General features: G+C 39.4%; 5 protein-coding genes and 1 long non-coding RNA gene across 6 annotated transcripts; all 6 read right to left on the bottom strand.

Moving 5' to 3' along the window:
- Nucleotides 1–1,658: 1,658 nt before the first annotated feature.
- LOC138896022 (uncharacterized) lies at nucleotides 1,659–2,396 on the bottom strand. Its single transcript, XM_070180794.1, has 2 exons — nucleotides 2,012–2,396; nucleotides 1,659–1,903 (listed from the first exon to the last, which is right to left on the bottom strand). Exons 1-2 carry the CDS (start codon nucleotides 2,394–2,396, stop codon nucleotides 1,659–1,661), a joined length of 630 nt encoding a protein of 209 aa, XP_070036895.1.
- A 24,037-nt stretch (nucleotides 2,397–26,433) lies between these two features.
- On the bottom strand, nucleotides 26,434–27,252 carry LOC138896023 (uncharacterized). The gene is made up of 2 exons (XM_070180795.1): nucleotides 26,698–27,252; nucleotides 26,434–26,475 (listed from the first exon to the last, which is right to left on the bottom strand). The coding sequence occupies exons 1-2, from the start codon at nucleotides 27,250–27,252 to the stop codon at nucleotides 26,434–26,436; spliced, it is 597 nt and encodes a 198-aa protein (XP_070036896.1).
- A 19,700-nt stretch (nucleotides 27,253–46,952) lies between these two features.
- Nucleotides 46,953–50,065, bottom strand: LOC104102381 (uncharacterized). The gene is made up of 4 exons (XR_687682.4): nucleotides 49,864–50,065; nucleotides 49,686–49,756; nucleotides 47,590–49,010; nucleotides 46,953–47,186 (listed from the first exon to the last, which is right to left on the bottom strand). It is a non-coding gene; the product is annotated as an uncharacterized lncRNA (long non-coding RNA).
- A 3,708-nt stretch (nucleotides 50,066–53,773) lies between these two features.
- Nucleotides 53,774–54,154, bottom strand: LOC138896024 (uncharacterized). Its single transcript, XM_070180796.1, has one exon. The coding sequence runs from the start codon at nucleotides 54,152–54,154 to the stop codon at nucleotides 53,774–53,776; it is 381 nt and encodes a 126-aa protein (XP_070036897.1).
- A 1,278-nt stretch (nucleotides 54,155–55,432) lies between these two features.
- On the bottom strand, nucleotides 55,433–56,161 carry LOC138896025 (uncharacterized). The gene has a single exon (XM_070180797.1). The coding sequence runs from the start codon at nucleotides 56,159–56,161 to the stop codon at nucleotides 55,433–55,435; it is 729 nt and encodes a 242-aa protein (XP_070036898.1).
- Nucleotides 56,162–56,457: 296 nt separating this feature from the next.
- On the bottom strand, nucleotides 56,458–56,853 carry LOC138896026 (uncharacterized). The gene has a single exon (XM_070180798.1). It carries the CDS (start codon nucleotides 56,851–56,853, stop codon nucleotides 56,458–56,460), a length of 396 nt encoding a protein of 131 aa, XP_070036899.1.
- Between the last annotated feature and the right edge of the window lie 15,236 nt (nucleotides 56,854–72,089).

The following is a 72,089-nucleotide window of genomic DNA, read 5'->3' on the forward strand; positions in this document are numbered from 1 at the left end:
AGCGACTTAACAAGTTTGCACACTTTCTTTTCTTTACCCTGAACCACAAAACCCTCAGGTTGTTCCATGTAAATCTCTTTCTCCAATTCTCCATTTAAGAAAGCTGTTTTAACATCCATTTGATGGATTTCATGACCATTCACGGTCAGCAGTGCCACTAACACCCTAATAGATGTTATCCTTGTTACTGGTGAGTAAGTGTCAAAGTAATCAAGGCCTTCTTTTTGTCTATAACCTTTGACAACAAGTCTTGCTTTATATTTGTCAATAGTGCCATCAGCTTTCATTTTCTATTTAAAGATCCATTCCAAACCTAAAGGCTTATTTTCTAGAGGAAGATCAACCAATTCCCACGTATGGTTATCCAAAATTGATTGAATCTTACTATTGACTTCCTCTTTCCAAAATGCTAGATCAGAAGATGACATAGCTGCTTTGAAAGTTTGAGGCTCATTTTCAAGTAAGAATGTCACAAAATCTGGTCCAAAGGAAGTAGATGTTCTTTAACGTTTACTACGCCTTAGATCCTCTTCACTTGGAGTATTTTCCTTTGGTTCTTCCCGTGGTCGTTTAGGTCTTTTACTTAACGACTCACATTCATTTTTATACGGATAGATGCTTTCAAAAAATTCAGCATTTTCTGATTCAATTATCGTATTAACATGAATTTCGGGATTATCAGATTTATGAACCAATAACCGACATGCTTTATTATTTGTAGCATATCAAATAAAAATACAATCCACAGTTTTTGGTCCGATTTTTACCCTTTTGGTTAAAGGTACTTGTACCTTTGCTAAACACTCCCATACTTTGAAATACTTCAAGTTGGGTTTTCTTCCTTTCCATTTTTCATATGGAATAGATTGCATTTTGTTGTGGGGTACTCTGTTGAGTATTCGGTTAGCTGTAAGAATAGCTTCCCCCACAAACTCTACGGTAATCCGGAACTTATTAGTAAAGAATTCATCATTTCCTTTAATTTCTAGTTTTTCCTTTCCGCAATTCCATTGGATTGAGGTCTGCAGGGCGCAATAGTTTGATGGATAATTTCCTATTCCGAACATATTTCTGCAAACGGAGATTCATATTCTCTACCCCTATCACTTCTAATCATTTTGATCTTTTAATTCACTCCACTTCATTCTTGTATTGCTTAAATGCTTCAATTACTTCATCCTTACTATTAAGCAAATAAACATAACAATATCGAGTACAATCGTCAATAAAAGTTATAAAATACTTTTTCCCACCTCGAGATGGTGTTGACTTCATATCACAAATGTCAGTATGAATTAAGTCTAAAGGATTTGAATTCCTTTCAATAGACTTATAGGGATATTTTACAAACCTAGATTTAACACATATTTGACATTTTGATTTATTACCCTCGAATTTAGGTAATACTTTTAAATTAATTAACTTCCGTAAGGTTTTGTAATTGACATGTCCTAAACGAATATGCCATAAATCATTTGACTCCAATAAATAAGAAGAAGCTGAAATTTTATTAGTATTATCAACAACCATTATATTGAGTTTGAAAAGGCCCTCTGTGAGGTAGCCCTTTCCAACATACATTTCATTCTTACTTACAACAACTTTGTCAGATACAAATACACATTTGAATCCATTCTTAACAAGTAAAGAAGTTGAAACTAATTTTTTTCTAATAGTAGGAACATGAAAAGAACATTGTTGAGCGTTAACACCTTGCCGGAAGTCATCTTCAGGAATATCTTCTCATAACCCTTAATCTTGGTTATTGCAGTATTTCCCATGAAAAACTCTTCTTCGGGACCAGCAGTAGAGTAAGTTGCAAATGCTTCTTTGACAGCACAAACATGTCGAGTGGCTCCAGAGTCAATCCTCCACTCTTTTGAATTTCCAACTAGGTTGCATTCTGAAAACATTGCACAAAGATCATCAATGTCATCACTCTTCTCCACTATATTGGCCTATCCCTTTTTCTTATCCTTTTTCGGAAGACGACGATCAGGGGCTTTGTGACCAGCTTTTCTGCAATTGTAGCAGTAGCCCTTGAATATTTTCTTGTTCTGTTCCTTAGTCTGTCTAGAAGACCTCTTCCTCTTCTTACTTTTTGGAGTAGTATCCTTAATGATATTAGCTCCCATAACTGTTGAATTTCCAAGAGACTTTTTCTCGGCTGTTTTGTTGTCTTCCTCAATCTTGAGACGAATTATAAGATCTTCCAACTTCATTTTTTTGCGCTTGTGCTTTAGACAGTTTTTGAAATCTCTCCACGAAGGAGGCAATTTTTTAATCATTGTAGCCACTTGAACTGCTTCATTTACTACCATACCTTCAAAAATAAGGTCGTGAAAAATAAGTTGAAGCTCTTGAACTTGGGTTACAATGGTTTTGCTGTCTATCATTTTATAGTCTACAAACTTGGCAACCACAAATATTTTCAAGCATGCATCTTCAGTCTTGTACTTTTCTCAAGTGTGTCCCATAATTCTTTCGAAATTTTCATAGCACTGTAGACATTGTACAAGTCATCCTCCAAAGCACTTAGGATGTAGCCTTTGAAAAGAAAGCCTGCCTATTTTCACGCCTCAACAATCATAAACTTCTCATTATCCGGCATGTCGGTGGCAGGCACTGGAGGGTCTTCACTGGTGAACTTCTGCATACTAAGTGTAGTAAGCCAGAAGAACACCCTTTGCTGCCATCCTTTGAAGTTGGCTTCAGAAACTTTTTCCGATTTCTCAACCGGTGGCATAACAGTTCGGCTTGATGAGGCTATCATCATTGCCGCAACAGTCGCAGAAGGATTTCCATTATCAATTGCCATTTCTCACTATTAACAACAGAATAGTTCAATTAATGATAAAAAATAAAACAGTAAATAATACTGTAATTAACGATAAACAGTACGATTAATAAAGAAAAAAATGAAGTTTTTATATACTGTTTTATAGAAAATGATGAAATTTTTATGTTCTTCAAATCGAAATTGAATTTTAATACTCCGATGAAGTTTTTATATCTTCAAATCAGAAATAAAAAATTTCAGAAGGAGTAGAAAATCACACAGGTTTTAATCTCCAAAAACAGAATACAAATTACAATATAAAAAGTAATTTCCTTAAGATTGTTAGACAATCTGTATTACTATAATAAAAAGTGAAATAGTAAATTTTTTGAAACAGAAGAGGAAACAGAAAATTAGCAGCAACAGAATATCGAAATAATGAAGCTGAATCTTAAATATAATTTCGGAATAAAATCGAGCCTACTGAATACATAGTGTGTCCTTAAGGAAATTATTCCCCTCAAGTACCCGAGGTGCTGGAATATTATCCTCCCAGGATAGAATGATTTAACTCACCAGAGTGTTGGTACCAAAAACGCCGGTGAAATAACGAACCACTCGAAGGCTGTAAACCATACTGAAATTTTAATTGTTCAGAAGAAGGAGAAGAAGCTCAAAAACTTTCGTAAGGAAAGATTCTGGGATCAAGGCATATTTATAGCCATTATCTGTCACTATTTCAAAAAAGGTTTGCAACTTTTCAAGAACAGTCATGGCTGTTGGAACAGGTGGGAACGTTTTCCGTTTGAAAAATTAATTAAATAATTGAAAAAAATTTTGTCCAAAAAGATTAATCAATTAATCTTTGACCGAAGCCGAAGCGGCCGAAGCCAAAGTCGAGCCGAGCCGAGCCGAGCGACGACGATGGCGGCGTGAGGCTTACTTTCTTTCCAACCCATTTAACATCAAAGGAAGTGCTTTCTCAATATAAACACATTTTCTTTTCTTTCCACCACCAATGAGGGACACTTGCTCTTTTCAAAGCAAAAGGGAACTCATTTTCCCTCCACTTTCCTCCCTCCATTTTCCATTCACCAATCTTTTAAACCCAACAATTATTTTATAAAATAATAACACATCTGTGGTTCAAAAGAAATATATATATATATATATATATATATATATATATATATATATATATATAATATTGGTTATACATATACATGTATATGTATATGTATATGTATATGTATATACATTTATACATATACATGTATATGTATATGTATATGTATATGTATACAATTTAAATGGATAGTTGGTGCAAGTAATGGGATTTTCTTTCGCCAGAAGTCAGTATTAATTTTAACAATATCATATGATTATCTGCCATTAGTATTGGTTAACGGAGTTATGGTAACTTCCCTTGAAAATTAGTATTGCTTCGAAATTTTCGGTTAAGGAACAAATATCTTATTATGACTGGTTCAAATATACATACTCGCTACTGATCTTAATTCAAAGTGCACCAAAGTTTGGCTACACCGGTACTTCAACTTTTTGCTGAAGTTAAAGTAATTATGTTTTATATATAATCTTGGTCCATCTTTCTCTTTAGTTACTGTCGCTTAATTAGAAAAAGGAAAAAGATATGCCCTTGGTAAGTTATAATCTCTATTATATGTGGTTTAAAACAGGTAAAACTTTTAAAGCTCGAGGGTGTCTTTGTGCACTTTGGCCTGTTCGATATTATGTCATTGGTTGAGGGTAAGACGATGGGTTTCAAGTTCCATCGTACCATGAGGGTAAGACATCATATTTGAGTCATGATGCATCATGATGATAAGAGTTGGGTTTGAGTTCCAACTCGTTATGGTCTAACATATTTTTATATGTGTAAGACATTGGGTTTGAGTTACAATGTACCATATTGTTGATATAATAATGACTAAAGAAAAATAACACATTTTTCATGAAAAAGCATGAAGCTTGTCCCACTTGATTTGCTCCATTCTTGAAGTGAATGTAATAGGATGCATAATAAACCTAAATGAAGACAAGTGGTTGACCAATGAACGTGGGTGTGCCAAAGATCAAAATAATAATAGTCATAATTATGGTAATTATAAAAAAGAGAACAATAAAGGTTTTCAAAATAATCCTTCAAAGGTGAACGAAATATGTATCAATATGGTATGTTAATACGAGACACGCTCACATGATTATAGTTCATTCGTTGAAAATGTGACTTTTGATAAGCATTGTAAATGCAGACTCATTCCTAAAAGTGAATGTGAAAATATATATGTGATAAAGATTATGCATAATAATGTGCTTATGTATGGTTGGATAAATACCACAACTCACCTTTAAGGGAGGTTTGAGAGAAACGAAAATAATTAATATTACAGTATGGTTACATGAATATGTCATTGGTCGCATACATGTGGTACGCTAAAAAATATTTGGCCATGCCTTATAAAAAGTTATTAAAGGTAAAATTAAAGCAAGAAATGATTTTGCTTACGATGATTTTGACCATGACAATTATTATGATATAATTTTCTCCGTGAAGGAGATATTCACCATATGGATGGTGTGACAAAAGATCTTATAGTACAAAATCAATTAAGAGCTCCGGAAGAGCTAATTTATTACTCAGATGAATGAAATTGTTCATGACATTGATATTGTAGTAAGTCTCAAAAGAAACTTTTTGAGTTTCAAATGTATTAGCCAAAGTGGTTGGCATATTGAGACAATAAATGAAAGGATGACTAAATATCTTTATATTACTATAATCATATCGGGTAAATATAAAAGGTTGCTCGACTTTCCTTTTATTTGTACTACACAAGTATAAGCATGATGATAGAATCACATGCCACAAGTAAACTTGAGGTTTACTGGAACAAATATTAGTTAGCATGACCAGTTGGCCATGCCGGTTCAATTATGATGCAAAAATTAATTGAGAATTCACATTGGCATATATTGAAGAAATAGTATATTCTTCAAGAATTTTCTTGTGCTGCTTATTCTTATGATATACCAGTTAAGATTGGGATTGAATCCCTTGATTTCTGGAACAAATAGAAGGTGATATATATATGGGCCCAGTCACCTACCATGTGGATTGTTTACTGTTATATGATTTTAATAGATGTGTCTATTGTATGGTCATATGCGCCTTTGTTATCAACTTGCAGTTTGAATTTTGCAAGGTTGCTTACTCAAATTATTAGAGCACAGTTTTAGAATATAAATTATGATGGTTTATCTTGATAATGCTGGTTTATATCCAAGTTGGTTTAGCAGAAATTATATGCCTCCAATTATAGCTAAATCATTGGTTATACAAATCTCCCAAACAAAAGAAATTTGGTATGATGTGTATTATTTAATATACAATACCAGTTATATGCATCTAGCTAACAAGTTATGATAAATTCTCGCTATTACAATTGGTTCAGGTTCAGGAACCAAATAATTTCCATTTAGAAATATGGATGTGCTATATGATTTACTTATTCCATCATAATGCATAAAGATGGGTCCTCAAAAGAAGGTTGGGAATATGTTTTGGTGATCCCAATATTAGGGGGAGAAAATGGGCAGCTGAAAAAAGAATACATAGAATGAATTATTATGAGTACATCTTGATCCTCGTACAAGAAAATCTGAACTTGAAGTTCAAGTGGTAATTCATTTGTCAAAATATTGCCAGGCGTATTTGCTGACCCAAAACTAAATATCATATTTCAGTTGCTAATGCTCCAAATAGAATAAAATTCATGATGGACAGAGTCTATGGCATACATGAAGCGTAATAGACTAATTGATTTCAAAGATAAAACTCTTTGAAGAAGGAGAAGAACAAATGATCAAGATGGTCATAATAAGGAGGTAAATGCTCTAGAAGAGCACCACGACATAACACTCCATAAGACCTCATGAGAGAGGTTTAGGTACCTGAAAATAATGAGATAAAGAGATCTCAATAGGTTATGTATTTATTGGGTAACGATGAAACCGATATAAAGTAATCGTTGACGATATTGTTGATATAATGTAGCACTCAATATTATTAATATTGACGAGAATCTCGAGCTCAAATCTGTCATGGAATTTGGACAGATAAATGATTGGCCGAATAAAAAATACGTAATCAAGATTGATTTCACCTGAAAAATTTGAAGTTAGAAGGATAGTCCCAACACCTAAAAGTACAAAGCCAGTGGAGGTACAAATATATTCTTGTGCAAAAAGTGATTCAAGTTGATAAACATAAAAATGACTTGTGGCACAAGATTTTTCGTAAATATCCTGGCATTAATTATATGGAGGAATTTTCTCCTGTGGTGGATGAAATCTTTTTCAGGTCTTAATCTGGCAATACATGAAAAACTTGATATGTGTATAATAAAAATTCTTGAAGGATTTAAATTGTTCTGAAGCACATAAAGGTTTCCAGAAAAAATTGTTAAATAAAGTTTCAACAATTCCTATATGACATATATAATTTATTTTTTGTGTCTTAGTACAATTGGTGCACTTATGTTTCTTGTTAGAACATAAAGGGTCGAATATGTAAATGTGGCTAGTGATTCAAGGCGTTCATAAAATGGTTAACAAGGAGATTTCGAGGAATTTGGCAGGTCGATTGCGCAAGGTCATGTTAGTAAGGAAGAAGGAATCTTGGTAGGTTCCAGAGTTATGCAATGGTAGCTTCAAGCTAAGTGGGAGAGCCCCACCGTCTATGATTAGATTGCATGTTTATCTACTTGTGAGGTTTCTGATTATCGGCATGTTGGTGGGTTATTACGACTAAAGAAAGAGGACATCAGTGGTGATTTGAGCCAAGGATTTGAGGAATGTGTGCTATAATTGGTCTTATCGATTCATGTTCGGGCTTTGGAAAGACTCGGAGTTTATGCTTTGCGTAGATATGATTTACAAGGAAAGTGATTTAGCCGGGTGCTTCTTTGAGAGGATGTTCATGTGCTAGCAGAGCCTTGGGGTTTGATTATATTTGGGACCAAGTCAGAATGGGTGACTCTCAACAACGGTCCTAGTGGATTCAAAAGTTAAAGTGTGGTGCTTAAGGATTTCGAGTCCGTAGTATGGTTAAGTATTGAGATGTTGCAGCGGATTATAAAAGGAGCTTAGAGTGTTCTATGTTATCTTCGGTATGCGGTGTAGAAGTGGAAGAATGGGAGAAAATAACTTCGGAATCATAGGGAAATTATCGAAATGAGTGTACCCGTTGAAGATGCGAATATGCGCACAAGGAAAATGTGTGATGGTTCGTGGGTTTTGAGATAGCATGGTCTCGTGAAATAAGGTCACTCCGGATAAGTGCGGATTTGGGTTCATGATGTTTTGAATGGAGCTATTATTATTCCTAAGGCAAATCCGGAGTAAATTAGAAGAAGTGGCTCGGTTGGTAATGGTTGAATCAACACGGTTATGGCAGTGACCAGTTTCTCCAGCGTGAAGTTATACATGTGGTTTGTGGTTGTACACTTGGGCTTGAGCACCACCACAACTTGGTTAATTTGGGAGGTATTCGATTCGTATGGCCTTGTTATGTAAAGGGATTTTTCGGAAAAGTTATGGCAGTTTAGATTACGACATGAGGTTGTATTTTTTGCGGTTTGAGAATTTAGTTGCGTGTTGTATTGGTTCTTCTGAGATGAGCTAAGTAAATGGTTTCTATACGATAAAGTGTTTATTCTATTAGTGGTTCAGGAGTTATGGTGAAATTCTTGTACCATCGCGTATTGGCATTTTAGGTGCAGTGAGCGGCTTAGGAAAAATTGGAAGCCGAGGATCAAGGTTGCAGTTCGGTGTTGACAAGAATGTCACGAGCTCGGATGATCATGGAAGAATTTAGATGTTTAGAGTAAGATGGTATTGTCTTTAGCGTCACCTGAGATCGGTGTCCTATGTAAGAGGCTTTGTGTACTGATTGAGAATTCTTGATTTGCTTTACAGCATTAAAGTGGCCGGCTGTATGGAGGTGCAGACTTGTTACCTGGTGCGGAAGGTCACGGGAGTGCGTCCTACGGGAAGATTGTGTAAGTGTGACATGTAGTCACCTAATTGATTAAAGATTTAAAACCAAGTATGAAGATTGTGGTACTATCGCTAATGTGAGAATTTATGTCTGAAGGGTGCTTGGTTCATTTGATTGTGGGTTGTGGAAGTTTGTTCCAGAGACGGTTGTTCTTGTATGCCATGGGAAAAAGGGCTATTGTGGATTCTTGAAAGGTTATTAGCCCAGTGCGGTACGATCGTCTTGAGGTCCGTAGATAGATCTAAATGTGAATGTGGGATCTATATCAATCCAGAAGTGTTCATTTCAGCATAGCATTATTTCGGAGGGTTCTTCGGACCTTGGATGTTATTTCTGTTGTCGGCCCTTCCGTGTAGTCTCTAGTGTTCCATGTGGGTTGTGAGGCAGTTTGATTATTCGCACTCGTATTGATATCCCGTATAGGTTGTGGTGTTATATGCGCAGGATGGCTCTCGAGATGCAGGTCATTTATCGCACCTTAGTCGTGCTTGAGTTTTGTAGCTTATGGCGCTACCAGTCTCCTCAGGATTTGTATTATGCACTTAGCGTGCTTGTGGTTGATATTCGGGCATTTCGTGAGTATGAGCATTACGGCTCGAGGTATGTTTTCCTTATATTATTATGTGTGGACCGGGTGGCACGCCGCCACGGATATGCTGTTTGGATCGGGTGGCACGCCGCCACAGGTATCATGGTTGGATCGGGTTGCACGCCGCAACGGTGTGGTATTGAGTACAATTTCCCATATCTATTATGGTGTGTTTTGCCTCTCATTTCCTGAGGAAGGTTCCTAACATCCTTTCGGTTGTTTAATTTAGCTACGTGAGTCGAGTAACTCTTTCCAGAGTTCGTTTTTCCTTATGTATCACATTCGAGTTTGTAGCTTGTTAGCACATTATGGCATCATATGAGATATTTGGCAGTGTCTGAGGTGGCTTATTGCCTGAGCAGCTTGTACTGGGTGAGATGAGATTTTTGGACCTGGGATTAATGCGATCAGATTTATATGAAGCATATTAGAGAGCAAATATCGTCATTCGGTTCATAATGAGGTAATGGTTCTAGTCAAGAGAATAAACCCAATGATTTGTTTGACTCGGCAGTTGGTTATGAATTTCTGCACATCTCTTCCGTTGTGGCAGCATTCTAAGTGTTGGAACAGGACTTATACGTGTCATGAAGTGTATTGTAGACATCAGATTCTTGGAATTTCGGCCATTGTTATCGGAGGATGTTATTATGATCATGTGAATTATGCGGTGCATGGTAAGAATTTAGTAAGGGTACACAATCGTGTTTGGTGCAGTGTGTAGTGATTGATACAGTGTTCGTATGTTGGAAACAGGCCTAGTAGAGAATTCCGTATGTTGGAATTTGACTCTAAGACTTACTTGGCTAGATAAAGAGGAAGATCTTTAGGTTTGCTCGAGCAAATGTACTCAACTGGGTTATGGTAGCACGGGTAGGCGCACGAGGTGTTAATCAACGATTTCAGACAACGCCAGAGCAGTTCTTAGCACGTTCGTGGACGAACATATGTTTAAGTGGAGAGAATGTAACAACCCGACCTGTCATTTTTTGCTCTAGCACGTCATTCAGTGGTTTGAGACCCCGAGCAGCTTCACTTCAGGTATTATGACTTGTGCGTATGGTCGGAATTGAATTTCGGGAAGTCCAGAGTTGATTTGGAAAGAAAATTCTAATTTCGGAAGCTTTAATTTGGAAGAATTGACTAAGGTTTGATTTTTGAGTAAACGACCTCGGAATTGGGATTGGAAGGTTCCAACAGGTTCGTTTGATGATTTTGGACTTAGGCGTATGTCCGGATCGGGTTTTGGATGAACCGGGAGCATTTCAGCGCCTATTGTGGAAGGTTGGCATTTTGAAAGAATTTTATAAATTTGAGTTGAAGTGCATTTCAATGATATCGACGTCAGTTTGGGATTCCGAGTCTAGGAATAGCTCCGTATGATGATTCCGGTCTTAGGAGCGCATCCAGATGTGGATGTGGAGGTCCGTAGGTCATTTTGGGGTCATTTGGGTGAAAGTTGGAAATTTGGATAATTTTGAGAAGTTTGACCAGGAGTGGACTTTTTGATATCGGGGTCGAATTCCAATTCCGGAAGTTGAAGTAGGTCCGTAATGTCAATTATGACTTGTGTGTAAAATTTGAGGCCAATCGGACGTGATTTGATAGGTTTCGGCATCGATTTTAGAAGTTTGGAATTTCAAAGTTCATTAAGTTTGAATTGGAGGGTGATTCGTAGTTATGATGTTATTGGGCGTGATTTGAGGCCTCGACTAAGTTCGTAATGTGTTTTGGAACGTGTTGGTATATTTGGTTGAGGTTCCGAAGGCCTCGGGTGGATTTCGGACGGTAAACGGATCGAGTTTGGACTTGGGAAGAACAGCTGAAGCTTCCAGCTTCTGGTGTAACCACACCTGCGCAGAGGTAGCCGTAGGTGCGAGCTCGCAGGTGCGAGCTATGAGCCGTAGAAGCGAAAGAGTGAGGACAGGCCAGCCACCGCCGGTGCAGAAGTTTTGGCGCACCTGTGTGACCGCATGTGCGAGGGAAGTAGTCACAGAAGCGGATGGGCTCGCAGAAGCGGCCCTTTTTGTCCGCAGATACGGAGCTTGGCCAGGTAAAGGCAATGCGCACCTGCGAGGGTTTTGTCGCAGGTGCGGGACTGCATATGCGGCCAAGGCACCGCAGGTGCAAAAATTGCCTGGGTAGTGAGGTTTTTAAAAGACAGGATTTGGCCATTTTCCTCCACTTTTCATTTGGTTGGGCGATGTTTAGAGCTCTTGGAGGGGAGATTTTCGTGATCTATGTCAAGGTAAGTGATTCCCTCCTATAGCAAGTTAAATACTTGGATTATACATGGATTTAGACTTGTAAATTTGTAGAAATTTGGGATTTTGGTAGAAAACCTAGAAATTGATATTTTTGAATTTTGACCACGAAATTGGACATGAAATTTGGAATAAATTATATATTTGAGTTCGTGGTGACATGGGTAAAGTTTATCTTCGAAAATTTTCAGAATCCGGGCACGAGGGCCCGAGGGTGATTTTTATCGACTTTTCAAGAGAAGTTAGAAATTTTTGTAAATTTAATTATAATGAGTATTACAGTATATATTTATGGGTTTACACATTTATTGGCTAGTTTTGGAGCGTTGAGCATCAGTTTGAGTTGTTGGAAGGGTTTGGTAGCCGGTTATGGAATTTCGGAGCGAGGTAAGTCTCTTTTCTAACCTTGTAAGAGGGAATTTACCCCATAGGTGAACTTCATTAATATGTGTTGTTATTTGTGGGGGCTACGTACGCACGAAGTGATGAGAGTCCGTACGTAGCTACTATTCCTGTTTGTGTCCGGGTAGTTTTAGGTTTACACCATGCTTTGTGGACACCGTTATTTGATTATATTTGTTAATTGTATCAAATGGAACTAAGTCAAGGATTTTAAAGATTTAAAAGCTTCAAGTTGAATTGTCTTTATTTTGAAAAGAATCAAGACAGAGTTATGATTAATTAATAATTTATATTTGACCGCGTCGCAAGTATGATTCGCAAGCGGGGTATTTCTTCTACTACTCTCATGGGAGCGGGCCGTTCGCCTCGGCAGGTTAATTGATGCATCTATAGTTCGTACCGTTCGAACCTCAGCAGTGCACGATTTACATTTATGTTGGACCGGGCCGAACGTCCTCGGTGAAATTTTGTACATGATAATAGAAATGGAAGTCCCTTTTATAATTGGTATAAATTCATTATTTGAAAGATTATTTGTTTTAAATGAAGGAAGTGATTTGGGTCCTTAAATAGGGTGATGAATTGTTCAGTTATTTCTTATTCTGAGTTTTATTGTTATATATATCATGCTTAATTAGAATTTCATATTATCATATTGTTGGCCCTTAGTAAGTGTTGAAGTCGACCCCTCGTCACTACTTCTTCGAGGTTAGGCGGGATACTTACTGGGTACGCGTTGATTTACGTACTCATGCTACACTTGCTGTACATTTTTGTGCAGGTACATATATGTCTAGTGGCCTTATGGGCGCAGAGGCGCAGTTATTGCGGGGACTTAGGTGAGCTGCATTTCACGTTACGAGTCCGCAACAGGCAGAGTCTACTTCAGAGTATTTATATTTTTCTTTCCAATTTGTATTCCGGACAGATATTGTATTTTATTTTATATTCCTAGTTGATGCTCATGCACTTGTGATACCGGATTTTGGGCGATTATGAATTGCACTGTATTGAAATTTTTAAATATATTATTATGTATTTTGTAAACTCCATCTTTTACTATTTAATTGAAAGAAATATAATTTCAGAAATATTAAAAATAAGAATCAAATTAAGTAATTATTTTTGGCTTGCCTGACAGCGGTGCCCGGCGCCATCACGACCTTTAATGGATTTTGGGGTCGTGACAGTTTTATCCCACTGGGTTTTCATGGCAAGTTTTTTAACGAGGCAGCAAACAATGTGTATTACAAGATATGTGTACTATTTTTCCTTCACTAAATTTTTTTTTCATAGGGTTTTTTCTTAGTAAGGTTTTACTGAGACACATTATCTGTGGACATCCAAGGGGAAGTGTTATGAAATACATATTATATGGATGTCCACTAATCAAATATAACTACCACTACTCTTTTCCATTATGTAGATAATCCCCACTACTTCTTACTATTATGGTTGTAAATCTCACACCTCCATAACTTCCTCTATGATCTTCCCCCCTTGATCTCAATAGTTAATACCATGTTCATGATATCCCTTTGTATTACCTAAATATCATCCTATAAATAGAGGGTTTGGGCATCACATTACACACACTCGAACACTTGATAAAATAAGAAAGTTATCTCTTCTTCTCTTATTCTATTACTTATCTTCTTGTTTTATATTGTTAGTTTGAGCTTAGTTTCGTAACAATATTTATCTCTTTCTATTCTTTATTTTTTACTATTTTAGTAATATGATATTTTTCTATTTTCTAATATCTATCCTATGAACTTACCTATATAATAACTAAATTTTATTTTAAAAATAAAAAATATTAATCAAGCATAAAATTTAATAGCGTTGAATAATGATAAGGATGAGTAGAATAAATTTTAAAATAAAATAATTTACTCTTATCGATAATTTTATTAATAGAAATGAAATTTAAAAAATCGAGAATAAAAAATAATGAGAACATTATAACATATACTCAATGTATGTAATATGAAAATTTATAATTATTAAAAGTAAAGGAATATTTTATAACAAACTCCTAAAAGATTATCTATTTACCACCGAGAAAATATAACTAAATATATACTTAATGCGTGTTATATTAAAATAAAAATCATTAAAGTATATAAATTTTGTGATAATTTTATAAAAGGACTATTCTATTTATAGTTTTACTAAATTTAAATTATAATTCATAAAACAATATAACATAATTTAAGTTACAGGTAAAATCATACAGAAATAGCATATCAAAAAAGATATAGGAAGGAATTGAAAATGACAAAGGTAAAATAGACCTTGTGTCAGTTAAAGGGAGGAGAATGAAAAATTTTCAAAGTAGAGGGGGAGGGGGGGAATTGTATCACGATCCAAAATCCAACTAGTCATGATGATACCTAACCCAACCCGCTAGGTAAGCCAATAACCAATTATCCAATTTAATGAGATTTATTAAGAGAAGAAATGATAATACAATTGAACTATTATACAAAGGATTTCCCAAGGACTGGTAGTACAAATCATGAGCTTCTAAGATTTAGATTTTTATAAGACTGAACTGAAATAATTACAACATCTGTTGAAATGTAAATGAACAAAATTCGAATCTAATGCTACCAAGGACAAGTGATAGCCATAACTGGAAAGCAGGTACATTTTCAGATCCAGCTCCCACTGTACGCAGCAACCTCAACATCCAACATCTGCACACAAGGTGTAGAAGTGTAGTATGAGTACAACCGACCCCATCTACTCAATAAGTAACAAACCTAACCTTAGGTTGAAAGTAGTGACGAGCGGGACAACAGTCAGAGTTCAACTCCAATAACCAACAATATTTCATAACAATATAATAAAGATTGTACAAGACATAGCTCAGCTCGTTCACAATTACGGAAAATAGGCATGCTTTACAAGTATAACAGTAAATCTCAAATCTTTCACCGAAAACACCAAAAATATGAATAAGTTTGAAAATTGTGATTTTTCCCAAAAACTTTCAACAACAGTTAAGAAGTCTCATTATCAGATGGCATGAGAAAAGTACATTTCTATGCCTACATGTCAATGTGCATGTGAATGTCACAAAATCGTGTAGCATGAGGAAATGCATCTCTATGTCTGTATGTCAAGTATGCACGTTAGATGCAATGCATCACAGTGATGAACTCATGTACTCACACTCTCGGAGTACTCAATATCACGGTCTCACACTCCCACTCCTTACGCTCAATCACTTAGCACACTCAGTCACTCAGCACTATATGGTACCCGCTACGGTGCACAACCCGATCCCATCATGAATCAATAGAACCTGCGCTCACTGTGGGTGTGCAGACTCCAAAGGGGGAGATCCTGCCCAAGCGCTAATATAACCTGTTGCGGCGTGCAACCAGATCCACATATAGCCCTAAGGCCTGTTGCGGTGCACAACCCGATCCATATATAGCCATAAGGGTTGTTGCGGCGTACAACCCGATCCACATATAAATAGCCATAAGTCTTGTTGCGGCGTGCAACCCGATCCACATATATGTATTCATAAGGCTTATTGCGACATGCAACCCGATCCACATATATATAGCCATAAGGCTTGTTGAGACATACAACCCGATCCACATATATATAGCCATAAGGCTTGTTGCGGCATGCAACTCGATCCACATATATATATAGCCATAAGGCTTGTTGCGGTGTGCAACTCGATCTATATATATATAATACCTGATGCGGCGTGCAACCCGATTCCATCAATATCACTCACAATCCGACCCTCAGGCACAAACTCAGTCATCAATCTCTCTAGTCTCTCGGGCTCACAAATCTTATGCCAATCAGCCCAATAATGACAACAATATGATGTGACAACGAATGATAATAAAGACTAAAATATGATATGTAAATGAATGAACATGACTGAGTATGTAGATGCAATTTAAGCAAATAACTCAACAGCATAGATGACCTCAGTAGCTACCAACGGAATAAGCATATAGCCTAAACATGATTTCTAGTATGATTCACAACTCAATTTCTCTAACATGTGGAAATTTCATGGATAAAAACAAGACTAAGTAACTACACAGTATCACTGAATCAACAGAGTCATAATTCACTCGGTGCACACCCACATGCTTGTCACCTAGCATGTGCGTCACATTAACACTAAATACATAACATTTATATTCAGGAGTTCATACCCTCAGCACCAAGTTTAGAAGTGTTACTTACGTCGAACAAGCCAAATCCAATACCGAGCAAGCCAAATAATGCTCCAAAAATACAATCCCGCACGTACTGACTTCCAAACGGCTCAAAACTAGGCAAAAGAAACTCAAGAACATCAAATAATGCCAAAGGAAACAAACCCAATCGATAAAGGTTGAATCTTTAATCAAAACCCCAAAGTCAACCAAAAGTCAAAACCCGGGCCCGCACCTCAGAACCTGACAAAATGCACAACATCCGACAACCCATTCAATTATGAGTCCAATCATACTAGCTTCACTCAAATCTGACTCTGAATCGACGTTCAAAACTCAAAAATTCATTCTATGAAACTTTAGGCAAAACCCCCCCAATTTCCTCTTTAAAATTCATAATCCAAATGCCAAAATTGAAGATAGATTCATGAAATATATCCGAAACCGAGTAGAGAACACTTACCCCAATCCATGTGGCTCAAAAATCGCTTTAATCCGAGCTCCATAGCTCCAAATATGAATAAAATAGCCAAGCCCTCGATATATATATATATATAGCTTCTGCCCAGGTATCGTCGCATCTGCGACCCACTTAGCCGCTTTTGCGGCAAAAATTTTGCTCCTGCGAATGACCACTGGTAGCCTGCCCTCGCACCTGTGGCAGAAAGTCCGCTTCTGCGATCACGCAGGTGCGAGTAAATAAATGCGGGTAAATATCTGCGATCACTGATCTCGGCCAAACCCACACCACAATTAAGTAGTGTGGCGATCGATGCAATAATAAACCCAACAAAGGTCGGGATCGAATCCATAGGGAGTTAGAATATGGGATTAGGTGTATATTTAAGTTAATTGCAAGTTTTGGCTCTATTGTTTGCAAGTATAAAACTAAGGACAATATTTTTGGTTTTGAGTTTTTCAAATGCTTAAAAGAGACTAGGGTCATGACTTCTACCTAGGTGGTTATCTAATGGGTTGTAAACTCTAGGGAAAATTTGATTAGTTGGGGTCGTGATGTAGCAATCACATCCGGGTACTCACTCTATACCTCTCGGTAGTTTGAGTGATTTTGCCCAATTTGGCTTTCTCAAGTCCAATTGGGTATTTGCACAATACATGTGATATTAGCCCAAGTCGGGTATTACTATCTCTAGGTTTAACCCTTTAATTGGGGCTATCAATTTCTTGAGTTCACCCCAATTTCTTGTTAGCCAAGTTTTCCTAGACTTAGTCTCTCTTTCTCAAGTAAAGGCTAAGTTGAATAGGCATGAATCAATGCTTGCAACCATTGATTCTAGGGTTCAATCATGAACAAGGCTAAATATCACTAACCCAATAAAAAATAATCCCTAAATTAAACACCAATCAAATACCCACACTAGGGTTGGGTTACAACCCTAGCTAAATATTTAGCTACTCATGAAAAGTACAGAAATCAAATAAGAAATTAAGATAGAATGCATATAAATTGATTAGGGAAAGAAAATCTAATGTACAGATATTAATCTAATACAAAAATCCTCAAAATAGCAAAGAAAACGGCTCAGGTGCTCTTCTCCAACGTCACTTCCCCTAAAAATGACAAAAAGTTCTATTTATACTAAGCTGAAAATATCTGACAAAAATGCCCCTGCGAAGGTTGTGCGGCTACATAATTCTGGTGCGGTCCGCACATTGAGCTTCTGCGGCCGAACAATTATTGTGCGGTCCGTATTCTTGGAATTTTGGGCTTGGATCTTCGGGGCTTCTGCAGTCCGCATAAAAACGAGTGCGGCCGCGCTTCTGATTGTGCTGCCGTATAAAAATGATGCGGTCTGCACTCCTTGATTTTGAACTTGAATCCAACTATCTGATTCTTCACTCCTGCGGACCGCATAATAGTGAGTGCGGCCGCACTTGATATTCTACGGCTGCATAATTTTGGCGCGGTACGCGCTCCTTCAGCTTGCCCAAATACCATTCTTTGAATCTCCTCTCTGCGGACCACATAATAGTGAGTGCGGCCGCACTTGATATTCTGCGGCCGCACAATTTTGGTGCGGTCCGCACTGCTGGCCTTTTTGTCCTGTTTTGGTTCTTATTCACTTTTGACTCCTTTATGAGTTGATTTTGACTTCTTTGGCTCATATCCCAATATTCCTGCAAGTAAACACATTTTGTTAGTTTCCGGGAATGCCTTTAAGCATTTTTGAGCTAAATCGCAAGTAAAAGAGAGCAAATAATCGGTCAAAATCCCTACTTATCAATTCCCCCAAACTTAAGCTTTTGCTTGTCCTCAAGCAAATAAGGCAATTCCCACCTCCACTAGAAAAAGAGATATTTCAGCTGGCTTAAGGTAAATCAATCACACATCAATTGGGACCAACAATTACCCACAACACATATGAATTATCAACAATGCAATGGTTTGACTTTTTGAGTACAATAGTTCTAATGTGACACTAGAGCATCAAGAGTTGACTCTATTCATCAAGGAAGCTCGCTCTTTCACATAGGACATTGTGGATCCCAAACTCCTCCTCCTCTACTCTCCATTTGCACATCTTACTTTAGAATGCAACACTCGATACAAGGGTTGTGAAAAGTTCGCTCATCTCTCTCAAAAGAATGCCACAAGTCCGGCTCTAAGTACCATAAGCTTGCCCCTCATGTAAATCACCACTAATATAAGCTCACTCAACTTGAAATCATGTAGGGCTTTTGCGGGATGTAATCAAGGCTTTTGGACCAAGGTAGGACTTGTTGGAATATAATGTTTTCATCTTTCCTTAAGCACTCCATTTTCTCTTTTCGGCTCATACTTTCTCGACTCTTTGAGTCATTTTCTTCTTCCTCGGGGGAACTAGAGAGACGTAACGTCACTCTTTCTTGATCATGACATTCATTTTTCTCCTTTTCTATTTACTTTAGCCTTTTATCCCTACTTTCTTTTGAATTCCCTTCAACTCTTCATTTTATTCACTTTCTTTTTGGCATTTTTCTTTTTTTTTTCTTTTCCTTCCCTTTTCTTCATTTCTTTCTCTTCTTTGTACCTTTTATCACTTCAACATCCTCGTCTCTCCCCCCAAACTTATGTTTTAGCCCATTGTTTCTCAAGAATGCTAAGGAAAGATCGGGTGCCAAGAGAGGGTCACTACAGAATGGATAAAGGCTTGTAACGTGGTTATTGAAAGAAAAAGGCTTCGGCTCAAAGGGGTTGACTAGGGTTATCACATTGGTAGGCTATGGAAGATTTCAATTTCAAATTGGATCAAAGAGAGCCTACAATCATTTCTCAAGCCAAGCTACACTTAAAATTTCGCCTAGAAAAACACTCGGGGCAAGTTCTAGACTATTGGCACGGGAACTTGGACTTGCAATTCAATACCTCACCTCTCACACTGCTGGATTGCTAAAGAGAATGGAGTCGAGGGCCCACAACAACCCTAGCTAATATTGAGAATCACAAATGGCTCGACTGGACCACTCGATGATTGTTTGAGTCAACACAAGAGTCTAAAGGTCATAACTAGAGCTATTTTATGCCAATAACTTTGTTTTTAATCATAAGGTCAGAGGTAAATGTGTTGGTACCAAGTGAAGCATGCTCGAGACACTTTTATTCATTACTACTATATTTTGTCAAAACATAAAAGAAAACGGACTCAATCCCTTAAGAAGGTTGTCACGCCATCCATCGTTGGGAAGAGCCACCCGGTTCACACAAAATCCACCTTTGGAAAAAATCGTGGCATTAAGAAAATCAAAGGCTTATTGTTCACTCAAAACATAAAAAGAAGCTAACAAATTAAAAAGAAGCTACTAAAGTAAATAAGAAGTTATACTACAAAGGAAAAGCAAACTAAAGAAGCTATGAAGTAAACTACGGGAAGCGAGATAAATGAATATACAAACCGAAGTCAAATGAATATATACATAAGGGAAATGAATATCTACATCAAATGGGGAGAATATATACATACCAAAGGAAAAATAAGAATGAAAGAAAAATAGTATCAGAGTTATTACATGCCAAATGTCAAATGTTAGTTAATGAAAATAAATCACCCCCAAATGAAAAATAAGCATTGTCCCCAATGCTTAACAAAAATAGGAACATGGAAGGGGTAGAGAGTCAAGAGAACTCCCTATGTGGTCTCAGTCTGCATGGGATCATCAACACTCTCTGTCTCCTCTAACTGTATGTCATCCTCTCCTGGCTGAGGGACAACTAGGTTGCTGAGCATCTGTATCATCTCCTCAGTAGTGTGTGCAGTCGCAACTGGCTCCTCAGACTGGTCGGCTGCTGCCTCTGGTGCTGGGACTGTCTGCTCCATAAGTTCCAATGGAAGATCTCCGGCAGATGCAATCTTTGCAACCTCTTTGCTCAGCTTCTCTACCGGCTTCTTTGATGCCTGGGATCTACGCATCTTCTTGACCTGCTTGCCCAAATACTTAATGACCTTCCCATGCATCGCCAGAGTATCAGTAATGTTCTTCTGGTTCTCCAGAATCTTCTTCAATGTTTCCTCCACTGACGGAGGTACCTGTGGCTCTGCTGGGGCTGAGGACTGTGCTGCAATAGCACTGGATATATCAGTTAGCTTTGTAGTAGCTGCCTGCATCCAGTTGTTGAGACTCGCCAATGTCTGGGAGACTCGCAGCGCAGTCTGACTATATGTAGATGAAGCCAACACTAATAATTGCACTGATAGTCTAGCAGAAGCAGGTGGTCCGGAAGATGAAGGTGGCATGGCTGCTGTCCCGGTAGAAGTACCGGCTGCGGTGGATGGCTCGGCAGCTGAATCAGTAACCACTACCACTGGCTCCTCAGACTGGCCAGTGGAGGTAGTAGCTTTACCCTTGAATTTTGGGTTGTCAGCTACCTGAAGTTGGTACCAAGAGAAAGGCTTCTTGGCCTTCAGCTCGATATCATAATTCCTTGGCTCTACCCCTTGGTCCTTGACGTACTCTGTGAGGAAGTTCGGGTACAGGTAGGACCTTTCATCTTTTTGGACAGCCAGAGTGATGTTTGTAGACATGATAGCACCCACATTAATTGGGTACCTAACCATAATTGAGGCTACTAAGACTGCACGGGGAAGGGGAAGATTGTTCTCGTTGAGGCATGGATCAATGCGGCTACATACAAATGTTTTCCACCCTTGTACTTCAAAGTTTAGGGTGGCTCGGACTATTGGAACTCCTGTTGTGAGCAACAGAGGTGTTGACCCTCGAATTGCCAGAATATCAGCTAGCCATGGGTGAGCTGCGTTACCCATAGCAAGCTTCTCCAGGTATTGGACTGCCTCCACTTCCTCAAACCCCACATACTTGTTCAAGGTGCAGGCATCAAACTTGATTTTCAAATTTTGAACTTTTGTCACCTTGGTACCCTTTTTGATATGAGCTACATTGGTGTAAAATTCCTTGACCAAATGCTCATTGGCATCCATAATGCGGTGGGCGAACCATTTCCAACATTTTCGCTCCCGAAATTGTCGGAGGACATTGGGGTTGTGCTTGTCTAGATCTTTCATCAAGAACTGCTGCTCAGGAGTGAGTGACCGTTGCGACCACCATTCCCTAAATTTAGCAAAGGCGGCAGCACTGACGAATCTGTCTTCCCATGTCTCTGGTCTCTTTGATCTCTCCAAACCTCCTACTATAGTATCCCTCCCCTCTCCCATCGTCTAGGACATCATCATCATCCACATTAATTGGATCAGCTGGAGCATGTGAGGAAGAGGGCTCAGAGGCTTGACTACCCTCTTCCGAACCATCAAAGGAACTGGCAGAAGAAGACGACTCATCTACTAGGTGGAATCTACCATGAAACTGTTGTGATTGGGCTTCCGGCTATGATTGCATGAAGTTACCCTCAGAAGCTTCCCCAGATGGGACTTACTCACTGGTTTTCGAGGGTTCGGGAGGTCTGCTGGATGTAGCTTTCTTACTTATAACCCTTTGAAGTGCTAGAGGTAGGTTGCTTTTACCTCAACCTCGGCCTCGGGAGGGTTCTGCCCTCCCTTGCGATGTATCTTCTCTACCACGTGAGCGAACCATTATCTGTAATGCATATGGATAAGAGTTAGTTGGATTTGTAAACCAAAGGTGCATGCATAACAACCGCAGTAAAGCAGTCTCAGAAGGGGTAGTACGGACCGCACAAAAGTGAGTGCGGTCGCAAACTTCCCAATGCGGACCACACAAAAGTGAGTGCGACCGCATAACCAAAAGTGCGGACCGCACAATTTTGAGTGCGGCCGCATAAGTCCACTGAGGACCGCACAATTTTGAGTGCGGTCGCACAACTCCAGGTTCAGACTACTGGGGTCTCTGATGTTTCATCAATACGGACTGCACAAAAATGTGTGCGGCCACACAAGTCCACTATGGACCGCACAATTTTAAGTGCGGTCGCACAAATCATGCACATTGATACCCTAGTTCAGAGAACTGCGGACCGTACAAAAATGTGTGCAGCTGCAGAAGCTCATGGTGCAGACTGAACAAAAGTGAATGCGGCCGTACAATTTGAATTCAGGCGGCACTGACTTAGGGTTCATGGAATTTTATTCACAAACTAGTCAAGTTTTTAGCAATTAATCATTAGTCACTTACCCAGACCCCAATTAACGTTTAAAAAGGCTGCCCGCATGATTCCAAGCACAAACAACTAACCATTGACATATTTAGGCATGGAAATAACCCTAGGCAAAAGAATAAAATTAAGGAAAAATCTAAATAATAAATTAGCATACCAGTAATGAAGATGCAGATGATATTCAACACTGATGAAATGAGGAGAGATTGAAAACAATGAGGATATGCACTGTGCTAGCTTAGCTTCAGGTTTCACAAGAGCGTAAAGTGTAAAAAGTTGAGGGAGGCCCTATTTATACTTTTGCCCGTCGGACCCACAATTTTACCTGGAGTGCGGCCGCACAATTTTGAGTGCGGTCCGCATTCATTACCTACCCTTGTGAAGACTTGCTGCGGACTGCACAAAAATGAGTGCGGTCGCAGAATTAGTGCGAACCGCACAAAAATGGGTGCGGCCGCATTTTGTTAAGGATTTTTGTCAGGCCAAACTTCAGAGACCATGTATTTTTCATCTCCCAGTTGTGCGACCGCACACAAAATTGTGCGGCCGCAGAGTGGCAGTGCGGTCCACATAATTTTAGTGCGGTCCGCACTTTTGTGACACCTAGCCAAACTTTTCATGCTCAGTTCCTACAATGCACACCCATTCCTGCATACACTTCAAAATTAGTTAGTACAAAACAAAGCCTATCTAATCTAAAGAAGAAAAATAAGAAAAAGAAAAAGACACATGGGTTGTCTCCCAAGAAGCGCCTGATTTAACGTCGCGGCACGACGCATGTTACCATCAATCACTTGAAATGGAGCAACGCCACAACGTGGCCATCATCAATCTTGCCAAGATAATGTTTAACCCGGTGCCTGTTGACTCTAAACACCTCATCATTCTTATTTTTCAAATCTAGAGCACCAAAGGGTGTCACATGTACAGCTTCAAATGGGCCACTCCACTTTGATTTCAGCTTTCCCGAAAACATCCGCAACCGAGAGTTGAACAAAAGCACAAGATCACCTGCTTTGAATTCTTTGTTTCGGATATACTTGTCATGGAGGTACTTCATCTTGTCCTTATACAAGGACAAACTGGAGTATGCATGGAACCGAAACTCATCAAGTTCATTCAATTGCTCCACCCTAAGATTTGCAGCTACATCCCACTCAAGGTTAAGTTTCTTCAACGCCCACATAGCCTTATGCTCAAGTTCCACCGAAAGGTAACAAGCTTTCCTGAACACTTACCGATACGGAGACATACCAATTGGTATTTTGTAAGATGTTCTATAAGCCCAAAGAGCATCATCAAGTTTCTTCGACCAAGCTGTCCGGTTGGCATTCACTGTCTTTGACAGAATACTCTTGATCTCCCGATTGAAGACTTCAACCTGTCAACTTGCTTGAGGATGATAGGGGGTCGGCACTTTTTGAGTGACACCATACTTGGAGAGTAAAGTATCAAAAGCTTTGTTGCAAAAGTGTGATCCCCCATCACTAATGATGGCCCTTGGAGTACCAAACCTTGTGAATATGTTCTTCTTCAAGAAAGCTACCACACTCCGAGCTTCATTATTGGGCAAATACACAGCTTCAATCTATTTGGACACGTAATCCACAACTACCAATATATAGGTGTTCCTATATGAGCTCACAAACGGACCCATAAAATCAATGCCCCAAACATCAAAAATATCAATCTCTAGGATGGTGGTGAGAGGCATCTCATTTTTCTTGGAGATCCCACTGGCCCTTTGGCATTCATCACAACGCTTAATGAGATCGCTAGCATCCTTGTAAAGGGTAGGCCAATAGAACCCACAAATTAGCACCTTTGTAGCAGTTCTCACTCCACTATGGTGACCACCATATGGCAAAGAGTGGCAAGCTTCAAGAATACCCAATTGTTCTTCTTCTGGTACACATCTTCGGATAACACCATCAGTAAAAGATTTTGAAGAGATATGGCTCATCCCAATAGTAGTCCAGGCAGTCTCGTTTTTCTTTCTTTGGTTTGAAGAGAGCTCATACGGAACAATTCCACTCACAAGATAGTTGGCCACCTCGGCATACCATGGCATCCCAGTCATAGAAATGGAAAGGAGTTGTTCGTCAGGAAATGAATCATTGATCTCAAGGCCATCATGTGGCCTCTCCTCCTCCTCCAATCGGGACAAGTGGTCTGCCACTTGATTCTCACTACCCTTGCGGTCTTGAATCTCTAGATCAAACTCTTGCAATAGAAGCACCCACCGCTTCAACCTTGCCTTAAAGTCTTTCTTGCTCATCAAATAACGAAGTGCCGTATGGTCGGTGTGAACAATCACCTTTGTACCCATTAGGTACGGGCAGAACTTCTCCATAGCAAAGACAATGGCTAGGAGTTCTTTCTCGGTCACCGTATAGTTGACTTGGGCCTCGTTCATGGTCTTGCTAGCATAGTAGACCGGATGAAAGATCTTATTAATTCGTTGCCCCAATACTGCTCCAACCGCCACATCGCTTGCATCACACATGGGCTCAAATGGTAAGTTCCAATTTGGCACGGTGATAATAGGAGTGGTAGTCAACTTATACTTGAGTAGTTCAAATGCCTTCATACAATCTTCATTGAAAAGGAACTTGGCATATTTATCCAAGAGTTTAGACAAGGGGTTTACCACCTTAGAAAAGTCCTTGATGAATCAGCGGTAAAACCCCGCATGACCTAGAAAGCTCCTCACTCCCTTTATGGAAGTTGGGTGGGGGAGTTTGGATATCACTTCAATTTTTGCTTTATCAACATCAATACCATTCTTGAAAATCTTGTGACCGAGAACAATGCCCTCCTCGACCATAAAGTGACATTTTTCCCAATTCAACACCAAGTTAGTTTCCTCACAACGTGCCAATACCTTATCTAAGTTATCCAAGCACTCTTCAAAAGGATTCCCCACGACAGAAAAATCATCCATGAAAACCTCGAGAAAGTCCTCCACCATATCGGTGAAGATGGCCATCATGCACCGTTGAAAAGTTGTCGGTACATTGCATAACCCGAATGGCATCCGCGAGAATGCGAATGTGCCATAGGGACAAGTGAAAGTGGTCTTCTCTTGGTCTTCAGGAGCAATAAAAATCTGGTTATACCCGGAATATCCATCAAGGAAGCAATAATAAGCACGTCCGGCTAACCTATCCAACATTTGATCAAGAAATGGAAGCAGAAAATGGTCTTTCCGAGTACTTTGTTGAGCTTCCTATAATCCATGCACACTCTCCACCCGGTGACAGTTCTTGTGGGGATCAATTCTTTTTTGTCATTTGTTATCATAGTCATGCCCCCTTTCTTTGGGACACATTGCACCGGCGAGACCCACGAACTATCAGAAATGGGGTAAACAACCCCGGCATCCAACCACTTGATGATCACTTTCTTTACTATCTCTTGCATGGCCTCATTCATCTTTGATGTTCCACGGAGGGCTTGGAATCCTCCTCCAAAATGATTTTGTGCATGCAAAAGGCGGGTCTTATACCCTAAATATCTGCCAATGTCTAACCTATTGCTTTCTTCCTCCTTTTGAGCATCGCAAGGGTGAAAGCTGCACGTTAGTTAAGCACGAGAAAAGAATAACAGGTAAAGTGGAACAAGGGCCTAGAAACTCATACCTGAGGTGTGAAGACAAAGGCTTTAACTCCAAGGTGGGAGGCTCCTCGATTGAGGGCTTTGTTTGTGGAGTCTTCCGATTTTCGAGATCCAAGGAAAGTTTTTGGGGCTCATAAGTATATGATCCCATTCCTTGCAAAGCATTGACACAATCTACAAAGCCTTCCTTCTCATCCTCATAATGATTCAACAACACAGCTTCCAAGGTATCTTCAACATTTATCACAGCACTAGTGTCATCAACAATTATTTTGGTCACAAGATCCACGAACGAACACACTTTGTTGCTATTCGGCTGCCTTATTGATTTAAAAACATGGAACACCACTTTTTTATTGCCCACCTGGAAGGTGAGCTCGCCATCTTCCACATCAACTAAGCCCTTCCCTGTAGCAAGGAAAGGTCTCCCCAAAGTGATTGGCACCTCGTAGTCAACCTCACAGTCAAGTATCACAAAATATGCGTGAAGGATGAACTTGTCGCCCCTAACTAACACATCATCAATTATCCCCAATGGCATTTTCATTGTCCGATACTCCATTTGCAACCTCATGGATGTTGGTATTGGTTGCCCAATCCCCAACGTTTTGAACACATAATATGGCATCAAGTTAATGCTTGCCCCCAAGCCACATAAAGCTTTGGCGAAATTGGCACTCCCAATAGTGCACGTGATTGTGAAAGCACCGGGGTCTTCCAACTTTGGAGCCATGGACTACACAATAACACTCACTTGATGTGTCATTTTGATCGTTTCACAGTTCATTGATCTCTTCTTTGTTACCAAATCCTTCGTGAACTTGGCATATCATGGCATTTGTTCTAAGGCTTCAACCAACGGCACATTTATGGACAAACTTTTCATCATATCAATGAATTTCTTAAATTGATTCTCATTGTGTTGCTGTGCAAGTCTTTGAGGGTATGGAGGAGGAGGCCTTGGAATTGGTGCCTTAGCCTTTGGCACTACCGGCTCCGGCATGTCAATCACGTGCTCCCTAGATGGGTTCACATCTTCTTGCGTCTCCTCTACATTTTCATCAATATCAATTCTCGCTTCTTCATTAGCTTGAAAATCATTGCTTGGCTCATCATCATTTTGCACCAACACATCATCACCCACATGTCTTCTTTGGTTTGAGGTACTAGCAACTCTACCTCTCCCACTTCTTGTTGTTACGGCCATTGCATGCCCCGTATTCCCACCTTTCGGGTTCACCACCGTATCACTAGGTAGTGCCCCCTTTGGGCGAGTATTTAAAACTTGAGAAATTTGGCCAAGTTGAACCTCCAAGTTGCGGATAGAAGTGTTGTAGGAGGCTAATTGGGCATCGGAGTCGGCGTTTTTCTCCATCACTTGCTTAAACATATTTTCAATCCGTCCCATTTCACTATTGGAAGAGCTAGGACCTTGCGACGGATATGGAGGCGGGTTATTTGGTTGTTGATACATCGGGGGTCTCTAATAGCCCGACCCCCGATTTCCTTGATTGCTATTGTTCCAACCCCCTTGATTATTGTTGCCTCCACAATTGCTTTGATTGTTGCCACCCCAATTACCTTGATTATTTACTCCCTAATTGCCTTGATTACCCCAATTGCTTTGATTATTGTTGTTGCCACCACTCCAATTTCCTTGGTGGCCTTGGTTGTTCCAATTTCCTTGGTTTCCTTGTGATCTCCATTGTTATTGATTTGGAGCATTGCTTCTTTGACCTTGATAATTGTTGACATATTGAACCTCTTCATCTTGCTCATCATATGAATCATCTTGATTATACCCACTATTACTTTGCTCAAATTGTTCCGGATGGTTTTATACTTGTTGACCTCATTGCCGTCTCTTGTTTACCATCATGTTCACCCGTTCCATAGCATTCACCTGTTTTGGCCCTTGAACCTGTTGAAGCTGAGCCTTGGCCAATTGGTTCATGGTGGTTGTCAACTCCACAATAGCTTGCCCATGATCATGTAACTTCTTGTGTAGGTGAATAACATTTGGGTCACCCTGAGGAACATTAGCTCTACTTTGCTATGCCGAAGAGGTGTCCGCCATCTCATCCAAGATTTCACAAGCTTCAGAGTAAGGAAACAGCATTGGCGCAAGGCCCAAACACGGCATTCAGCCCAATTTACAGAAATTCTTTCTAAAACATATAACTATCATATGGTTTCAACAAAGTATGCAACTTTACAGTTGCTACGGGACGGACCAAGTCATAATTCCCCAACAGTGCATGCTCACACGCCCATCACCTAGCATGTATGACACTTCAAAATAGTAGAATGATACGAAATCCGGGGTTCCATACCCTCAGGACCAGATTTACAATCGTTACTTACCTCAAACCGCGAAATTCTTCTTCTGCAATGCCCTTTTCTCGTGAATTTGTCTCCAAACGCCTCGAATCTGGTCATAAATAATTCGTTTCAGTCAATAAAATTCATTGGAATTAATTCCACAAGATAATAATGATTTTCATAAAAATCCAAAAATTAGCTCAAAAATCTCCCGTGGGGCCCACGTATCGGAACTCGACAAAAGTTACAAAATCCGAAAACCCATTCAACCACGAGTCTAACCATATAAATTTTACAAAAATCCGACCCATTTCGACCCTCAAATCTTTGATTTAAACCAAGAGGGTTTTCAAATTTTCCCAACTCAATTCACCAACTAAATGATAAAAACAACCATGGATTCGGGTAATTTAACCAATATTGAGTTAAGAACACTTACCCTGTTATTTCCTCTGAAAATCACCCAAAATCGCCTCACTTCCGAGCTCCAAATCGCCAAAAACTGAAACCCATTTTTAGAACTTAAACTCACTGCCCAGGCGTTTTTTCTTCGCGAACGCGGTCAGTGCCTCGCGTTCGTGAAGCACAAAATAGCTCCCGTCCAAATTCCTCCTTCGCGAACGCGACATCACCCTCGCATTCGCGAAGCACAAAATTGCCTCTGCCTCAATGCCTTCTATGTGAATGCATTCGAGCCATCGCGAACGCGATGCTTCTTTACCCCTCACTACGCAAACGCGACACCCCCTACGCGAACGCGTAGACCAATTGCTTGGGGTCTTTGGCTGCTTCCTCTCTTCTTCGCGAACGAGTAACACCTCCCGTGTCCGCGATGCACACCCAGTCCACCATTCACGAACGCAAGCTTCTCTTCGTGAATGCAAAGAGAAAATATTGCCAGCCTCTCAGTTCCCCTTCGCGAATGCAAGGCTCCACTCGCGAACGCGATGAAGGAAACCAGATGGTGCATCAGAAAAATTCCAGCAGAGTTCCAAGTCCAAAATCCAACCCGTTAACCATCCGAAACTCACCCGAGCCCCTTGGGACCTCAACCAAATATACCGACAAGTCCTAAAACATCATACGGACTTAGTCTAATCCTCAAATCACCTCAAACAACATTAAACCATGTATTACACCCCAATTCAAGCCTAATGAACTTTGAAATTTCTAATTTCTACAAACAACTCCGAAACCTATCAAATCACGTCCGATTAACCTCAAACTTTGTACACAAGTCCTAAATGACATAATAGAGGTATTCCAATTTTCAGAATCGGATTCCGAACCCGATATCAACGAGTCAACCCCCCGGTCAAATCTTTCGGCATTTCAAGCCTAATTACTCTACGGACTTTCAAATAATATTCCGGACACGCTCCTAAGTCCAAAATCACCATACGGAGCTATTGGAATCATAAAAATTCAAATCCGAGGTCGTTTACACATAGGTCCATATCCAGTCCACTTTTCTAACTTAAAATTTTTAATTATGAGACTAAGTATCTCATTTCACTCCGAGTTTCTTCCGGACCCGAACCAACTAACCCGATATAACATAATATAGCTGAATAACATAAAAAGAAGTAGGAATGGGGAAAATGGGGTTATAACTCTCGAAACAACCGGCTGGGTCGTTACAGTTTATTACTACCCCAGTACTTCAGGATGCTCTTGTTCGTTTCGATATTGTGGGGGATTTGGCACAAATAAGAGTACTTCATATGGCACTAGTTACTTCCCAGGCTAGGGGAGGGGAAAAAACTCCCGCTACTCACACTCTTGAGTAGGTTGCTGATGTTTATCAGACCTAAGGAGTAGTACTGATTAGGGGACATACTCTCATGGTTGTTGTTAGGCCAGTAGTGGAGGCCGCCATGGTTGAGGAGGAGCAGAAGAGGTTTGATCGGTTCAGGAATATGGGTCCTCCGCATTATGATGGTGATCCTTTGGCAAACGCATAAGATTTCATAAATGGTTTTCAGGGGATTCTCTGGAATCATGGTTTGGTTGAGTTTAATGGGGTCAATTTCACTACTTGTGCAATCACTCGGCCAATCATTTTTTGTATTTGAGCCATGTTCCTTTTTTGAAACTATTTCTTATTGTTATTGAAGTTTATTTCTGTATATTGAATATTGTCTTGCCTAGCAAGCACTGTTAGGCACTACCACGGCTTTGGTGGGATTGTAGGTTGTGACAAGTTGGTATCGGAGCACTAGGTTGCTTAGGTCTCACGAGTCATGAGCAAGTGTAGTAGAATCTTGTGGATCGGTACGAAAACGTATGTAGTTATCTTCTAGAGACTACATGGCTGTTCAGAAAAATTATTTTTCTTTCATTCTCTATCATGCAGATTTGTTTATCCCTGAGTCCGAATCATTTCTTTTCCATTCTCTCACAAATAGTGAGGACACGATCAGGTATAGTTGAGCAGGCGTCGGTTCCCCAGGTCAGAGCCGTGAGAGGCTGGGGTCGAGGCGGAGATAGGGGTGGAGCACGCGCAACAGCTAGAGTCCATGCTCGAGCAACTGTTGTAGAGCCACCAGTAGTTCCTCTTAAGGATCAGGTCATGACTATGAGGATGAGATAGAGGTACCAGCTCAGGTTCCCTATGACCTATTTGTTTCACCAACTATTCAGGATGTTTTGGTCTGTATGTTCGAGAGTTTGGCTCAAGCTGAGGCATTTCCTACTATACCAACTACTTTCCAAGTATAGGGGAACGCAGACTCCAGCTTCCCATACCACAGAGCACGTGGCCCATGGTCATCAGACTCCTGCAGCGCTACCAGTTAGGGGAGTTCAGCCTACTATTGTCGCACAACTTGAGGATAGGCCCCCGATGTCAGTTATTGAGCTGAAGACACTGGATAAGTTCATCACGTTTCATCCTCCTTACTTCAGTGGTACACCTTCAGAGGATGCCCAGGGATTCTTGGATTGTTGCCAAAAGATTATGGTGCATCTTGGGACTAGTTGAGTCTAATGGAGTTAATTTTACCACCTTCCAGATGCACGGTCCAGCCAAGAGGTGGTGGCATGTTTACGAGATTGGTCGGCCAGCAGGATCACCTCCTCTTACCTGGTCTCAGTTCTCCGAGGTTGTTTTGGAGATTTTCGTGCCTCATACTAGGAGAGAGGAGTTGAGGAGGTAGTTTGAGTACCTTCAGTAGGGTCCGATGTCAGTTATTGAGTATTAGATGAGGTTTACGGAGCTATCCCATCATACTACTGTGTTCATAACCCACTGAGGAGGAGACAGTGAGGAGTTTCATTGATAGTCTTCACCATTGTATTCGCATTGCTATGGCTAGAGAGATGGAGATCAGGACTGCATTTCACCGGGTTGTGGAGATAGTGTGTCATATTGAGCGCATTCGTATTAAGACCAAAGAGATGATGCAGTGTAGGGACAAGAGGTTCTGGCGTTCAAGGAGTTTCAGTGGTGCCTCATCTGGAGGCTAAGGTCGATTTGGGGGAGGCCATTCTAGTATGCCAGCTTATCATTCACCGCCATCGAGTCAAGGAGCTTTTGTGCAGTCTTCATTCAGCGCACTTCTAGCTATTTGTTCATGGTTCATCCGTACCCAGTTCTTCTAGTGGTTGTTCTAGCTTACGGGGTCTGGCTCACGCCCCGTAGTCATTTCCAATTAGATGTTTCTATGAGTGAGGAGAGTTGGGGTATTTTAGGAAGTATTTCCACCATCTTTGTAGAGGTCTAGTGTAACAGGGAGTTCAGACTATGGTTCTCGCACCAGTTGTTATACCACCCGCTCAACTAGCTTGGGGTAGAGGTCATCCAGAATGTAGTCGTCCTAGAGGGGGAGCTTAGTCTAGTGGAGGTCAAGCCAGATGCTATGTTTTCCCAGGGAGGAACGAGGCCATGTCTACTGATGCAGTGATTACAGGTATTGTTTCTATGTACCATAAAGATGCTTCAGTATTATTTGATCCCAGTTCCACTTATTCATATGTGTCATTATACTTTTTGTCTTGTCTGGATACGTCTCATGGTTCTCTTGATGCTCACGTGCATGTGTCTACACTCGTTGGTGATTCTATTATGGTGGATCGAGTATATCGATCATGTGTGCTCACTATTTATGATTTTGAGATGCGGGTAGACTTTCTATTGTTAGATATGGTTGGATTTTTATGTTATATTTGGTATGGATTGGTTATCTCTGTACCATGTTATTATGGATTGTCACGCTAAACCATGACATTGGCGATGTCGGGGTTTCCAAGGTTGGATTGAATGGGTTCTCTTGGTTGCACTCCTAGTAGAGTGATCTTATTTTTTAAGGCTCAACGAATGGTCTAGAAGTGATGTTTAGCATATTTAGCTTTTGTCAGATATGTTAGTGTTGATACTCCTACCGTTGAGTCAGGTCCATTAGTGAGGGAGTTCTCGGATGTGTTTCTAGCAAACTTACCATGCATGCCACCTAATAGGGATATTGAATTTGGCATTGATCTATAGCCGGGCACGCAAGCTATCTCTATTCCTATGTATCGTATGGCTCCAGCGGAGTTGAAGGAATTGAAGGAATAGTTGCAACAGTTGTTGGATAAGGGGTTCATCAGGCCTAGTATTTCACCTTGGGGTGTGCCGATATAGTTTGTTAAGAAGAAGGATGGGTCTATGAGAATGTGTATTTATTATCAGTAGTTGAACAAGGTGATCAGTAAGAACAAGTATCCACTTTCACGTATTGATGATTTGCTTAAACAGCTTCATGGTGTTCCCGAAGATTGACTTGAGATCGAGGTATCACCAGTTTAAGATTAGGGATTCGAACATCCCTAAGACTGCTTTTCAGACTCATTATGGGCATTATGAGTTTTTGGTGATGTCATTTGGGTTGACTAATGTCCCAGCAGCTTTCATGCACTTGATGAATAGTGTGTTCCAGCCTTATTTGGAATCGTTTGTCATTGTGTTCATTGATGATATTTTCGTGCATCCCCGCAGTAGGGAGGAGCATTAGCAGCATTTGAGGATCATGATCTAGACTTTAAATAAGAAGAAACTATATGTTAAGTTCTCCAAATGCGAGGTTTGGTTAGACTTAGTGGCATTTTTGAGTCATGCGATATCTAGTGATGGGATCAAAGTGGACCCAAAGAAGATTAAGGTAGTTTAGAGTTGACCCATTCCTTCTACTGCTACAAAGATCATGAGCTTCTTGGGTTTGGCACCTTACTATCATCGCTTCATAGAGGAGATCTTTCAGAAGCTCAAGACAGCCTTGACTACAACTCCAGTGTTGGTTTTATCTTCAGGGTCAGGGTCATATACGATTTATTGTGATGCTTCGCGGGTTGTCATTGGGTGTGTGTTGATGCAGGACAGTAGGTTGATTACATACACGTCGTTTCGGTTGAATCCCCATGAGAAAAACTATCCAGTACATGATTTGGAGTTAGCAGTTATTGTATACGCGCTCAATATTTGGAGGCATTATTTATATGGCGTGTCTTGTGAGGTGTATACATATAGTTAGAGTCTTCATCATCTATTCAAGCAAAGGATTTGAACTTGAGGAAGCGGAGGCGATTGGAGCTATTGAAGGACTATGATATTATTATTCTATATCATCCGGGGAAGGTCACTATGGTAGCATACGCCTTGAGTAGAAAGGCGGAGAGTATGGGAGTTTAGCATTTATTCTAGCTAGGGAGAGGCCTTTGAATATGGATGTTGAGGCTTTGGCCAACAGGTTCATGAGAATGGATATATTATGCCTATCAAGGTTCTTCCTTGTGTTGTATCCCAGTTCCTTGTTTGAGCGTATTAATGCTCGTCAGTATGATGATTCCCATTTACTTGTCCTTAAGGACATGGTGCAGAGAGGGGGTGCTAAGGAAGTGTCTATTGGTGATGTTGGTGTATTGCAGCTTCAAGGCCAGATTTGTGTTCCTAATGTGGATTGGTCGAGAGAGTTGATTCTTGAGGAGGCTCACAGTTCATGGTATTCTATTCATCTGGGTGCTAAAAAGATGTGCTATGATTTGAAGCAACATTATTGGTGGTGGAGGATGAAGAAAGACAATATTGGATATGCTTCTCGGTGTTTGAATTGTCAGTAGGTCATGTATGAGCATCAGCGACCTGGTGGGTTGCTTTTGAAGATTGAGATACCAGAGTGGAAGTAGGAGCGCATCACTATGGACGTTTTGGTAGGTTTTCCATCGACATAGAGGATATTTGACATTGTTTAGGTCATTGTGGACAAACTGACCAAGTCTGAACATTTCATTCAAGCCATGACTTCCTACACTTCGGAGCAGTTGGCTAAGATCTACATCAGGGAGATTGTCCACTTACATGGTGTGTTTGTGTCTATTATCTCGGATCGAGGAACTCAGTTTACTTTGAATTTCTGGAGAGTCGTTCAGTGTGAGTTGGGCACGCAGGTTGAATTGAGCACCATATTTCACTATCAGACGAATAGGCAGCCCAAGCGGACCATTCAAATTTTGGAGGATATATTGAGAGCATGTGTCATAGATTTTGGAGGCAATAGGATATGTTTCTTCTATTAGCAGAGTTTGCATACAACAACAGCTATCAGTCAAGCATCCAGATGGATCTTTATGAGGCCTTATATGGGAGGCGGTGTCGTTCTCTGGTTGGTTGGTTTGAGCCGGGAGAGGCTAGGTTATTGGTTTAGATTTGGTTCATGATGCTTTGTAAAAGGTGAAATTGATTCAAGAACATCTTCATACAGCATAGTCCAGACAGAAGAGTAATGCTGATAGGAAGGTTCGGGATGTATCTTTCATGGATAGTGAGAAGGTTCTTCTTCGAGTTTCTCTTATGAAGGGGGAAGAAGGGCAAGTTGAGCCATCGGTATATTGGTCCATTCGAGGTGGTTGAGAGAGTTGGTGAGGTAGACTACTGACTTGCTTTGTCACCTAGCTTATCGGGAGTTCAACCGGTATTCCATGTTTCCATGCTTCGAAAGTACTATGAGGATCCATTGCATGTGTTCAGTTCAATGCAATTGGATGAGAATCTGGCTTATGAGGAGGAGCTGGTGACCATTTTGGATAGGCAGGTTCGAAAGCTGAGGTCGAAGAATATTGCATCAGTGAAGGTTTAGTGGAGAGGTCAATCGGTCAAGGAGGAAACATGGAAAATCGAGCATGATTTGTGGAGCAGATATCCTCACCATTTTTATATCTCAGGTATGACTCTAAATTCGTTCAAGGATGAACGTTGAATAAGAGGAGGAGAATGTAATGACTCGGCCGGTCATTTTGTGTATTGAGCCTCGTTCTCCTATTTGATGCTTCACGTATGCTTCTTTGTGGTTTGGTGATTTGCGGGGATGGTTGGTTTGGTTTCGGGGAAGTTTTGGAATGAATTATAACACTTAGTTCAAAGGTTGGAAGCTTAAGTTATAAGAGTTGACCGAGGTTTGACTTTTGTAAACGACCTCGTAATGGTGTTTTGATGGTTCCAATAGGTTCATATGGTGATTTTGGACTTGGGCATATGCCCGGATATTTGATTTGGAGGTTCCTAGATTGATTTGGCTCTAATTGTCAAAAGTTATAAATTTGAGGGTTTGGAAGGTTCATAGATTTGACAGGGAGTTGACTTTGATATTATCGGGTTCAGATTGTTGTTGCGGGAGTTAGAATAGGTTTGTTATGTCATTGCGGACTTGTGACCAAAATTTGGTGTTATTCCGTTAGACATGGTTCCGCATGAGTTTTGAAAGTTGGAAGTTGATTAGTTCATTAAGCCAGATTTGAGGTACGATTTGTAGTTTTGATGATACTTTTTTTGGTTTGAGACCTCAAGTAGGTCTGTGTTATGTTTGGGACTTGTTGGTATATCTGGACGGGTCTCGAGGGGCTGGGGAGCGTTTTGGATGGATTTCGGATCATTTAAGCTTGGTTGGATTGCTGAAGAACTGTTGGTGTCTTATGTGCCCGTGATCGTAAAGCAAGTCTCGTGATCACGAAGACTTATTTTAGACAGTAGTATTTTTATCTTCATGTTTGCATCTAGGGCGTCGCGTTCGCAAAGTGGTGGGGTCGGTGGCCTTCGCGTTCGCGAAGGAGGAGTAGCTGGCTGGGAGCTAGTTAGATTTAGAATTCGTGTTCGCAAAGACATGGTCGCATTCGTGTAGGTTGGGGATGCGACTACATCGCATTCCCGGGTGGCAGACCGTGTTCGCGAATAGCATGTTTGGGGCAGAGGCAGTTTATGCTTCGTGAACGCGAGGCATGGGCCGCGTTCATGAAGGGTATCACTACGCAGAGTTATAAGTTATTTAATTTCGGGACTTAGACCTATTATTTCATATTTTCAGCCCTAGACTTGGAGAGGGGCAATTGTTAAAGGGAATTTTTCACACAAGGCAAGAGGGTAAGTGATTTCTACTTGATTTTAATATTATATCTTGTCTATCCATGGATTATTACACATATATTATGGGGTTTGAAGGAGAAATTTGGGGGGTTTGACTATGATTTTGGAGAGTAAAAACTGGAGATTTGAACCACGAATGGAGTTAGAATTGGATGAAACTTGTATATATGGACTCGTTTTCGAATGAGTAGTCGGGATTTGTGATTTTTGTTAGGTTCCAAGAAGAGGGCACAAGTTAACGCTTTGGTTGACTTTTTCCTATTTGATATAGATTGGAGCTTTATTATAATCGATTTCCTATAGCATTGTTTGTTTCTATTGAGTTGTTTTTTGCTAGATTTGACTCGTTCAGAGGCCGATTCAAGAGGTAAGGGCTTTTTGGAGTATTGATTCTCGCGCTTTGAGGTAAGTATCTTTCCTAGGCTTGGCTTGAGGGTATTTTACCCGTATACTACGACATTTGCTATGTGTTAGGGGTGACACACGTACATGGTGACGAGCGTATATGCGTGCCCCGTGGTTATTTATTATTCCGGGTAGACCTTAGGCTATTATGTGCCTTGTTTTGCTATCATTCCTTCGTGTTACCGTATTTTATCTACTTGTATGACTACTTGGGCTATTATTCATGTTAGAAATCATGTCTAGGCTATGTGCTTATCCCTTTGAGACATGTTAGCGCAATTTTGCTATGTTTAGCTATTTGCCTTGATTGTAGCCATACTTTTTTGTCATTATTATATCCGCGTGTTATTTCACCATTTCTGTATACTTATTACCTATTATCTCACATGTTGTTGGTTTCCTTACTTGAGTACTACAGGTTTGAGTGGATTTGTGGTGCGGTATATTGAATTCTGAAACTGTGAGATATTTGGCATATTGGAATTTGAGCGGATTAATGGTTGAACAGGGGCCATAGAGATGTATTAATATTGATATTGACATGGCGCGTATGTTAGGCCCCCTTATTGGGATGAGTGGTATTGATATTGAGGTGACACGTGTGCCAGGCTATTGGGCTTGTTATGATCGTTAACTTTTGATCTGATCATGCGCTTGGGCTAGGATCTGCCCCTTAAGAGTTAGGTGATAATCCATGCTTCTTTGGGCCCTGCGAGTGCATGCACCAAGCACTTAGTATGTGTTGAGTGAGGGGCTTTACGCCATGAACCCGTACAATACTGAGATTGTGCTTACTTGATGATTTAACTATCAATACGTTAATTTTGGTATTGATACTTTTCATGCTAGAAAAGAGACGTATCTTCCTCATGTTAAGTGATACTTTATATCTTGAGCTTGATGACTTGGCTTATTTGATTGGAAAGCATGCCTATTTCCTGTTAATGTGAATAAGTTGAACTTGTTATTCTTGAGTTGCTTTCCCTTTATTATTATTATTATTATTATTATTATTATTATTATTATTATTATTATTATTATTATTATTATTATTATTATTATTATTATTATTATTATTATTATTATTATTATTATTATGCTATTACTGTTATTGTTGACTGTTAAAAGTGAGTAGCGAATCATGTCAATCTCGTCACTATCTTCAATCCGAGGTTAGGCTTGCTACTTAATGAGTACATGGGGTCGGTTGTACTCATACTACACTCTTCACTTTATGTGCAGATCTAGGTGTTGCTGATAGAGCTGATTGTTATAGTGTTGCACCGGTGCCCATTGGTGATTTCGAGGTAGTAATGCCATTTCCGTTAGCAAGCCTTGGAATCCCTTCCTTTACTTTTGTAATTACTATTATGTACATCATACAATATTGTATCATTATTCAAACCGCTGTACTTATTTATTCTATAGATCTCATGTACTCATATCACTTTTTGGCTACAGTTATTTATCATATTCTGCTTTTGAGACTATTTCTTATTGTTATTGAAGTTTATTTATGTATATTAAATGTTGTCTTTCCTACCAAGCAGTGTAAGGCGTCGTCGTGGCTTTGGTGGAATTTGGGGTCGTGACAACTTTCCAGCTCAAGGGGCCAGCCAAGAAGTGGTGGTAGTCATATGAGCGTAGCAGGCCAGCAAGGTCACTTCCACTCACATTGAGTCGGTTTTCACATCTCTTCTTAGAGAAGTTTATTCCCTCACAAAGAGGGAGGAGATGCGTTGCAAGTTCAAGCACCTTCACCAGGGTCGTATGTCTGTGAACTAGTATGAGATGAGATTTACTAAGCTATCCTGTCATGCAGCTTTTCTGATTCCAACCGAGGTTGAGAAGGTGAGGAGGTTCATTAAGGGATGAATTTTGGTATCAATATTACTATGTCTAGGGAGGCAGATACTAGTAGTGCATTTCTTCAGGCTGTAGACATAGCGTGCAGGATTGAGCGCATTCGGGGATAGAGCAGGGTGGCCATGGTGATAAGGGTAAGACACCTTGATTCTGGCAGTTTCAGTGGTACCTCGTCCGGAGGTAGGGATCATTCAAGGAGAGGCCATCCTAGCAAGCTAGTATCTTGAGCTTATCAGTCCACTCGTGGTGCTCCAATTCCATCTTTGTTTAGTGCATTACCAGTGCAGAGTTCCTATAGCACTCCTTTAGTCCAGGGGTTTTCCAGTAGGTATTCGGGTTATTAGAGGTAGCCTCAGATGCAGCAGCTATTCTTAGCTCAAGGTTGCTTTGAGTGTGGAGAGGTAGGGCATATAAAGAGGGATTTTCCCAGGTGTGGTAGAGGCGCAGCACCGCACAGTTCTCAGGAAGTGACTCCAGTTCCAATTGTTACACCACCAACCCCACCAGCTAGAGTGGGGAGCTTAGGCAGTTAGAGGACGTCCCAAAGGCGGAGGGCAATCGGGCGAAGGTTTAGACCCGTTGTTAAGCATTTTTGGGTAGACCCTAGGTGGAGGCTTCTGGTATAGTTATTTTAGGCATTATTCATATCTGTCACAGAGATGTATCAGTTCTATTTGATCTTAGTTATACATATTCCTATGCGTCATCTTATTTTGTATCACATTTGGATTTGCCCCGTACTTCTCTTGATATTCCTATTTATGTATCTACACCTGTTGGTGACTCTATTATGATGGATCGTGTGTATCAGTCTTGTTTGGTTTCCATTGGGGGCTATGAGACTAGTTTCAATCTCCTATTGCTTAGTAACGTGGATTTTGATGTAATTTTGGGTATGGATTGGTTATCTTTGTATCATGTTATTCTTGATTGTCACGCTAAGACCGTGATGTTGTCTATGTAGTGGTTTTAAAGGTTGGAATGGAAAGGTTCTCTTGGCCATACTTCTAGTAGGGTAGTTTCATTTCTGAAGGCTCAGCGGATGATTGAGAAGGGATGTTTGGCATACTTAGCCTTTGTTAGAGACGTTAGTTATGATACTCCTACTATTGAGTATGTACCGGTAGTGAGAGAGTTTCCATATGTGTTTCCAGCTGACTGACAGGGCATGCAACCTGATAGGGATATTTATTTTGGTATTGACTTGGTATCGTGCACTTAGCCCATATATATTCCATCGTATCGCATGGATCCATCAGAGTTGAAGGAATAGAAAGAATGGTTGCAAGAGTTGTTGGATAGGGGGTTCATTAGGCATTGTGTATCACTATGGGTGAGCCGATGTTGTTTGTAAAGAAGACGGATGGGTCCATGAGAATGTGTATTGACTACATGCAATTTCACAAGGTTAACAAGTATCAATTGCCTCAAAGTGATGACTTATTTGATCAACTTCAAGGTGCTAGGATATTTTTGAAGATTGACTTGAGATCAGGGTATCACTAGTTGAAGATCAGGGCTTCGCACATTCCTAAAAGGGCTTTCAAAACTCGTTATAGGCATTAAGAATTTTTGGTGATGTCTTTTGGTTTGACTAATTCCCCAGCAACCTTCAGACATTTGATGAATAGTGTGGTCCAGCCTCACTTGGATTCTTTTGTCATTGTGTTCATTGATGATATCTTGGTATATTCCTGTAGTGCTGAGGAACACGACAACATTTAAGGACTGTACTTTAGATTTTGAGGGAGAAAAATTTGTACGCTATGTTCTCTAAGTGTGATTTTTGGCTGGACTCGGTGAAATTCTTGGGCCACATGATATCTAGCAATGGTATCAAGGTAGATCCGAAGAAGATTGAAGTAGTTCAGAGTTGGCCCAGACCTTTCTACCGCTACTGAGATAAGGAGTTTCTTAGGTTTAGTTGGGTATTACCAGGTATTACCGCCGCTTTGTGAAGGGTTTTTCATTTATTGCAGCCCCATTGACTCAGTTGACCAGGGCGCTCCATTCAGGTAGTCAGACGAGTGTGATGAGAGCTTTCAGAAGCTCAAGACGGCATTGATTAAAGCTCCGATTTTGGTGTTGCCTTCGGGATCATGGTAGTACACAGTTATTGTGATGCTTCGAGGGTTCGGATTGGATATGTGTTGATACAGGCCGGTAGGGTGATTGTCTATGCATCGCACCAGTAGAAGCCCAATGAGAAGAACTATATAGTGCATGATTTGCAGTTAGCAGCTATTGTAAACGCGCTTAAGATTTGGAGGCATTACTTATGTGGCGTGTCTTGTAAGGTCTATATGGATCATCAGAGTCTCCAGCATCTGTTTAAATAGAAAGATTTGAATTTGAGGTAGTAGAGATGGTTGGAGCTATTGAAGGATTGTGATATCACTATTCTTTATCATTCGGGGAAGGCCAATATGGTAACAGACACCTTGATTAGAAAGGTAGAGAGAATGGGGAGTTTGGAATTCATTCCAACTATGGAGAGACATTTAGCTATGGATGTTGGCCAATAGATTCGTGAGATTAGATATTTCTGAGCCAAGCAGGGTTCTCGCTTGTGTTGTATCACAGTTGTCCTTGTTTGAGCATATTAAGGCTTGCCATTATGATGATCTCCACTTGCTTGTCCTTAAGGACACAGTGCAGCGAGTAAGGAGGTGATTATTGGAATGATGGGGTATTGACGTTTCAGGGTCAGATCTGTGTTCCTAATGTAGGTGGTTTAAGGGAGTTGATTCTTGAGGAGGCTCATAGTTCGTGGTATTCTATTCACCCAGGTGCTACGAAGATGTATCGTAATTTGAAGCAACATTATTAGTGGAGAAGAATGAAGAAGGACATTATTGGGCATGTTATATAGTGTTTGAATTGTCAGCAGGTCAAGTATCAACATCAAAGACCGGGTATTTGCTTCAGAGGCTAGATATATCATAGTGGAAGTGGAAGAGTATCACTATGGATTTTGTGATGGGGTTGCCATGGACCTTTAGGAGATTTGATGTCATGTGGGTCATTGTGGAGAGATTAACCAAGTCTGCACATTTCATTCCTGTCAAGACTTCCTACACTTTTGAGCAGTTAGCTCAGATCTATCTTAGAAAGATTTTTCGCCTGCATGGTGTGCCTATGTCTATCATATTAGATCGAGGCACTTAGTTTAAATTACATTTTTGAAGAGTCGTTCAACGTGAGTTGGGCACGCATGTAGAGTTGAGTATTACATTTTACCCTTAGACGGTCGGGCATTCCGAGCGGACCATTCGGATCTTGGAAGATATGTTGAGAGCATGCGTTATTGATTTCATGGGTTAGTAGGACCAGCTTCTACCGTTAGCAGAGTCCTCCTACAACAACAACTACCAATCTAGTATCCAGATGGATCCGTACGAGACTTTATATGTGAGGCGATATCATTCTTCAGTTGGTTGGTTTGATCCTAGGGAGGCTAAGTTGTTGGGCACCTATCTAGTTTGTGATGCTTTGGAGAAGTTGAAGTTTATTCAGGAGCGGCTTCATACAGCGAAGTCCAGATAGAAGAGTTATGATGATAGGAAGATTCATAATGTGGATTTCATGGAGGATGAGAGGGTCCTTCTCAGAGTTTTGCCTATGAAGGGTGTGATGGGGTTTAGGAAGAAGGGCAAGTTGATCCCTCGGTATATTGGCCCATTTGTGATTTTGGAGAGAGTGAATGAGGTGGCTTACAGGCTTGCTTTGCCATCCAGCTTGTCGGGAGTTCATCTGGTATTTCATGTTTCCATACTTCGGAAGTATCATGAGGATTAGTCATATGTGCTAGATTTCAGTTCGGTGCAGTTGGATGAGAACTTGGCTTATGAGGAGGAACCAGTGGCTATTTTGGATAGGCAGGTTCGAAAGCTGAGGTTAAAGGACATTACATCGGTGATGGTTTAGTGGAGAAGTCAACCTGCCGAGGAGATCGAGCATGATATGCGGAGTAGATATCCTCATCCTTTTTTCATTCTAGGTATGCTTTTAAAACACGTTCGAGGGCGAACGTTTGTTTAAGAGGGGGAGAATGTACCAACTCGACCGGTTATTTTGTGTATTTAAGCCCCGTTTCCCTATTTGATGCTTTTTGTCTGTGTGTTTATGGTTTTATAACTTGCGGGGGTGGTTGGTTTGGCTTCAAGAATATTTTGGAGTGAATTGAGACACTTACTTTAATTTTGAAAGCGTAAGTTGTAAGAGTTGACCAAGGTTTGACTTTTTTGTAAACGATCTCGTGTTGGTGTTTTGATGGTTCCTATAGCTTCTTATGGTAATTTTTTAATTAGGTGTATGTTTGAAATTGGATTTGGAGGTTCCTAGGGTATTTTGACACTATTTGCTGAAAGTTGAGAAATTTGTAGGATTAGAGAGTTCATAAGTTTGACCGAGGATTGACTTTGATGATATCAGAATTGATGGTTGTTCTGGATAATGGTATAGGTTTGTTATGTCATTTGGTACTTATGTACTAAGTTTTTTTGTAATCCGGATTGGTTAGGCTTGAATCGGATGCTTGGTTGCAAGTTAGAAGTTCTTGATATTAAGAGAGTGATTGTTTTTTATTTTTTGTTTTTTGAGAGAGATTTGGATCGTTGATTCGTGATTTTGATGTTATTTGTGGTGTTTTGAACCCTTGGACAAGTTTGGATAAGATATTGGAATTTGTTAGCATGATTGGAGTGGGTCCTAGGGGGCTCGGGTTTGATTCGGGGTGGTTTCATACCATTTTTCCTTATTTTTGAATTGCTTTTCTAGTGCATGGAGGCTTCTTCGCGATCGCGCAGAGAAGCTCGCGATCGCGGAGTAGAAGAATTAGCAGGAGAAGTGTTACCTTTGCGCTTGCGGAAGTGGGGAGGCAGTCGTGGAGGGCTGGTGTCTGGTGCTTCGTGTTCGCATTCAGGAGCCATGTTCGTGGAAGTTTGTTGCCAGGATTGCCTTCGCATTAGCGAGTGAGGGACCGCATTCGTGTAGGCTTAGCTGGGTAGTTATCACATTCGTGGTTAGTTCTCTGAATTCACGGAGAGTGGGAAGCAGCTAGGCAATTTTGACCTTCGCGATTGCGATGTAGGTCTTGCGATCGCGATGTAGGTCCCGCAATCGCGATGAGTATACCTGGGCAGAATACTTAGGTTGGAATTTAGGGACTTTTACACACTTTATCATATTTTGAGCCCTAAACTTCGAGAGTGAGATATTTTGAAGAACAAATTCATTACATCTTTGGAGGTAAGTAATTAACACTTGGATTTGACTTTATATCATATTTGTTCATGAATTTCTACACCTAAAAGCTTGAATTTTAAAGTGAATTTGGGAATTTTTGGCAAAACTTTTGGAATGTGAATAATTGAGATTTAACCCGATTTAGAGCTGATTTTGAATAAAATATTTTGACTCGTATCAGAACGGGTGCTCTGGATTTGTGAGTTATGTCTGGTTCGGAAAACGGGCCTGGACTGACTTTTTGGTTGACTTTGTATATTTGATTATTGTTTCAATCTTTATCGTGGGGTTCGATTTCTATGGTTTGTTTGATGTTATTAGGTTGTATTTAATTAGATTCGAGCCGTTTGGAGTTGAATTTTTGAGGATTTGGCATCTTTGGTGATTTTTAGCTTACCGGTTGGAGGTAAATCTCTTGGATAACCTTGTTAAGAGAAAAACCCCTCAGATTTGACTTAATTGCTATGCGTTTACGATATTGGGGGTGATGTATATGGTAGAAAGTACATATGCACTTACCAAATTTATATCATGACCCGGATAGAATTAGAATATTGTATGCCTTATTTTGAATATGTGCTCATTTGATTCATGATTTGTTTGGCTTATGTGACTACGTTTGCTCTCTTATTCATGTTAGAAATCATGCCTAGATTTATGATTATTTACAAAGGCATGGCAACTTATCCTTGATATGTTGAATTGCTTAAATATTCCGTAGTCACATAGAGATTCCATGAGCACATATTCGTATGATTGTTTTAAAGTCTGTGTGAACCTTTTATCTGTAATTCTTGAGCATATGCATGCATTTCGAATAAGAATACTTAATTTGGACTCATTATTGCATGATATTTATATGCTAGTTGGGAGGCCCCGACTCTTTTATTTGAGCATGCTATCTTTTAATACTATATATGGGCATTGTTATGATTATTTCTTGTACTGGAAAAGCATGTTTAACATCGTTCGCCTGTTGATATCTTTGATTCTTGCTATTCATGAGATTCTCTACTATTTCAATTCTGAGTTTATATATATATATATATATATATATATATATATATATATATATATATATATATATAGAGAGAGAGAGAGAGAGAGAGAGAGAGAGAGAGTATCTGAATGCATCTACCCTCGTCACAATAGACTTACTTACTAGGTACCAACTGTGGTGTACTCATATTATGCTTCTGCACATCATTTTGTCATGCCCCAAATTTGGGGGCGAGACCGGCACCCGGTGCCTCACTTAACCGAGCGTACCAACTTGAGATTGAGGAACTCTGAACATACAATGTCATATTTGGGCCATAGGGCCACATTGCAAGATAAAATATAAAACTAAACGGAAACCAGCTCTGACTGAACATAGGAACTGAGATATTCAATAAATAAGGTAAGTATACTGGCCTCTTTCATCCATTATTTCTTCTGGAAATGTATGGAAAGTCTTTCTATAATTGTAAGAACTCACGGGACGGTGATCGAAAGCCGTGAGTTCGAGTTATTCAACTTGTAGTGGATAGTTTTGTGGAATATTTTGTGTTGCTGTTGGATTGCGTATTTTGCTGCTGTTTTATGGTGTTTTTGAGGAGAAAGGGTGTGTATAAACACTACATAAATGCAGGATTGTGGGCTGTTCATTCGTCGTAATATTTTCGGGTTGTTTGACACTACTACGGTGGTCGTTTTATGTATTAAGAGATTGGGATGTGCTGGGTTGTTTTGTATTATTTTGTGATGTATATAAGGTTAGAAAATAATGTATATATGTTGTTATTGTTGTGTTCACTACAAGAAATCTTCCTTTTAGCGGCGACCATAGTCGTTACAAAATCATCATATGTCGTCGCTAAATGTTTATAGCAGCGACATTGGACTTGCTGCAAGTGAGTCCATTACTAAACGTTATTTGTGACGACTACAGGGTGTCGCCATAAAAGGTATGCCAAGTCGCCACAAAAGTAGTTCCACCAAATAGACTCAGGGGCAAGTCGCCACAAAAATAAATAACTGTCAGTGGCAGCTTTTCGCCACAAAAACACTCAACCATCAGTGGCGACTCTGAGCTTGTTGCTGGAGAATGACATTTAGTGGCAATGATAATTGCTACAAAAACTATTAAACAATAAGTGGCAACTTCAATATTTCAACAAATACTTTTCTGAATAAGATTTTGTCACCACTGCAACCTATTTAATTCAGCAATTGCAATGACCAAAAATATATAAACGCATCCAATAGTATTTTACAAACACCAAAAGAATATCTTAAGTCGGATATTAAATACTTCCATTACTAAAATGCGAATTACATATATAATGAATAACAATTCATTGTCATTGTATGCATATACATCCCAAAAGACCAAAATACTAAGTGCCCTGAAGCCCCTCCTTGGTTGTATTCATTGTTTAAGAACCTCATCCCTGTTATTACACAAAAAAACACAAGATCACTTTGATAATTCTCATAATCTAATGCTAATAGTACAATGGATGACATAGAATTGTTTTCAACCATTAACCACGTCTCCTAAGTATGACATGCTTTACAGCTAAAAAGACCAACTAATTTAACATGTATGACATATTTAGAAAAAGGTTTTGCTGTCCAGAAAGATATTCTCAATTCTTTCAAAAATTCTTACGACATTGAGAAGAGGAGAGCAATTTTAAATTGGGAAAAAAAAGAGACATGCACTTTAAAGGTTAAAATGCAACTTGAATCCATTTACCTTCTGTTTTTATTTTAATACTTAAACAGAACCTGGATAGTGTAGTTTTCTTTCAAAAGATTTAACACCATTAAGAAATATTAACTCCTCATTACCTGCTTAAGAAAACCAGTCAAAGGCAATTTATATTACTTCCAACTCTAAGAAAACCGATCAATCACTGTGAAGGAAAATACATGCTCCAACAACAAAGCCACCAGTCAAAGCATTTCAACAGAAACTATGCATACTAAAATCCTCCCAAAAGGCATCTCCCTACCCGTCATTGCCACCTACTACATCCATCAAACTGCTCTAAGAAGTGAGCCGATTGCAATTGAAAATATTAATATCATAAAGAACCTTAGCCAAACAGTTAAAGAAAAAAAAATATAGATAGGATTATATCAACACGAGCTTTGCGATTACGACTGAAAAGAAAATTCTATAATGAACTTTGCAATTTTCCTTCTTCCCCGTAAAATTGACCAAAACAACGTAAAACCTTCTCTTTCCTTTTCAATTGATACTGAAAAGGAAAAGCACAAAAAAATTTCCAAAAAGAAGCAATTTGCCCAAGATCATCCACTGCATACTAACATTTTCCTAAACTCTACTTATAAAACGCTACCTTTGATACCTTAGCCTACACAAGTCTGTTTCAATAAAATGCATCCTTTAAGCAAAAACAGAATTGTCCAAAAAATGCATCCTTTAAGCAAAAATAGAATTGTCCAAAAACAGATTTTGTATATCCAGAATTTAAGACAAAAACAGCCATGCAAAACAGCATATCCAGATTGTCCAACTAGATTTTGCATATCTAGAATTTCAGAATCGCACTAAAATTTCAGAATCGCACCAAAATTTTAGATCGCACCAGAACATGTACCAATCCAACAACTTATTGTCATAAAGATAATTAAAGAAGGAGAAGATGAAAAAAAGAATTGTCAAGAAGGATGGAAGAAGATTCAAGTCGGTAAGAAGAAGAAATATAAAAAAAGAAGAGTATAAAAATATTAAGAGTAAATTATCTGTTGCATTCTGGTCATGAGAGCACCCAGTTGTTCTTGGATCTTCTTTGCTACTTCTAGACTGACCCTGTTCTCTACTTCTTGATTGACATGTTCAAGCTTTTCATTCAACTATCTTTGTAACTCTTGCTCCATGTTCCTTTTCAACTCCGCAGCCATTTGTTCACGTTCTTCTTGCAACTTTCGATCCATATCAGCTTGCATCTCTTGACGCACAATTTCTATTGCAGAAGACACACTAGCCTCTATGTTTGCCGCTTGAATGTAATGTTCTCCATGCAAGTCCCACACTTTGTAAGAATCCCAGAAACTCTTCTTCAATAAGTCTCCTCTTACATCGGGTTTTAGCTTGAATGCAGTATTCATACACCCTTTACAAGGACATCGAATCATAGTGCTCCCCCTTGGTTGACTGAATGTCCAACTAAGAAAGCCATCTACTCCATCTCCATATCTTTGGTCACCTCTATTCCTAATATTCAACCAACCTTTATCCATTCCTATTTTTAGAATACCAATCAATCAATTAATTAATTAATTAATAAATCTCAAGGACCACAAAAACCAACAAAACTACAAGAACATAACTAGATGGGAAGTACTTGAGCGAAAAATGAAAAAAAGGCAGTAGTTACTATATGAGATAGGATACAGCCTCTAACTCATCCCAAGAACAAGGAATTATAATTCTCATAAAGTTCCTATCTTCCCAGATTACAACAAGAAGAGAGGTAAGATATATTAGGCCCCTTTCTGAATTCATTATCATGGTATTTCCTTACTCTTTTTGTTTATGTTGCCTCTAAAACTCCATTCCTCCTCTTACTTCGCCAACAAAAATGATACACAGAAAACAGCTCTTTTGCTACATCTGTCTGATGTTGTTTACTTTTTTTCTTCTTCTTTTTGTTAAAGTAAAGTAGTATATTGTTTTATCCTACTATTATACCTTGCACTAGTCTTTTGTACTAGGCCTGACTGTGTTTGGTGATACCACTTCATTCACTGGACACATTCATTGATTCAGTTATACTTTTGTTTACCAGATCAGAAAAAGTGAAAAGACTTTATAGTAACAGACCCATACCACACAACATCTCATTTCAGTATTTTGAGAGGAATACCAAACATGCAATCACCAAAAAGTTCATAATTTCAAAAAAAAAAAAACTTACCCAGCGAAGAGATCATCAACACCGAGAAGGGCTTTACACGATGATATTGTTGGAAAAATTACTTTCTACTCCTGTAGATTTCAAATGGATTAAAGAAATTAGAGGTGAATATAATGAAATAGTCACTCTTGCTAACTGCATTTAACACCCAAATGGATTTGGGGTTTGAACACATTACCTGATTTGAGTATAATCTTAGAATACAAATGGTGTTAGGGCTTTTGGGTTTCATAAATTAGGTTCACATCTTATGATTAAACAAAAGTGAAAGATTTAATTTGAGAATTTGGAAAAAGTAATGGAGCTTTTGCAGAGAGAAAACGAGAAGAGGGAAGAAGAAAGGGACCTTCGGCCTTCTACTATATTTAGGACTTAGTATATTTAGGGTCTTTTATTTACTTTTTTATTTTTAAATGTCAGATATTTACACTATTAGAGGCGACCCAGTTGCCCTAACAATACCTTCAGCGACGACTCTCTATTAATCACTACTAAATATTTGGAGCCAACATTTTGGTCATAGCAGGAACAAAATATTCAGGATTTAGTGGCACATATTAGAGGCGACATGCAAAAGTCGCCGCTAAAAGTTTTTATTTTATAGCCACTTATCAGGTCGCCACAATTAATATACTGTTTGTAGCAATAAATAAAGTCTCTACTAAATATCGCTATTAAAAGACAGATTTCTTGTAGTGGTTCTTGTATTGTTGGTGTTATCTTGAATTGGGAGAAAGTAAAGATTATAGGGGAGTGCTGCCTGTTTTAATATAAAATAAGCTTGTCGTTCGTTATGCGATTGTTGTACCTTTCGTAACTTAATAATAGTGTATTATTATCGTTGTTGTAGATTATGGTGCAAAGAGATGAGTTCAACGTGGTTATTAGAAAGATTGTAATAAGGTATGTTAGGGCTAAACCTTTCCTTCATTTTGGCATGATCCTCTAACTACATGCGTTTGATAACGAGCCATAAAGAGAAGTTCATATTATTGAACTTATGTACATTATCCTAGTCTCATAAGTTGTAATATTATTCCTTATCGAGACTTTATATTCAGTTAAGTGTTATCTTCTTCCAGTCAAGAGAGCAGAGAGTCGATATACATACAGTATTACAATATTTCACCACCATCGAACTATAATCGGTGGGCAGGCCCCTATTGGGCAACCTACGATCAGATGGTAAGTTATATATCGAGCCTACTGTGGCCGAGAGCCTATGAGCAAGCCCAGAATTGTCGAGACACCAAGCCTAGTATGGCCGAGTGCCTATTAGCGAGCCTACTACAACCGAGCAGTTACACGTTCCGAGCCTTATAGGGCCGTACAACTATTTTACTTACTATACTGAGAGAGTTGAGTTAGTATCAGCAGGTAAGTATATCTCGAGATCGTCTTTGACTCTCAGTTACTTTCGGTGATTATATTATCAGCTTAGTTTTCAGCTTTTATTTATTCTATTGACTTTCATAATCGGTACATTATTTCGTAGTGACGTCCCTTTCCCGGGGATACTGCATTTCATGCATGCAGGTTCGGATACACAGACTGGTAGATCTCCTCCATAGGTGATGTCCGTGTTCAGCTTGATCGGTAAGCTCCACATCCTACGGAGTTGCCAAGTCTAGGGTTTTGAGTACATATTATGTATATATGTATATATATATTATGGGTAGGTCGGGGCCCTATTTTGACCATAGTACATCCATCAGTAGAGGCTTGTAGACATATTTTGTCAGTCAATGCAGTATGTTAATAATGTCGGCCTTGTATGTATATTTTTGTTGGTTTGTCAGCCGTAGAAGTTAACCCTTGGTTTTCCTCCAACTAGAACTTGAAAAGAAAAGAAAATCAACTAGGGTTTGTGTTCAATTTTTGGGAGGATTTTTGTAGAGGCTTATCTATGGTTTTTATGCCCTATTATCAGTGTTATATATGAAGGAAATAGGCCCTTAAAAGGTCTCTTTGGCCAACCTGAACTGGTCCCTATTTGGACATATGTAGTCCTCTCATTTAAGCAAGAAGGTGACACACCTACTTGTCACCTAATAGTCTGCGCAATCTCGCAAAAAAGCATATATCTATCTACTCCAATGCCTTATTGACAAACGGTTTAACTATTAGAAAATAGATGCATACATATTCAATTTGATGGGTTGATCACCCTGTAACTCTAAGTATATTGGGAGAAAATGGTAGTGACATTTGACCCAAATTTCAGTAAAACTTATGGACGTAACTTGTGATGACTTTTATCGACTTTTGTTCTACAATTTACTTGACTTCAAAACATAACACATGACTATCATAAGACTAAAATAAATCATAACATAACCCTAATATAATGTTAAGAACCCTAGTCTCACCCCGAAGGTACAGGTTATAACATTGCCAACTTGTCGACTTTCGATGAAACATTATTTTCTTCAATTTCTTTAGCTTCTGAACCTTCCAACCCTCTTTGTACTTGTTGTTCATAATCTTCAATATTTTTATCCTATGAGGTAACATGATAACTTACTTTATATAGTTTCAAATATGATCTCATTTTTTTTCTTACATTAGTTTGCTTACGACGTACTTTTACATATGAAAATATAGGGTGTAACACCATTCCCTCCTTAGAAAGATTCGTCCTCGAATGTTTACTCTTAGAGACTTTGGAAATTTTTGCTAGAGTCTCCTCCGTACACTAGACTAAAACCAACCTACACATAGCTAGAAAACATAATATACATGCCACACATGACGAATGTCCATAAATAGCAACACTTGGCCTCACACAGCCGTCAATCATAAATACTGAAAGTCAAAAATAAGAGCTCACCTGATGACCTACTGGCCTGAATAGAATTGGGCTGAAGTATCCCATCTCGAGCCATATCTTCAGTTTTAAATAGGTGGGGGTATTTAGACTTTATTTCTTCCTCTGCTTCCCACGTCATCTCTCCATGTTCTTACTTCTCCATAAAACTTTCACGGAGGCTACCTCCTTATTTCGTAGCTTGCAGATTTTTTGGTCTAGTAGGAACATCCTCGTATGATAAGTCCTCCATGATCTGTACATCATCAGTGGGCACCACACGGGTAGGATCACCAATGCACTTTCGTAGCATAGTATGTGAAACAACGGATGGACAGACTCCAATTCCGAGGGAAAAACTAACTCATAAGCTACTCGGCCCACTTTTGAAATAATCCTATAAGGCCCAATATACCGTGGGCTAAGCTTGCCTTTCTTGTAAAACCTCATCACGCTCTTCATAGGCGACACCTTTAAGAATATCCAGTCATCAACCCCAAATACTAAGTCTCATCACCGCATGTCAGAATATGACTTCTGACGACTCTGAGCTGTCAACAGTCGCTCCTGGATAAGCTTTACTTTTTCTACAGCATGCTAAACCTTGTCTGGACCATGTAACCCAAATTCTCCAACATCAAACCACCCTATCTGCCGGTTTACCAATCATTGATGGTTGAGATCTGCACTTACGCCCATACAAAGCCTCGTACGGAGCCATCTGGATACTGGAGTGGTAACTATTATTATATGCAAACTTGATAAGAGGTAGATGTTCATCCCAACTTCTTTTAAAATCCAATACACATACTAGTAACATATCCTCGAGCGTCTGAATTGTGAGCTCGACTTGTCCATCAGTCTGTGGATAAAATGATGTGCTAAGATTCACCCGCGTCCCTAGACCTCTTTGAAATGACCTCCAAAAATGTGCTGTAAACTGGGACCCACTGTCAGATATAATAGATATTGGTATTTCGTGTAGCCACACTATCTCCTTAATATATAACTTCACATAATCTTCGGTTGTATATGTAGATCTGACCGGTAGGAAATGGGCTGATTTCGTGAACATATCGACTATCACCCATATAGAATTGAACTTACGATGAGAACGAGGCAAACCCGTGACAAAGTCCATATTTATCACCTCTCATTTCCACGTCGGGATCTCTATAGTCTGCATTAGCCCTCCGGGCTTCTGGTGCTCCACCTTCACCTGCTGGAAACTAGGACACTGGGCGACAAACCCAGCAATGTTCTTCTTCATATCGTTCCACCATTACACATCCGTAATGTCATGATACATCTTCGTCGACCCAGGATGAATAGAGAACCACGAATAATGTGCCTCGGACATAATCCTGTCTCGTAGCCTTGCTACATCTGGGACACACAGAAAACCCCTATATCTGATAACCCCATATTCCCTAAGCTCTAACATAGGCTTTTTCTGCAGTGGAACTCGCTCTCTGACTTCTACCAACTCTGGGTCCTCGTATTGCCTTTCCTTTACTTCAGCTATGAGAGATGATTTTGCAGTGTTTTGGAGTACAACTCCACCATCGTCAGAATCTACTAACTGAACCCCCAAACAAGTCAATTGATGAAGCTCTCTATCTAATTCTATTTTCTTAGCCTCTACATGTGCTAAGCTACCCATAGATCAGCGACTTAAGGCATCAGCTACAATATTAGCTTTCCTTGGATGGTAGAGAATGTTAACGTCGTAATCTTTCAATAACTCTAGCCATAACCTCTGTTGCAAATTCAACTCCTTTTGCATGAAGATATATTGCAGGCTTTTATGATCTGTAAATACATCCACATGAACACCATATAAATAATACCGACATATCTTAAGTGCATGGACAACCGCAGCTAACTCGAGATTGTGGATTGGATAATTCCTCTCGTGCTTCCTCAAATGCCTTGAAGCGTACGCAACTACTTTCCCATGTTTCATCAGGACATATCCTAACCCGACACTCGAGGCATCACAATACACGACATAACCCTTTAGACCCTCTGGAAATGTTAGAAGTGGCGCTGAGGTCAACCTGTTCTTAAGCTATTGAAAACTCCACTCGCAAGCCTCTGTCCACTGAAACTTAGTTGCTTTCTGTGTCAACTTCGTCCATGGTGCCGAAAGGTAAGAAAAACCCTCTACGATCCTTCGGTAGTAGCCTGCTAAGCCTAGAAAGCTACGAACCTCTTTCGGAGTGGTAGGTCTAGGCCAGGATTTCACGGCCTCAATCTTCTGAGTGTCTACCTTTATACCTTCATCGGATACAATATTCCCCAAGAATGCTACAGACTTCAACCAGAACTCACATTTAGAAAACTTAGCATACAACTTATGATCACAGAGGGGTTGGAGTACTGCTCGCAGGTGGTCTGTATGCTCCTCCTCTGAATGTGAATAAACCAGAATATCATCAATAAATATGATCACAAACAGATCTAAAAATGGCTGGAATACGCTATTCATCAGGTCCATAAATACGGCGGGTGCATTTGTCAACCCGAAGGACATGAAAAGGAACTCGAAGTGGCCATATCGGGTCCTGAAGGCTGTTTTTGGAATATCTTTCTCCCGAACTCTGACCTGGTGGTACCCCGACCTCAAATCTATCTTTGAAAAGCATCTAGCCCCCTACAACTGATCAAACAAGTCATCGATCCTTGGAAGTGGATACTTATTCTTAATAGTTACCTTGTTCAGTTACCTATAATCGATACACATCGTCAGCGAGCCATCTTTCTTCCACAAAAATAGTACCAGTGCACCCCAAGGTGGGGTATTGGGCGTGATGAAACCTTTCTCTAACAAATCTTTTAACTGCTCCTTCAACTCCTTCAATTCGGTAGGTGCCATTCTATACAGAGGAATGGATATTGGTTGAGTTCCCATAAGTAAATCGATGTTAAATTCAATCTCTCACTCTGGAGGAATACCTGGAAGGTCATCTGGAAACACATCTGCGTACTCTCTGACTACTGGAATAGACTGAAATGTAGGTATCTTAACATTTGCATCTCTAACTCGCACAATATGACAAATGCACCCTTTTGCGATCATTTTCCTCACCTTCAGATAGGAAATAAACCTACCTCTGGGTGTCATTGTATTACCTACACATTCAAGGATTGGCTCACCCGAAAAATGAAATCTAGCTTCCTTTGGTCGGCAATCAACTGTGGCATAGCAAGCTGCCAACCAGTCCATGCCCATGATAGCATCAAAATCTATCATTTCTAGCTCAACTAGATCGGTTGAGCTCTGACGGCTACAAATTGTCACCATACAACCTTGGTAAACCCGTCTAGCAATAATCGATTCTCCGGCTTGTGTAGATACCGCAGAAGGATCACATAGTATTTGAGGCACTATACCAAACCTCCCCACGACAAACGGGGTAATATACGATAAAGTAGATCTTGGTTCTATCAAGGCATAAGCATCGTGAGAGAAAATGGTCAATATACCTATCACAACGTCTGGTGAAGACTTCTGGTCATGTCGACCCGCTAAAGCATAGATACGATTCTGATTATTGCCTGAACTAGAACCTCTACCTCGACCTCTACTAGTTGAAGACTGAGACTCATGCCCTGAAGGATGCACGGACATAGATGATCTTTTTGCTAAACTCGTTGGTTGTGCCATATCCCCAGAATCTCTATTTGGGCAATCTTGCATCATATGCCCCGGACGCCCACATGTATAAAAGCGTCGGAACCTGCTTGGCATTGGCCCATGTGTCCTCTACCATAGATGTCACACCGCGACGGAAATGACCATGTCTGCCCTGAACCTTATTGTCGTTACAAACCTAATTCCCGTGAGCTCTCACTTGGTCCTGACTAAGCATATCGGTCAAACTTGTAACCCTGTAACAGAGATGGTGGAGGACTAGGTGGACGTCCAAATTACTGGGGCCTATAACTACCCTGAGACTGATCCTAATACCTGGAAAATCTCATCCTCTTATGCTGCCCTTGCTCACTCCTCGTTGTACCCTGCTGCCGACGCCTGCCCTTTTCTATATTCTGGGCGAATGCCTGTATCCGAGAGATATCCATACTATCCTGCAATGCAGCGGTGGCACATGCCTCGATCAACTCTGCAGTCAACCCTACTATAAACCTATGGATCTTGTCCCGTATAGTATCAACTATGGATGGAGCATATCTAGCCAATGAGTCAAAATGGAGACTATACTCTCGAACGCTCATATTTCCCTGCTTGAGGGCTAGAAACTGATCAACTCGAGCCTGTCGGATCTCCCGTGATAAGTACTGGTCAAGGAAGGCATCTAATAAATTCTCCAAAATAGTTGGAGGTGTATCACGTCCCATGTACCTCTCTTATCCCTCGTACCAAAGGATGGCTATATCTCGGAGTCGAAAAGCTACTAGCTCAACTGGCACTTTCTCCCTGGCATGTATAACCCAAAAGATCCTATGAAGCTGATCTATGAAATCCTGCGGGTCCTCCCTCTGATTTATCCCCGTGAACTCTGGGGGACTCAAGGCAATAAACTCTCGGACCCTTGAACTCCCAAAAATCTCAGAAGATCCTGCACTACCTGATGCCCTAGCCTGTTGCTGGGTAGCTACCAACTATATCAGCAAATGCACCGGACTCCTCAAGTCCTGATCTGATGGAAGTGGAGGGGGAACTGGATGTGCGGTATCCCTAAGAATCACCTCGAGTGGTGGAGGAGCCGGTAATGGCTGAGTAGGGGTCTTACCCTCGGCCTCAGACTGGGCCCCATCTACTGGGGGTACCCTGATGGTCCCATCACCTGCTGTTGTATCTCTCCTCTGACTAGTCGTAGTCTTCCTAGTCACCGCCATCTCTGTATGCAAACACCAACACGTAAGTTTAACTTAAATTTCCTGTAACTCGGTTCTACAGCACGATCTAGATATGAAAGAAGGGTAACCAACTACTAAATGCCATGTAGTTCCCTGCTTATATAATGTGATGCACAACACATCTTTAAACAAGACCCTACTAGACACGTCTTATAGACTCCCTAGGATAGAACTGCTCTAATACCAAGTTTGTCATGCCCCAAACTTGCGGGGGAGCGTGACCGATACTCGGTGCCGCACTTAACCGAGTGTACCAACTTGAGACTGAGGGACTCTGAACATACAATGTCATACTTGGGTCATAGGGCCACATTGCAAGATAAAATATAAAATTGAATGGAAACCAGCTCTGACTGAACATTAATATAAAGCTAGGACGACAACGTCGTCATAACTACTACAGCTGACAAACCAACAAAAATATTTATACAAGGCCTACAAGCCCAACATACTGCACTGACTGACAGAATATGTCTACAAGCCTCTACTGATGGATGTACTGTGGTCAGAACAGGGACCCGACCTACCTATAATATATATACATATATACATAATATGTACTCAAAACCCTAGACTTGGCAACTCCGAAGGACGTGGAGCTTACCAATCAAGCTGAACACGGACATCACCTACGGAGGAGGTCTACCCGTCCGTATATCCGAACCTGCATACATGAAATGCAGCGTCCCCAGGAAAGGGACGTCAGTATGAAATAATGTACCGAGTATATAAGGAAATAGAATATCTGAAAGCTAAAACTAAATTGATAATATAATAACTAAAAGTAACTGGAAATCAAAGATGATCTGAAAATATACTTACCTGTTGTTACTGACTCAACTCTCTCAGTATAGTAAGTAACATAGTTGTCTGACCCTATAAGGCTTGAAACGTGTAACTGCTCGACCATAGTAGACTCGCTCATAGGCGCTCGGACATACTAGGCTCGGTATCTCGTCCATTGTAGGCTCTCTCATAGGCGCTCGGCCACAGTAGGCTCGGTATATAACTTACCATCTGATCAAAGATTGCCCAATAGGGGCCTGCCCACCAATTATAGCTCGATGGTGATGAAATATTATAATATTATATGTGTATCGATTCTCTGCTCTCTTGACTGAAAGAAGACAATACTTAACTGAATATAAAGTCTCAACAAGTTAGAATTTTGTAACTTATGAGACTAGGATAATATACATTAGTTCAAGAATATGAACTTCTCTTTATGGATCGTTATCAAACGCATGTAGTTACAGGATCATGCCAAAATGAAGGAAAGGTTTAGGCTTAACATACCTTATCACAATCTTTTCAATAACCACATTGAACTCGTCTCTTCGTACCTTAATTTACAACAACGATAATAATACTATCATTAAGTAATGAAAGGTACAACTATCGCATTATGAACGACGAGCTTATTTTATATTAAAACGGGCAGCATCTCCCCTATAATCTTTACTTTCACCCAATTCTAGATAACACCAACAACACAAGAACACAACAATAACAACATATATACATTATTTCCCAACCGTATATACATCACAAAATAATAAAAAAATAGCCCAGCATACCCCAATCTCTTCATACACAAAATGACCACTGTAGTAGTGTCAAACAGCCCGAAAATATTACGACGAACGACTAGCCCACAAATCTGCATTTATGTGGTGTTTCACCAAACCATTTATCCTCCAAAACACTATAAAACAATAGCAAAACATGCAATCCAATAGTAACACGAAACAGCCCACAAAACAGTCCACTACAAGTTGAATAATTCGAACTCACGGCTTCCGATCACCGTCCTGTGAGTTCTTACAATTATAGAAAGACTTTCCATACATTTTCAGTAGAAAAAATGGATGAATGAGAGCAGTATACTTAACTTGTTTGTTGAATATGTTAGCTCCTATCTTGGTTCTTCAAATCCTAAGTTTTCCTCCAGCTAGAACTTGAAAATAAGAGAAAATCAATTAGGGTTTGTGTTCAATGTTTCTGAGGATTTTTACAGGGGCTTATCTATGGCTTTTATGCCCTATTATCAGTGTGATATATGAAGTAAATAGGCCCTAAAAAGGTCTCTTTGGACAACCTGAACTGGCCCCTTTTTGAACATATGTAGTCCTCTCATTTAAGCAAGTAGGTGACACGCCTACTTGTCACCTAGCAGTCTGTGCAGTCTCGCAAAAATGCATATATCTCTCTACTCCGATGTCGTATTTACAAACGGTTTAATGAGTTAGAAAATAGACTCATATATTCAATTTTATGGGTGGTTAACCTCGTAACTCTAAGTATATTGGGAGAAAGGTGCAGTGACATTTGACCCAAATTTCAGTAAAACTTATGAACGTAACTTGTGATGACTTTTATCGACTTTTGTTCCACAACTCGCTTGACTTCAACAATTAACACATGACTATCATAAGACTAAAATAAATCATAACATAAACCTCTTATCATGTTAATAACCTTAGTCTCACCCCAAAGGTACGGGTTATAACATTTCCAACTTGTCAACTTTCGACGAAATATTATTTTCTTCAATTCCTTTAGCTTCTGAACCTTCCAACCCTCTTTGTACTTGTTGTTCATGATTTTTAATATTTGTAACCTCCGAGGTAATATGATAACTTACTTTATATACTTTCAAAGATGATCTCATTTTTGGTCTTACATTAGTTTGCTTACGACGCGCACACTTTTACGTATAAAAATATGGGGTGTAACACTTTTTGTGCAGATCCCCGGGTGGGTCGTAGCAGAGCTTGTTGATTGAGCTTAAGTGACCGCACAAAGACTTAGGGTGAGTTGCACTCCTTAGATCTATTTTGCAGTTCTCGAGTCCTTATTCTTTTTGTTGTGTTCTGTCTAACTGTATTTCAGACAGCTTTGCAATGTATACAGATTTATTCTATTTCAGTAGTTGATCGTGTACTTGTGCCACCTAGTCTTGGGGGTTGTATTGTATTTGTCGTATTTAGGCCGTGTCATGACTATATTAAATATTGTTACTATTTTGGATTATTATTATCTCTATTTATGATATGTCACTGTTAATTAAAGAAAATGAACTTTATTTTCTGGATTCTGAGTGGCTTGCGTAGCAAGTACGGCTAGGCGCCATCACGGCCTGAAGATGGGATTTTGGGTCATAATATATTCAGACAGTAATTATATTATGTCATATGGTTATTTTGTTATTCTGTTGTAGTTGCTTGTGACGTTGCACTACCAATTATGGGATTGCTTATTGTATTTTCTCACTTTTATTGATTCATTTATGATATTTCATGTTAGGCGCTATCACGAACTTGGTGAGATTTGGGATTGTGACAATTTATGATAAAATATTTCATATGATATATCTCATGCAATAATTATTTACGACTTATGTACTGCGCAACTAATAAGTTCATATTGTGTATGGATTATATGTACGTAATTAACTTATTAAATACACGTCATTATACAGTTGTTATTTTTGGGGAATGTTAATTAATGCATCTATCAAGAACTGATTAAAGTTCCAACAATTGAACATACTAGAATTTTGCAAACCCACTAAAAGACACAACTTTTTACATACAATTTGTGGACGTAAATATTTATATCCGTTGTTTTTTTATTTCTTTATATGCTTATAAACTGTACAGGTTTAAAATATGAGTATCTTTTTTCAAAACTTTGTTACTATTTCGTTGGTTAGACTTGATACTTATTGGGTGCACGTTAATTATCATACTCAAACAATACTTTTACGTATCTCGGCGAGGGTAATAGTCATAAAAAAATATAAAACGTTTTCTGCCTAAGTTAGAAATTAATTCACCGAAAAATTGCAGTTTTAAATTTGATTTCAGAGGCAGTATAATTCATGATCTCACATGCCAAGTAATCTCCTTCTTTCAGCTCATTATCTCTTGCAAACTGTATCTATCCATCTCCAAACCTTCTCAGTTTTCTACCTTCTAAAGATATTGTCCAAATTTTTCTGTTGTAGTAAAGTTTCACGCTATAATGTCCGATGGTAGAACTGGATATATAATACTTGGTATTATTTACATATGCCACTGAAATCTATAATGTTAATTGAAAAGGATAAAAACAAAACAGACTATTTGAGATATAAGTACCAAATCATTCGCTGTTCCGAAATATGATGGTCCAAAAATAAGTCGGTCGTTGTAATCTTTGTGCAAGGTACAACCAATTGAATATTCTTCTTTGTCGTTCTTGCGCGGCTTAAAAATATAAAAAGCTGAACGGTTGTTTACCAGTAAAACGGTACAGCTGAATTTATAGCGTGATTTATAGACAAGCGGATCGATTTGATCCCAAAATAATAAATAAATTAAATAAAATGCAAGACTTAGCGTTGAAAGCAAGATTGAATAGCAGATAGCTTGGTTCCGAGAGTAGGGCTTCCGAAGGCAGCAATAAGAATAACGTTAGACAGAAAATAAAGTATTATTTAGCTTAGAATAATGTGTAGCATAAGTTTGTCAGAATTTCCGGGTGTTACAATGGTTATTGAAGTCACTATTTATAGTTATACCTGGGGAACAAGGTCTTAGGATCAAGCCCCTCTTAAATGACAATAATGGAGGCCATTGATGAATATGTAATGGCAGGTCTTGAATGCCAAAATTCTCTGTAACTGATGTGTATTTAATATTGATGAATATTCTTCATTGAATGTCATCTGGTGACAAATTTTTGTTTGCTCTCATTGATAATGTTCCCTTCGGGGTCTACCCGATACCAACTGAAGTTGTTGTCTCAGTCTTCGTTTTCACTCGCTTCATCTTTCGTCTTCTCCTTGGTTCCACGTGTTACTCTGTCATTCGAACATTTATATGTGAACCGATTTTACCCTATATAGATAGTCCTCCTGCTTTCCGGTGGCACATCTTTGTGTCACCAGAAAAATGGTGAAGATTCCTTTCTTGGCGGAAAATTTTCTAAACCCTTCTGAAAAGTTTCTAACACTTGATAAGACGCACGTCTCTTCACACTTAATACCCCGAACACGTGTTACTCTACGATTTAGCAATATCTTCGTCGGTTCTAGAGGTAATCATGGCCACGATTTTAGCCGCCTATTCCTTTGCTTATACACCTCATTCTTCTTTTTTTACACTTAACAGTTTCACAAACTCTCTCAACTTCTTTGCATTCAACTCTTTTCTGCTTTCATGTTTCTTTAATTTTTTTCAAAGAACTCTTATCACCTTCTACTGATCATGGCTTCTTTCATTAACTCTTCCAAGAACTCCGGTCTTCTCTTCAGTGGGGGCCGAAGAAAAGCAAAGACAAAGAAATCGACGTTGATGTTAACCCTCCCACGGTGAGCACCATCATCCCCAAGCATCTCAACACAGCCAAGGACTTTGAAGAGAAGTTCCCTTCTTCAAACTCTCGCACTTGGGCTGTCGGCAATACCCTTCTTCTATTTGCCCGTCCAACATTCCTGATGTGAAGGAGGATTGTGATTGCCACGACCTGAACATCATTACCCCCGATCTGGTGGAGCGAGTAACCTTCACTAAGAAGGGCTTCACGTACGTTTATACGTACCAATTCACTTTGGGTGCATTTCTTTGAGCGGGGGACTTGACCCCGTGACTTTGGATTTGTTCCACTGATACCAGGTATTTTTGGCACAGGTGGGCCCTTCGGTGTGGTGAACGGTGGCATGTCTGCAGCGACTGTGCCGGGAAATGAAGGAGGACCTCACCTTGGCTTATATGATGAACCTCTACTCCCCCAAGATTTTCCATGGGGGAGTAATAAATTTCAACAAACATGGTCGCCATGCTTTGCTCACCAGTATAGATGACGACAATGACTGTGGGTGGATGGAGCAGTTTGTCATCATTTCCACCAGGAACATCATCCTGGCTACAACTTTGTCTTTCCCCGAATCTTGGACTCGTACACGTAAGTTCAAAGTCTATCTCTTTTTTCTGAAAAAAGGTTGTTTCATGTCGTTGTTGATCCTTCTTTTCATTATTTCAGCAACTCGGTGGATATCACCAAGGGTTGAAGGCCTGGACTGGTGGGTTCAGAAGATTCTGGACATCACCACACCTGAGACCCGCCGGTGAAAAGATTTAGCCCCCAAGTACGGGTGGAGGGCCAAGAATCACGGTAAACTGATTTTGCCTTCATTTTATCTTTGTACATAGGAAGATTGGCTAACCTCACCCTTTTTTTTTTGTTGGATTCAGGTCTCCCACAGGGTTCTGTTACCATCCCTGAAGAGGACATTTTGGTTGATTCTGTAGAGGCTGTGAGGTTGTAGAAGGAGGCTCTTACCCGAACAGGCGCCATCGGATCTACTTCTGATGCAAGCGCTTCCTCTCAGAGTCCTGGCTGTAGAACAAGTAACCAAAAAGGCGGTGTTATTCCTGGGCCGAGGGCAAGAATAAAAAAGTGAAGAAAGACGCACCCGATCCAGCCGCAGCCATTGTGGTTATTGACGATGATGGGGAAGCCAATGATGAAGGGGCTTCCCTACAAAGGAGACAACGACCTTCATCAGCTCAACAAAATGCTCAGTCTGAAGGGCTTATAACCCCAACTGAGGACGACGCCCGAGCTCTCTAAGGAGAATTTGACTTAGTGGAGAATGACAATTCTCCCTTTCCGGTCCAAGTTGCTACTCCTGGTACTATGAGGCCGAGCACCGGGCCTCTTCCGCCTTCGGTTGGTGAGCAACCAACAAACAACACTTCTTCTGCCGCAGCTACTTCTCAACCCACAACACCGTCATCTTCATATCCTTCCACGTCGGCCATATCTTCATCACCCCCACCGGCCGCAGACGCCCGAGAGGAGAATGTCCCTCCTCCCCAGTCCCCACACCATGGGAATTTGGGGTACAACTACTCGCCCCCATTCTGCAGATCCCCAGAGGAGGAGGAGTGTCTCCATCTCGGTGTCTACTGAGTGTCATCTACTCTCCCGGCCGGTGGAACTCGCCAATTATCTGAAGCCACTGGCTTTAGAAAAGGATAAGAAGAAAATACACTCTCTTTCGGGATAGTGTTTCTTAAATAATGCTATGCACAATGCGGAAATGGTACCGAACTTGCTCTTTTATTGCTTGTTTTTTCTTGATTTGTCGTGACAGGGTTTTTAACTTTGGTATTTGCTTCACAGGCCAACATCCTTGCTTTCGAGGGCCTTCAAAAATTGATCCTTGATAAAGAAGGACTCAAGTTCGAGCGGGATCAGTTGTTGGCTGAGAGGGACCAAATTGTTACTCGTCTCCCGGTGCTGGAAGCAAAAGCTGTTGAGGCGAGTTAGTTAGAGGCTCGGTTGCAACAGAGTGAGTAGGAAGTGATGGCCCTTAGCCATGAATCCTCTCAGCTAAATGTACAGTTTCAAGAAGCTAAGGCTAAATGGGCTGAGGTCCAAGATGTTGTGCTCGTTGCTACCGAGTGCGAATCTGCCTCCATTGAGAGAGTGAATAACTTGGAGGCAGCCTTGAACTCCAAACCTGAAGAGGCTGCTACTACCGAGAAGAAGCGTGCCCGGATGGAGGATAGGTATAAGAGGGTCATGGAACATAATAGGGTTCATATAACCACTATCTGTGATCTCTATCATAGCCTTAGCGCCACGAGATCCAAGCAGGTTGGCCTTCTGATCGAGGTTGATAGGCTTAAATCAAAACTTCAGCACCGAGCGAATTCCCTCATCATTGAAAAAACACATTCTATGTATAATATGAGGAGAAAAACCTTGGAAGAGGCCAAAGCGGGCGTCATTGATATTGACGATGAGATCCCAAGGCCCGAGAGTTGAAGTTAACTGCTCGAGGACGCCTCCCGAGTCAGTCTGATGCAACTGACTCTTCTAGTTTCGGTTTTGAGTTCTCAGGAATAGAGGAAGAACATGAAGAGAATAACGATGAAGGCCAAGATACTGATTCGACGGCAGATCCACCTACTTCTCTCTGGGGCGTTGATGCTTCTCTTCCCCAGAGTTCTGCTGGCAACATAGTTTAGCTTTTTGCTTTCTTTTCCTTTGTTGCTTTTTGTATTTTTGTACTCGTGCTGCTTGGTACGTTTAATAAATAAAAGTGCTTTTCTATTTAAGAATTGCACAAAATTTATTCCTTTTGAGCCAGATTAGGCAAGGCTTCAGGTGCATTTTTCCCCGATAGCATTTGGATTCTTGGCATAAACTCTTCCGGAACCAACCCTTTACTGTGAGAGTTTCATAAGAGAGGGCCCTCTTATGTTTACGGTGCTCTTGAAGAGGACATCTCATGTTCATTCCGGCACTAACATTTGAAGTACTTGGTTAACTTTCAAATGATAAAATTAATTCATCATTTGGACAAGAAACAAGATAAAAAATAAAAGGACTTTATTTTATTCCTTCTATCTTCAAAATTACATAAGCATTCGTTTTGCTGAAAGAAAAAAAAAATCGCCATTACATGTGGCTAATTTGTACAACCTGTTTCTACGGGGCTGGCTGCATAGTCCGCGGGCCCGATGATACATTTTTGTTTCCAGATCTTGTAGTCCCAGTTTTCGTGGCAATCAGATTGTCGTATTCTCATACTCCCCCACCCCCCCTATTGAGGGCCAATTTTGACTCTCTTTTAAAATTAATTTATTTGTACTTAATAATTTATAATGAATGTTTTGAAAGAATTTTCTATCAATCAATACCTATTTTTACAAATAAATTAAGTATTAATTTTGAAATTAATCACCCAGTATTAGTATTATACAATTACAAATATACTTATTATTTTAACACTATTAAAATAATTTTTTTAAAATATACCATAGAGGTTTTATAATTAATTTAAGGAATTACTCCTTAAGATTTTGATTAATTAGATTACTATGTTGGTAATTCCAATTAGTGTTATAATTTAGAAAATAAAGTATTTTATAAATAATTAATTACAATAATTAGTAGTATATTTGACATTTATAATTTTACTACATTTCATTGGAAAAAATAAGTTTATTTAAATTAATTTTAAAAGAGTTAAAAGACTAAGAGGCTATAATTGCAATTCTTTAATTAAACACACAATGGCTATCTTTTAAATTAATTTCAACCCAATACCAAGCCCAAATCCGGACCTGGCCCATTCCAAATAACCCCTTGTCCACTTTGGCAATCCATGCCACTCCATTTGAACTAATTAAAGCTCGCCATGTCACCAGTCTCCCTCACTCGCAGAGAAAATACAACAGATTTGGACAGTTCATCTATTTCATCAATGGTTCGTGTTTAATCCCTTTTTCTTTTTTTTTTCTTTAATCTCTTAGGGTTTAATCTCAGCCGTCAAAAACAGAAGATCTAACGGCCCTCACATTTTCTCCTTAGAATCATTTAAAGCCTGAATTATCCCATCTCCCAATAATAACCCCTAGAGAATCATTTGTCCATTGATTTTGCTTCCAACGGTCAAACCTTCCTTGCTCAAGTAAATATCTCGCTGAATTTCCCTATGTTCGTCTATTACTTCACTCGCCTTGCCATCGTCACTCACCCTTCGTCACTTTTCACTACTGAGTTTGAATCTATAGAACTGATGGTAGGTTATCATTGCGTGTTTTAGTTGCTTATCGCACTCTAATTTACTGCACTTTAATTGAGTTTGAGCGTTAATCGCTAGTGTATATACATGGAAATCGGTATTTTGAGGACTTTTGGCATACTTTAGACCTAAAGAGGCTACGGAGAAGTGGGAGAAGCAAGAGCACAAGGATTTCATCCTTCAATCCTCACTCAAGACAAGGGTTTGGATTGTTTTATATTTTTCTTTAACTTAAACTTAATTGTGATGAATTTCTCCATATCTATGGAATAATTCTTCTTTAGGGATTGATGGATTTGGTATTTTGAGAATTGTTTGTGAATATTAACTCTGATTTTTATGTATTAAATCATTTTGGGTGTTTTAATTGTTGCATATATATTCACATATTTATGTAATCGAAAGAGGCGTAACCTGTGATATTTTTGCATTATCTTGTTGGTTAAATTAATTGATTCTTCTTAGTAATTGAAATAGGCTAGTTGAATTATTGTTTAGACCTAGTTAGGAGAATAATCGAGGTTCTCTTACAAACCAATCCACTACGAATTCTTGCATATCTTCACCAAGCTTAACTTAGTTCATATTGTGAGGTTGAAACTTAATTGAGAGAGGGGTTTCTACTGAACATTCGAACTGATAATAGAGTGAATTCAAGAGACTCACTTGAACCTTAGAAGTGAATTAACTAGAGTTAAATCCCAGAAAAGTATCTTGCACCTATCCAATCAACCCCTATTTTCTCCCATTAATATCTTCTTTGCTTACTCTTGTTGCAATTGTCATTAGCCAATAGTTTAGACTCTTAGTTAATTTTAGTTTTAATCACATAAATCTCAATTTTTGATCATCTTGGATAGCAATCAAGCTATAAACTATGAAAATACTGTTTAACTCCAATATCTATGGATACGATATTATATTATACTATATTCGACTAGCGAGCATATTTAAGTGTATGTTTTGCGCTCGTCAAGAACCTTAAGACATTGAATGGCACTATAAATAGATACTTTAATTCTCTCACCAACCAAACCTACCAGACCTAACAAGAGTCAAAAATCTCATACGAATATCAAAAAATCATTAAGATTTCGAAGCCTAGGTTCTCTGTGATTAATATTTACTTCTATTGTTTTTCCGGGTTCTTTCACTGCTCAAGCTTGAAGATTTGGATCCTACGCGACTAAATTGAATCCTTGTTTGGTCTGCTACCCTAGAAAAGGCCAGTATGCCTCCACCCTTTCTCTTTTGATTGTCTTGTTCGAAAATCATAGATGTGCTGCTATCTTTCAATTAACTGTTTTCGTTTATGATGTTTGCCATTAGTGTATAGATGTTTATTCTAATTCATAATGATGTGTTGTTAATATATGGTCATTTGTTATGCTTTTAAATACCTTTAATCAGTGGTGATTGAGTTGTTATGTGACCCGGATGACTTCCATTCTGAATCAAATAGCTTATATGATTAAGTTCCTTAATATGTCTTAATGGCTTCTCATATTTGCCTAGACTTCAGATTTTCTTTAATGATCTGTTGTGATCTTTATATTTTCTGTATTCTGTTGTTCTGTATCTGAGGTTGTTGTTTGATGAATCTAACTAGAACATACATGAATGCACATAGTTTAATCCTTCATCACTTAGTTGAAGCATGTGAAGTTTAAGTGTTCAAGGTGCTTTCTTTCTTCATATAAGTGTTTGTTGATCCTTAAGCAACCTTTGAGACAATACTATGGAAGCCTTATATCTATGTTTAACTTCTAATCACATCTCTAAGTCTCTTTATATGGAAGAGTCTCACTAAGTTAACTAGGTCAACTCTTATAAACACCAGAAACCATTATGCATGTGTTCTGTTATGATCAGGTTATCTCTGATGAAATAGGTTATAGTCATGTCTGTTGTAGTTTAGTGTTAACTATTTAATAAGTTGGGTACAACTCCATCATGCTTAGATGTTTATCTTTAGTTTGTACAGCTGACTTAAGCCTGCTTAGTACAATATCTCCCCTGTCTTTAACCCCCTTAATGACATTGTTGACATGTTTTTTTATAATAAGTGAAACTCATCTTGTTTTGTAAGATCATAACCTTAGTTGAAATATATATGTGTGTAGTTGAATGAAAAGTTCTACATGAATCATCGTTTATCCCTCATGATTTTATACTTCTATGCACTGTCTTGAAACTGCACCCAGTTCTCTCTTTCCCTTTAATCTGAATGGAACTTAGTCTATGAACCCTAAAGGAAACTTCTTATTGCTACTGCTTGGATATAATAGTTTGCTTATTTTATAATGAGATTAACACTCTTATAAAGAAGTGGTTTTGTCATCAATTTCAAAGTTAAGTGAGACTGAGAGTATGCGATCCTGTTAAGCACTCTTAGCAATTCCATTTGAATCTGTAAACCTGTAATCATGTTAAAAGCTCTAATTAGATTCTGATATCTCTAATAGCATCTGCAGAGGTTCTAACTATGACTGTTTGTCTGAACCTTTGTTGATACTTTCAAAGATCTCAAGTAGTATTGTTAACCTATATGTGCTAGATTTGAGTTAAGCTAATATATGACTAGTCTGCTAGGGTAAAGGCATTTGTATTCATAAACTGTTGCAAAATTTGAACTGTGTGCTCTTCATCTATCCTTAAGGTGCTTGATCTCAAGTGTTTGGTTCTTCAGCAGTAGTATGCTAATAACACTGCCTCTATATGTGTTTGAAGCCTATCTCTTTGGACCTGTTTAATGTGTGGACAACCCATTTAGTTTAGAAATATGGTTGTTATAATACAGATTAGTTGTCTTGTAGCCTTAAAGTATTATGTTTGGCCCTCTTGAGAGAGGCATACACTTTTGTGGTGTGGTATTGTTATGGTAATTAGTTTACATTGAAAGATCCTCATTGGCACCTAAACCTATAGATAAAAATGATTCGTTAGTGGTTAGGGGTTGCTCTAGTGGTGAGCACCCTCCACTTCCAACCAAGAGGTTGTGAGTTCGAGTCACCCCAAGAGCAAGGTGGGGAGTTCTTGGAGGGAGGGAGCCGAGGGTCTATCGAAAACAACCTCTCTACCCCAGGGTAGGGGTAAGGTCTGCGTACACACTACCCTCCCCAGACCCCACTAGTGGGATTATACTGGGTTGTTGTTGTTGTTGTTGTAGTGGTTAGGGGTATTTGGGAATAGAGTTTAACTCTTGGTTGGGCTACTCTCCCGGAACAAGCATTGCCCTGGGCCTTAAGACCCTTGGGATCTTTAAAGTGTCGGGGGATTCAAAAGGGGGCTTTGACCTTGAGTGGAACTCTACCCTTAGCCTTTAATCTATTGGCACTCATTATTCTCTTTGGGTTAGTCTTTAATGATAATGAAAGGTTTTCAATATAAATCATTTACCATCCATAACCGCCACATTAGTATAACCTCTCATAATATTTGAGTATTGTTAGTTTGTTATATTTTTCTCAAGTCATTTACTTATGTATTTCATGCATGGCTGAATATACAAAATGTGTGTCTAATTCTTTCTCTTTTCTTTTGAACATGTACAATTGTTTGGGCCTGCTGAGTTCTTAAGGAACTCAAGCCTAAGTCCAACATTGTTGTATTCTGGAAGTTTAAAGTTCGTTGTCATCCGTTTTCTTCTATTGCTGGGCATGCTTCTTTGAGGCCCAAAAAACAAGAGTCCAATCCTCTCCTTTTACTCCTTTACTGCTACTGCTTCTCTACCTTAGATCTACTGCCTCATTACTTTCTGTTGCACTCTTGTTGTTTCATCTCACACATGTATGCAACAATTATCTTATTGGATTGAATGCTTTACTTTATACCTTAAATCATATGAACAACTTAGGCAAGCCTTAAAGAACATAGGATTAAAAGAAGTATTAGTTAGTAACTAATCCTCCATACGCTAATCATAAGTTGTTTGTACCATTAACTTACTATGTTTTGCTAACTCTTCTTAAAGATTTTGAAACCCAAAAAGGATAGCAAGAGATGGCAATCCCTCTTTCAAAAGGATAACCAGAATCGAATCGCAAGTTTGACCTTCTAAAAGAAAATCAACTCTTTTCGAAAACCAAGGTGTTGCCGCTCAAATACAGATTTTCAAACGATCTCTTCATGTCTAATATTTAAGAAGCCAAGGTATATCTTAGGCTTACTTTCATAATATCTTCATCACATTAGAGTAACATGAACATCCGTGCTTTAGAAATAAAGTGTTTTATAACTTAGCTCTTTTTTTCACATGTTTTCCTAAATACAAACATCATACACACATTTTTAAGCTCTTTCAAGCATATATTCACTAACATTATTTTTTAAAACCCCTCTATAAATCCATACCCTTTTAAACTATACACCTTTTGTAAGTATTATGCCCCTAATATATAGTAAGTCGTACTACTTTAAACACTAGTTAAGCATAATATAAACAATTAGTCCTAAATCTAGTCTAAGTCCTATGGAGCTACCTCAGATAGATTTTAAGGAGTGTTTAACCCCTTCCCCCATAGAAGAACAAGAACCCTTACCCATAATCTTATCAGTTAAGCTGACTAATAGAGAATATGACTTTAGTAATTAAATAGGTGCCCTAGTATACCTTTAAATATTTGGTGGCGACTCTCTTTCACCAACAACACAGAAACCACAAGTTGAATCTTATTTTAACTAGTGCAAAATAGGGTGCAACACCCCCCAGTGTTCAAATACGAAGAATGCGAATTGGAACACTGGAAGTCTTGGGTCCCCTTTGAGGATCCCACTAGTGAATGGTCTGATAATCTTTTGTTCGATAGCAAGCTTCGTTTCTCATTAGGAACTTTTCCATCGAGCAAAAGATTATCTAACCACCCCTAGTGGCTTGTAAGAAAGGGAACTTGTGAACGGTTGAACAACCTTTGGTCTGATGGAAAGTGTTGCTTACCGTTAGGAATTTGCCATCAGGCCAAAGACTATTTAACCATCCCGCAGTGGTTTGCTGCTTCCATGACTTGTCAATTAAAGGTCTTATCACTACTGATGACGGTTTATTCGTAGTATATTTTTTGTTGTTGCCTCGTTAAAAACCTTGCCAGCAAAACCCAATTGGGACAAAAACTGAGCGAAGGGAAAAAGA

The sequence above is a fragment of the Nicotiana tomentosiformis genome, chromosome 7 (genome assembly GCF_000390325.3).
Source record: "Nicotiana tomentosiformis chromosome 7, ASM39032v3, whole genome shotgun sequence".
Taxonomy (NCBI): Eukaryota; Viridiplantae; Streptophyta; class Magnoliopsida; order Solanales; family Solanaceae; genus Nicotiana; species Nicotiana tomentosiformis.

Coding starts and splice junctions, on each gene's coding strand:
- LOC138896022 (XM_070180794.1), bottom strand. CDS start 2,396: ATGATAGACAGCAAAACCATTGTAACCCAAGTTCAAGAGCTTCAACTT. Junction 1,904..2,011: donor CTACAATTGCAGAAAAGCTG/GTCACAAAGCCC, acceptor CAATGTTTTCAG/AATGCAACCTAGTTGGAAAT.
- LOC138896023 (XM_070180795.1), bottom strand. CDS start 27,252: ATGGCTCCAAAGTTGGAAGACCCCGGTGCTTTCACAATCACGTGCACT. Junction 26,476..26,697: donor AGGATGAGAAGGAAGGCTTT/GTAGATTGTGTC, acceptor ACTAACGTGCAG/CTTTCACCCTTGCGATGCTC.
- LOC138896024 (XM_070180796.1), bottom strand. CDS start 54,154: ATGGGTAGCTTAGCACATGTAGAGGCTAAGAAAATAGAATTAGATAGA.
- LOC138896025 (XM_070180797.1), bottom strand. CDS start 56,161: ATGGCACAACCAACGAGTTTAGCAAAAAGATCATCTATGTCCGTGCAT.
- LOC138896026 (XM_070180798.1), bottom strand. CDS start 56,853: ATGGGACGTGATACACCTCCAACTATTTTGGAGAATTTATTAGATGCC.